The 72,089-nt window shown below is 36.7% G+C and overlaps 3 protein-coding genes across 3 annotated transcripts; all 3 read right to left on the bottom strand.

The window, feature by feature from the left end:
• Nucleotides 1-26,493: 26,493 nt before the first annotated feature.
• Nucleotides 26,494-27,297, bottom strand: LOC149240678 (antimicrobial ginkbilobin-2-like protein). The gene is made up of 2 exons (XM_089370273.1): nucleotides 26,817-27,297; nucleotides 26,494-26,687 (listed from the first exon to the last, which is right to left on the bottom strand). Exons 1-2 carry the CDS (start codon nucleotides 27,295-27,297, stop codon nucleotides 26,494-26,496), a joined length of 675 nt encoding a protein of 224 aa, XP_089226399.1.
• A 14,293-nt stretch (nucleotides 27,298-41,590) lies between these two features.
• On the bottom strand, nucleotides 41,591-47,677 carry LOC149240677 (cysteine-rich receptor-like protein kinase 42). Its single transcript, XM_089370272.1, has 3 exons — nucleotides 47,540-47,677; nucleotides 47,123-47,427; nucleotides 41,591-41,699 (listed from the first exon to the last, which is right to left on the bottom strand). The coding sequence occupies exons 1-3, from the start codon at nucleotides 47,675-47,677 to the stop codon at nucleotides 41,591-41,593; spliced, it is 552 nt and encodes a 183-aa protein (XP_089226398.1).
• Nucleotides 47,678-47,763: 86 nt separating this feature from the next.
• Nucleotides 47,764-49,869, bottom strand: LOC149240676 (cysteine-rich receptor-like protein kinase 2). Its single transcript, XM_089367350.1, has 5 exons — nucleotides 48,954-49,869; nucleotides 48,667-48,801; nucleotides 48,421-48,560; nucleotides 48,100-48,310; nucleotides 47,764-48,002 (listed from the first exon to the last, which is right to left on the bottom strand). Exons 1-5 carry the CDS (start codon nucleotides 49,765-49,767, stop codon nucleotides 47,764-47,766), a joined length of 1,539 nt encoding a protein of 512 aa, XP_089223476.1. The 5' UTR covers nucleotides 49,768-49,869.
• Between the last annotated feature and the right edge of the window lie 22,220 nt (nucleotides 49,870-72,089).

The raw sequence follows: 72,089 nt of genomic DNA, 5'->3' as shown, positions 1-72,089 counted from the left end.
ATTTTTTTGGTAGGTTTTTCGGGTTTAATTTCTCTAAATTTGGTAGAAATTTATTGAAATCACAAGTTTGATGAGTAAACCCTGCACAATTCAAGTGCTCCAGAAGTTTTTTATTAGGGCGTTGAATCCATATATACAATCAAAAAACCAATTTAAATAACACAAATCAAGATTTCACCTCGAAATTTTAAACCAAATTCAATTACCTAAAAATCCAAAATATCACACTATAAACAAATCCTTTAATTTGCACATGAGTACACGGCTTAGCGGTCAGGGCAGTCGGCTAACTCGCACCCCGCCAGCGTTCGACCCTCCATTGTGTCACTGGGCTGCAGCTTATGCTGTTCCATTGCGAATGATTCCAGTTGATGTGACAGATTGGATGTGACTGCTATCAACTTGACTGATATGTATATATATAAAAAAAAAAAGACCCAATATTGCTTCTTCTAAGAACTAACCCCTCCCTTTTAAAAACAACTCCTTTAATTTATAAGATAAACGCACACATGAAATTTGAAATTCCTACGTTGACCACGAGACTTACTTTATGTTGTGAGATGGGTATGCCTTTAATTTGTGAGACAGACTCGCAGATGAGATATTAAATTTTTACGTTACCCGCGAGACTTTAATTTGTGAGATGGGTTTCTATTTAATTTGTTACATGGAGTTGCAGAAGATATTTGAAATTCCTACCTTAAACACGAGACTTTAATCTGTTAGATCTGTATCTATTTAATTTGTTAATTTGTGAGAGACACCAGCCTAAGAGATTTGAAATTCCAACTACCAGACTTTAATTTGTGAGATGGGTATCTATTTAATTTGTGAGATAGACCCGCGGAAGGTATTTTAGTCTCCACGAAGTTTTTGATCTATAATTAACAATAGCTTCAACCATTATGCCTTCTACCTTTGCATGACTAGAGTTTCATTGGTTTGTTCTTTTCCACACTAAAAAAAATTTAGTTTGACTTTTATGTAAGTTTGAAATTTTATGAATGAATGAATTAATATATTGTTATATGGGTAATTATATTAGGCTTAGTTTAACGAGGCGGAGAAATTCTGGTTATATTTAGAGAAAATCTTGCAAGGATTTTTGTAAATTCAAGTTATAGTTGTTAAACTTCAAAATTTTAGGTGTCCTAGGCGTTTTTGATGGCGCTGAATCCATTTCCACCATCAAAAACACTATTCAAACACTACCTCCACAAGATTTTTTGAAATCTTTTTACCCAGATTGCCACTTTTAGCTATCCGGGCAACTCCTCCGCCTCCTGAGACAACTCCATTGTATTATATGTTGCAAAAGAAAAAGACTGTAAACTATACTATAGAACATAGAAGTAAAAAACTTATGTAATTTTGTCTTTTTACTAGCTTTTCTTTTTTTTATCATGTTATGTTTTAGGGAGATTCCAACCAAGCTAATATTCCAGAATATGTTCAAAATGAAGGTAATGCCCAACACTTAAGTCCAAAGGATTTATGAAAATGCTCTTCATTATTCATTAAGATTGAGGATTTATGAAAATGCTCTTCATTAAGATTGAGGAATTGCCTACAAATACCCATGACTCAACAATTTTGCAACCTAAATTGGGTAAGGGGGCAAGGTATAATAATGGAGAAATTGGGGCTCCAAAAGATTTTACTATATTGATGGTAAATTTGCATTTGGTGGGCCATAACCATACATATAACACCCTCATAATTAAGGGAAAGACAAATATTATAGAAATTTCTTCCCTTCCCCCACACTGTTGTTGGTTTGCTCAAACCATTAACTCACCTGATTGCAAGTGGCTTCTCGAAAGTGGATAGGACATTAAAATCCAAAATAGATGGAATGTGTCATCAACAATTTTTACTCCATCTCAAGTCATCACAAATAGCAAATGTCAGATAAAGAGAAAGTGGGGCAGACCCATAAAGTATCACCTCCCAAAGCCTAAAGAAGTCAAAATGTGAGGAGCTCAAGGCAACCAAGAAGAGACAAGGAAACAAAGAAGCTAATTAAGCAATGAAAGAAATTAAAGAACTCCTAAAAAAAGCAATAAATAATGGACCTATACGTTGATCTCTTGGACTTGTCCAGTCCTCCATACAAATTGAACAATGCAGAGCATCAACATGACTAGTAAGAAATCAATGATTTCTATCAGTTCTGGTCTCATCTCCACTCATATGAGAATGTGTTCCCTTGTTACTGATTTGTTGATAAGGTTCCATTGTCAATTGTTGAACATCTGGACTAATTACCGACATACACCGATCAGATTTCAACCTAAAATCATACACTAAAATGCAAATTATTAGCAACAATAAATTAGTGAGAAGGATGAAAATGTTGAAAGGATTCAAATTATGTATATGATGCATGAGGATTTGATTAAATAATTTGAAAGGACTGGAACTTGTTTGTGTAATGCATGAAGATACGATTCATACAACAGTAAATTAGTCTGAAGTGTGAAAGGAGGACCTTGATTAGGAATAGTAGAAGCTGAGGATAGACAAATTTTGAAATGAGACTTGGTAGTGAATATTGCATTTAATGCACATTAACCAAAAATATGGTAAGTACAAGCCCAAATTGAAAATAAAATACAATATTCAAACATATGGTAAGCTTTAGCTCCTGAAGGTGAAAAAAGATAAGAAGCAACAAACTTTCTTAGTTCATAGTGACACAATAACCTAAGTCAATGTTGTTTTGAAGTGTAGGGGTAGAACAAAGGCTTTTATCAGGTTGGAGTATTTTCCAAATAATATGAATATTGTAACTCACACTAACAACTTGAATTTTTCAATGATCACATTCTCCTCAAGATCAAGTGCTTCTTGTTGCCCTCAATTCTTCTAATGGAGGTCTCCATTCCTCCGACCTTCACATTTTGTTTTATATGTAAGTATCTAATCCTTGCAATTTCATTCAACATTGGTGTGTGTGTTGGTGAGAATGAGGGGTCAAGGTTTGATATGATGGGAATTGGAACATCGAAATTGACCCTGACCCATATGAATCGTTTTTTATCCAATTTGAAAATTTCCTACATGTATCTTGCAATATACTTTTCCTGTAGGCTTCACACCATATAAGATAACATATGTGACTAAAATGTGAACATTTATGAAGAAACCCATTATTCTACTAAGTCATAACCCAAAGGCTCCATTCACTAAGTTCTCCTAGTAACTATGAGGAAAATCAAAGCTGAAATACTGTGATAATTGAAAATTTGTAAGCATCCAATGCAAACCTCCCAAGGCACTATAAGAATGTGATTGTCTAATAATCACAAGGTTACCTTAGCCCTGAGCTTGGCTATTTCAATGTCAATGAAAAAGACTTCATGCCTTGATCAAGGAATTTACACCCAAGCGTAGGCCATTGGAGGCTTGCTGCAGTCAAAGGGTAATGTTGATATAGTGGGTCCTTGTATTCTAGTGCTTCAGAGTCAAGTATCAATTAAATTTTGTCAAAAGACATAATACTAAAATACCTATTATTTAATACGAAATTTCCAATGGGGTCTCATTGAGCATTGAGTTTGTGACTGAGGTTTCATTATTATTGTGGCATGCCCCACCCAAATATTGTGTGAAAAAAAAATAAGGAAAGAAGTCAGATGAAAGACTTGAGAAAACTTGGAAAAATAGTTACCCTATCAACTAATATGAATGAACTATGTCACCTTTGGGCATGTTTCTTGAAGAAAATTAAAATAAATAATATAAAATCAACTATTATTCTCATAAAAATATAAATTTTTCAACTGCGATGGACTCAATGGGAATTGAGCTCAAATCTATTAGGCACCCCCTATGAATGGATCATTCCCACTTAACCCTAATGAATTGGAAGTTGTGTAACCCATAAAATGCAAATGCCAAAACACAAAAAAAAAAGATAAAAAACTTACCAGGTTGGGATGCCCAACCCTATTCACTACCCTTGATCCTAATGGGTTTAGCATAATTGACAATTAAAACCCTTCCATAGAGCTCAATATTATTCATGTTATCCATGGCAGCAGCCACATCTTCCTTTGTCGAGAACATCACAAAACCAAAGGAAGGATGCCTTTGTGAGGCTTGATCAAGAGGAGTGGTGATGTCCTTGATGTTGCCAAAGGGTATAAATATCGCATGAAGAATTTCCTTGTTCACATTTTCATCTAGCCCTCGTGCCATAAGTCTTTGTGTAAAGTTAGTTCTGCTTAAAAAAATAACCTAATCAATTATAACACATCTGTTGATTGTATTGTGACAAATCTCCAAGTCATGTCAATTAGTATGATCAATAGTGATGACATATGTGATTCGTATAAAGATTTGCAAAAATCTCATGGAGTGAAGACATTCAATCTTCAAATCACATACAGTAGATGAGCTCCAACACTGTGACATGATAGTACCCTTACTCTCAATATGAAAGCATGATAGCACGAGAAAGGGAAGCTTACAATATCCACCTATAAATGTGCATTAGTCATGATATCTTTAGATCAGTCTCATGTGTTAAGACTCCATCTCAAGTCATCACAAGCACCAAATGTCAGATAAAGAGAAAGTGAGGGGCAGATCCATAAAGTATCGCCTCCCAAAACCTAAACAAGTCAAAATGTCGGGAGTTCAAGGAAACCAAGAAGGAAAAGAGAACCCAAGAAGCTAATTAAGCCATGAAAGAAATTAAAGAACTCATAAACAAGAAAGAAATGATTCACCTATACAGTGATCTCCTACACTTGTGCACTCCTCCATACAAATTGAAAAATGCAAAACCTCAGCATCACTGGTAGGAAATAAATGATTTCTATTAGTTTTTCTTTCATCTCCACTCATATGAGAACTTTTTCCCTTCATATTGATTTGTTGATAAGGTTCCATTGTCGACTGTTGAACATCTGAATTAATTAACAACCTACACTGATAATTTTTCAGCCTAAAAACATAGATTCAAATGAAAATTATTAGCAACAGTAAATTAGTCTGAAGGATGAAAAAGTTGAAAGGATTCAAATTCCTTGTATGATGCATGAGGATTTGATTAAATGTTTTGAAGGGATAGTAATCAAACTTGACAGAAGTTTATTCGTTCAAACATGACTATTCATATGCAAGGTTAAAAACAAATAAATAACATATAAAAGTGAAAACAAAGATGCTAACTTGCTTTTGACAAGACATGTTGTACTTTCACTTTAGAACTCATGGGAAATACAATTGAAACCATTCTTTGATATAAAGCGTGGCCTATGGACAATATGAATTTTCAAAGCAAATCCTTAATCTCTTTGGGCATTTTGGTAATGGGTTCTCTTTAAATTCATGTAAACCACTTAACAGGAACTACCCCTTTATGTCAATAGGTGCAACCCTCATAAGTCATAGTGAGAACATGCAAGAGACATGTAATTATGCTTGAACCATTGGCTTTGCTACCTCAAAATCAAAATCACTCTCCCAACTCATGATTTCTATATTTCACATTAACAACACCCACCCAATGTTTTGAGATAAATACAACGAAACAAAGACATTCCTTTCTTGATGTTGTAGACATGAAATTGTTTCTTAGTTCAAAAAATATTCCCAGATTACAATGGAGGAGGAGGGGAAAATCACCTTTATCAAATCCTCTTCATTTCAAATGTTGATAATTCCTTTGCAAGCCTCATCAATATAGGTCCAAAGAAGAAATGTCACAATCGGGTCATAGGATAGGAGGGCACCTCCTTTTCTCGCAATTTCCATGGGTGTAAGATCAATTGACCTAGTTGGCTCCGCAATCAGACTTATTGCACTATGCTCATTCCATAAGGAACATATCCTTGTCCATGTAATATGGAATATGAACATTCTATCAATATAATAGAGTTAATTTGTGTATAATGAGAATAACTGGCTGTAGAATGGCAACCACTGCACCACTTCTTACAGTGGCAGTTTGGACTGACATATTGTTTTCACAACCATTTTTATGGAATCATCACGAGACTCATCACTAGGTAATAAATTCAAGAATAACAAAGAATTCTGAAGAAGGCCAACAAAATAAAAATTATAGAGAAGGATCCATAATGAATCATGTGCCAAAAACATGTGGATGTTTGTTTTGAGACTTGGATGTTTATCACTCCTTAGAACTTACAAAGAAATTATCTGCATTGAATTGATAGTTAGAAGTTTGATTGGAAATTGGAAAATAAAATTCCTTATGCATGCGATACAAATTTAGGTTAACCCGTACTATTTGAATTTAGTGCATATAAAGTGTCCAAGATAAGAACACCATGGAAAAAAACTTGGTTTCTACATCACATTTGAGTCATATATGATTCACAAGAAAACAATATGTGTTTTATGAAGAATCATGACAAAAATTTAGTGTGTTTGCCAAATTTTATTTTTTCTAAAAGCTTAGTTTTCAAAAATATACAACATATAGAATTAGAGAGTGAGGTGTACCATGATAAAAAATTTTGATAAATGAATTGTGCTACAATATTCAACATTTTTCAAATTTAATTTACTATGATGATACGTTGTATCAGCATGATTCACAAAGAAGCTTATTTTTTAGCATGAGTCTCACTAAGAATTTCCATCACAAAGCCAAAAAACTTGATTGCTAATGCGATCTCGACATCATTTTATCGTAATACTATTCAAAAGGATGTTGAAACTAAATACAACAAGGTTTTGGACAAGATTTGATAGCACAACAAATGCAATTACGTGATCTTCTTGTCAAGGCAGGGAGAGTTACAAAATAAATCCATGTAGCTAAAGTCTAAAGTTTTTCAGTGTGTAGTATAGAAAATTAGGAGACCCTATCAATGCGTAAATATGATTAGACCAATGAATAAAGAAGATTTATTATTCCTCTGATTAAGATTCTGAATTAGATTCGATTGAATCTTATTTTTCTGGTTTTGTTATGGGTCATTTAAGGTTCTATGGCATGGCGTATTCTTTTGAATTTAGTTTTTTTTTATAAAAGGGCATACTTAGGAAAAGAAGAGGGTTTAAATGTTTACATATAAAATATATTTGATGTGATGATTCTATTTTATCTTGCAATAGAACCATGTTTGTTACTGATGTACCCTGCAAATATGAAACTAAACTTAAAGGATTTTGTAGGGCCACTATTCCAAGAATTGTCACATAATTATGGTAACAACATCCCACATGTGGGAAGCTAACTTTTTTATCCAAAAATGAGACTGGCCCCTCCCTAGGCACAACCCAACTTGAAAAAAAATATTTAAGGTTTCCAAATAAATATTAATAAACTAGCCCTTAATTACCTAGATCAATAATCTCAAGCTTTCTAAACAAATATCCAAGAAGCACCTAGAATTCCATTGGACATGTAAGGAGTTGATTTAACTTTACTGGATAAAAACAAGGCAGTGGCAGAGTAATGTGATTTTCCATTCACTAATTATCCCAACACCCTTATCTGGTAAGGTACACCCTCTCTTCAGGTCATGTAGATATAAACTAATAGGTTTTTAAAGTTCAATCCATGTTTGCATCACATTGGTGTACCATGCAGATACAAACATCTCATTAGACAAACCCTTAATAATGTAGATCAGTAGGTTTCCTCACAAATATCAAAGAGGGAGCTCGAATTAGATTGAACATGTCAGGTTGCATTTATTGGTCAGGAACAAGGCATTGACAGAGATGGGTTTTTTTCCATTCACCAATGAGCTACCCATCCCCTGGAGTAGTTGCTTTGGATATCTTTATCATGTTGGTCCGCACCCTATTCTAGCCATGTAAATATGTAATAATGGAATTATACTATTTACTCCTCTACCCACTCTGGACTTGTTTTCTTGGATCCTTTTGGAGAGGGTCATTTGGAGATCCCGACCCACTTGGACTGCTGTAGGAATGCATAGACCTTCATGACAAAATTGGTAAATGGCCAAGGAAAACGTCATAATAAGAACACAGATAGTTAAAAAGAATAGATTTGCGTAAAAGATTTGAGACTAACCAGACGTAATTTGAAATTATGACCACTGGTTATAATCTCAATCTTAGAGAAGTCATCTGATGTTACAGAGAATATAAAGCCTTAATGTTGTGATGTCGAACATGAACATACCCTGAAATCAAGAGTTTGGGTTCCTATTTCTTGTGAGGATAGGGCATCCTTTGGCATGTGATGATTTGTGATAGGAAATGACATGACACTAATGACATGAAGTGCATGATGATGTGGTAGTACCAAGTTGTCCTTCTTGTTACTTATTTCCTTCTGTCTTCTTGAAAATGTGGCACATGTTCTTCTTCTTCCTCCTCCTTATGACTTGAAGATGAGGAGTCTTCCATCTGATCTTGATCTTCATCTTCTGTTAGATTTTGGTATTCCTTCATCTTCTCGCTTGATGATACTTGTATTTCTTCAATTCCAGAAGTGTCTTCTAGCATTTCCTCCTTCTCCATCTCCCTCTTCATCATCTTGCCATGACATGATAAAGTAGTTATTTCTACAATTCACTCATGATGAGACAACATCATTCCGAAAATCACCTAGTCTAAGATTATGCATATGATCCATTAACTAAGTCGAAACCATATGGATGGTTGGGAAAAGGGCTCAGTGACTATGCAATTGCATAGAGGTCAGGGGTAGGTTTGAGCCTTGATACTGCGTAGTTCGCAGTCCAGGCTGGGCTGAGGAAGAAAACTATGCATTCTGAGAGCTTAGGGTGATAGGATAAGGGAATGGGCAATGGATCACCCCTTTGTGCTGTTAGGGAGGAAAACAGAGCCCAAGTGATTTCACAATTGCAAATTTTGAGAGCCCAGGTTGAGGCTTAAGCCTTGATACTGCGCAGTGCACAGTTTAGGCAGGACTAGGGAGACAAACTGTGCAATTTCTTGACTTAGTGAGTTCAGCTACAGGGTTTTGCACTACTTGGGAGAACTGCGTAGTTCTGGGAGGTAGTGGAGGTTGGGCCATTGCGAAGTTGTGCATTTCAGGATCTCAAGGATGAGCTTGAGGTTAAATATTTTGCAATGCATAGTTAAGGATATGTTGGGAGGATGAATTGTGAAATTTTGGGAGGCAAGGTTGGGCTTAAGCACTGAAGTTGTGAAATGCGCAGTTCTGGGCTTGAGCACTAAGGTTGAAAAATGTGTTGTTCTGGGCTTGAGCATTGAGGTTGCAAAATGCACAGTTCTAGGCTTGAGCACTAAGGCTGTGAAATGCATAGTTCTAGAGGGTTGTATGAGGCTAGGTTGCTAGGAATTTTTTGAAATGTTGATAGGTGTGGGACTGAAGAGACTGTTGTGAAAAATGATATGACTTAACTATGATCACACACTTGAAACACTTTGATAAAACAACAACATAGATCATCTGGAGGATGTTAACAACATATTTCACTCAATGTGACAAATTTTCAACAACTTTATGAAAAGTACAAAACTAAAGGTACATTTTGCAATGATCATGACGACACTTGTGTGAAAGTGCTTAAAAGTTTGATAATGAGTGAGATTGATGTTTACATGGTTATACCAACTCATTCACACAAATATAACCCCTTGAAACCACTAGAACAAGCATACATACATTGTGTGCCATCTAACATGTGAAAAAATGACAATTGCTAAAGTGCGAAGAACTTTAGCGATATGTGAATCAATAGTGAAAGTAACACATGCCAGAGCAAAGAAAACATGAAAAAAACACTAATTAAAATGAAATCAAGTGAAAGAGATGGTCATAAACATGAAAAAGATACTTTCTAAAGCAAAGGTGCACATAAGCGATAGTTTGCAAAACTCACCGAAATAGAAGTACAAACACAACTAGAATGTGAAAAATTGTTGTTGTCAGTGTGCACTAACTGTCAACATGGATTAGAAAACACACAGGCATGTCTTGACAGGAAAGTGCTATGCTTGTCCAGTATTCCGTAAAAGAATGTGCTTATGAACTTGTTACGGACTGAGCATGTGTGAGTAAGTGACTTTAACACTTCCAATCCAAGAAGGGAGCTCAAAAATAATTAGCTAACCAAGAAGTGACTATGGAAGGACCGATCACAAGATCCATAGAATCCTCCAAAATTAAAGTGAACACAAAATTTTCGAGGGTGTTTGTCACAATGACAACACTTGGGGACACCCTGGTAGAACTCCAACTTCTCTACCTTGGTCAACTCTTTCATGCAGGGTCTAGTTCTTCGGGAAGTATTGATTCATCGTTGAGATTATCGTGGCTCCCCCACTTACCCCGTGCATAAACATAGTCACCTTCATTCCTTTTATAGGTTGAAAATAAACATAAATCAACGATCACACAATGTTTCTACTTAGGATAGGTTAATGAAGTTCACGAGATTTAGATTTTTAGAGTATAGTTTTTCATCTATGGTGTTGCTCCACTACTAGAAGGCCTGGACTGTACCCCAACAGAGTCACTTTAGGGACACAAACATTGCTTTGCTGCGAGCGAGCCTAGATATTACCCCGACTGGTTTTTTGGCTTCCCCTCTCCGCATAGGAAGCATTTCTATTCTTTCACCCTTATTTATTTATTTATATAGGACTGTTCATTGACACTTATTTATTTCATGGATGGAAGGGGGATCCTAACTTATTAATAGCAAGAGAGGTTGTCCCTTCAGAGAAGCATATATAAGACCTATGATAGTTGTTTGATCATTTATATTTTCCCCTTGTCCTTCTCTACTTGATTGGATCAGCCAGAAAGCACCGATACATAAAGACCCAAATGCGGGCATGAGGTTTCTGGAAGAGACATGGAGGTCATGGTTTCAAACAAGGATTTCTTAATGCAAGGATCATATTTTCTGTTGGAACATCATCGACAAAAATATGTAACCCAAACAAGGAAGAAAGACAACGCATTAGACAAATGTTGTGGTGTTACAAAGTCCCTTGTTATTTTTACACATTCCCTTTGAGCCGACAGAGCATATTCATGCACGGTCTCACAAAATGAAAGGAAACACAACACACAACAAGGAAACAAAACTAGAATACAAGCAAAAGAAGCTAAAACAAATCATAATGCAAGTGAAAAGTAAGAATAGACAAGAGAGAATAAATATAACAACACAAGATGATTGCAAGAGAAGGAAAACTAGATGGAGCTAATCCTACTCCTAACCTAACAACTAGAAGGTCAGGAGCACATATAATGAAATTTCCAATGTAGGCACTGTAATCGTTCCCAACCTGCAATCATGAAGATACGATCAATTAAAAAAATTATAAAGGAATGTTTAAGCGAAAATATGAGAGCTTGAATAGTTTGCACCACAAAAGTAAGGTCTTTCCTATGGGTAGAAAGGTGTGTCACAACCACTACTTTCATCTAATTCACATTCTTAACTTTTCGATGAATACCATCTTTAAACAAACCTTAGAAGCTTCTCACAAATGTGTATCCATCTACACCAAACTCCTTAGCAAGCGTGAGGGAAGATCAATTTTTTTTTATTTGCGACAGAGATTTCAATGTGAGATTGTTCCAACCATTCAACAATTGGATCATAAAAATCATAATGATCCTCTTGAAAACCCCGAAATATTTGAAAAGATGAATTTTCAATTGGGGGCACGAGATAATGAGAATAATTTTGTGAGGGAAAATAGATCTGATCATATTCAACATTCATGTCGAGACAGTGAGTACCTAACATAACAATCAGTGGAGGTTGAAGAGCCTCAACCGCTCAACAAAAATCTGAATAGTGAGATGTTGAATGATGAAGATCGAGGCATGTAAAACAAATTCCATTGGATATAATAGTGGGAAAATGATAAAACGAATGACATTCATGAAATATCAAATAATGATCATATGAGATAATAAAAGCATTAGATTCCCAATTTGTAATAAATGAAGATAAATCAATTTGAACAACTCTATGAATGCTATGAACAATCGAACCAACTTCCTCGCAAGACAAATGTGACAAACCATTTTCCTATAATTGGTGACAAACTTTACAAGAATCATAATCATCAAAATAATTTAAAAAGGATGCCGACACAATAAAGACATGAGACTAGTTAGGGCATAGAAAATGGCAAAAAACTTGATTTGTGCGATAAACTGTGCATTAATTATCACTCAAGATATTTTAGGTGTGATGAAGGGAAAGATTTTCAATACAACATTTGCAAGGAAATCTAGGATCTGTCTCTTAAGAAATGAATCTGATAAGCATGATTCCTTCAACCAAAGACAGTCTTTGAAATGATAAACTTTGCAATCGCATGGCCCTATGAGAGATACACATCCCAAACCCGAGTTTGATGCAATAGATTTACATGAATATGAATCGACTAAAGAAGATTATCGAATACAATGAGAAGTAAAATCTTTAAAGTTTGAAGAATTATATTCGAAATACCAAATATTTTTAGAAAATAAATTTACATCGAGTGAAACCATGCAAAAAAGAAGGATTGCGCGAGATAAACCTTATCTGACTTAGTTTGGGGGGCTTATCAGAGTTGTATGATCATGACATAACCATCATTGGAAGTTGAAAGGCCTCGACTTCCTAACAAGTCCCAAAACTTTCAAGGATTCTAAAATCACATTTTGAAGACTGGACCAGATCGTGCAGGGTGTGAGGATAGTTGCTACCACTAGTTTCAATAGGACCACTGCTCACCGGATGGTAGCCATATTTGTCACTGGTTTGACTAGATTGTTCAACTTCAACAACCATATTACTCAAGTTGAAAGATTCTTATTATCGCAAATTCAAAGGTAAATGAATCAGAGAAATTTCATGAGCAATCTGATTTAAAGAGTTGTCTTCATGCAAGAGAATGGATGATGAGGGATCGGAAGAGTACTCAATGATTTGACTGTTTGCATCATGGATAATCTCACCACCTTGTTCCAATTGTGAAGTTAACTGATCGATTTAAGAACTTGAAGAGAATGGAGTATCTTCATTGCAAGTAGGTGCATCACAACTGGTAGAGCACAATGTAACAACCCTAGTGAAAATTCCATGTAATAAGAGTTAATAAAGGAAAAATAATAATAAGGGTTGATGGACACTTATCCCAAGTTGAATGTTGGGCAAGGCATCCTAGTGTGGGTCTCCGTTTGGTTTATTATGGCTAAGGAAATTGGCAAATGCAATGGGTAAGGCTTTGGAAAGGAAAAATGACATTTTTGGCACATTTATTTATGAAAATAATGGAAATTAGGAGACAAGGAAGGTGAAATGTCATATGTTGCATGTGAGGAGGAAAATGAAGGAAAATAATGGAAAATTAAGAAAATAGAGGCATAATTGATAAAAATGCTTCTAAGGATCAGTTGGTACCTTTTGTCATTGTTAACTTTTGTCAGTTCAGTTTTGGAGCTCTCTCATTATTCTCTCTCTCTCTCTCTCTCACTCTTGGACACATACATTTCTTGGAGCAATTGGGCATTGGATCAAGAAAGGTAAAGAATGAAAGAGGAAGCGAGGAGAAATAAAGGAAGAGTAGGATCAAGAAACTACAACAGGATTCTTTGCAAATATCGATTTGCATGTGTGTTTTGCTTGCTAGATTTGGCATGCATGGTATTGCATGTGGTTCTGTGCTATGATGGCATGGCTTTTTCTAGGTGTGACAATGTTCTCAACCAAGCCTTGCCATTTCTAGATAGCCATGGTGTGATGGTGTTTTCATGTTTTGGTTGAGTTGGATTGCCAGATGGATTTGAAGCTGAGTGAGGTGGATCTCTGAAATAAAGAACACATAGCCTAGTCATCCCTGAACCAAATTGTGGATTGTGGTAAATCCACTGGCTTAGTGACCCCTAAACGAGTCTCTAGGTTGCAATAATCCCTGGTATTGTGTGCCTCAATGGGCCTAAGAATCCTTGACCGGTTAATGGTAGGATATATGGTAAAGCCTAGAGGTGGTTTCCTTTGATTAGGCCTAGGAATTCTTGCAGGTGACTAGCGGGATTTAGGGTAAAGCCTAGAGGGAGGAGTCCCAGTTTAGGGCTTGGTGATCCCTAGATCAGACTGTGGATTGCGGTGAAGCTTGAGAGACTTGGAGACGGGAAAATTCCTTATGGTGTAGGTGAAGAAATTTGGTGGCATCCATGCTTGTTTTGGCATAGTGATCTAGTGGAGATCATGGTAAATCCTGTTATTACATGTTTATTGTGTTGGCCTAGTGGTCTGCTATTGACTGTGGTAAAGCCTAGTTCCTATTGATGAGAGTGAGGTGGTTTAGCCTCAGGATGTCCTAGTTGGTTCTTTTGGTTTGATTCCCACATTCATGCTTGCACTATGGCACGACAGTGATTGGTTGAGGAGGGATTTGGCGTAGCCAATATATGGTCAAGTGGAACCTAGTAGTCATGTCCTAGGTTGGATTTTGTATTCATTAATAAGAGTTTCTTTCCTTGGTATGTTATGTGTAGTTGTACTGGTTTATATGTTGATTCTATGGCTAATGTATCCTTGATATTTATTTTGTTATTATGTTGGTTATAAGAATGTATTATGACAGTGATGATGAATGGTGCTCCTCATGTTTTGTTTTATAAATTAATGAACAATGTATATATGACCTAATGGACGATAATGCAACTAATGATATATGGGAACAATGCTTCTTAGCTATTTTTAGATAAGTATGAGACCCCTATGCTCAGACATGTTGTTTAAACCTGTAGATTGCATACTTGTGACATGTTTGATGAAATTCATGTCATGGCTAGTGGGGGTCCAGTCAAGTCCTTGTTCAAGTAATTACATTTGTATCCTTACTTTGTTGTTATCTTTCAGTTCTGAAAGCATCATTGAGTTCTAGGCAGAGACTTAAGCTTTGGACTTGAAAAAGTGGCACAAATCTCATATTCACAGGCACAGGTTTGAGGAGAAAAGTCCCCAAAAGCATGTAGACCCATGTTGTGGGAGCATCTGGAGTCTCCTGGACACATACATGTCCATGTCAAGGGAGTGTCCAGGGGTGTAATGGTCTAAAACTTCAGTGGGTCTTAGGGGCTAGTTACCTAAGTGGTTGGGATGGCTCCTAGTAGTTCTGTTGCAGCTCTGGAAGGTTTGTGTGGTGTGTTTCTATTGATTCCACTTCCTTATGGTCACCTAGGAGGTTGAATCCCATTATAGTGGCCTCTCGTCGCATATTTACTCTGGTTGGAGGGTTACTTGGGAATATGTGGGATGAGGGTGTTACAGACTAGTATCAAAGCATGGTTCACCCCTTGGACTGGATGGGCGGTGTTTATTCGTCAAGCATTCATGTCAGTTGCCCATGTGTTAATCATCCTTGTGGGATATATGATTTTTTCATATGTATGGCGTCGGTCATGGTTGTGGTGATGTCACCATGTGAAAGAGGATGTTTTTGTTATGAAGTGTGTCATCATGACTGTATGATTGGGTACATGTTAGTTATGATTACGTACTGTCAGTGTACATTGGTATGGTTGTTGTTGTCATGCATGAGGTCATGGTATGTGTAGTTGATATGGTCATGCATTGATGACTGGACTCTAGCTAGAATCATGTTTATGTGTTGATACACCTATTTTTTATATGTATATATGTTTCCATGATTATGTTATACATGTACTACGCTAATTTGTCGATATTGCAGATGAGATATCCTCCCTAGATTTTTCTAAGGTACGTTGGTTATTGTGATTTGGTTTAGCTGACATAGTATGCCTTGGATGAAAGAGATCTGAATGACTAGAAAGATGGTAGGCTACATAGATTATCCCAATGAATGAGATGAGAAACGTGGTGTTTGGAACTCTTTTGACTTAGCAGACACATTGATAAGTTTGAGGGAAGAAATAAGGAGTTGTAAAGCAGACAATGACAAAATCATGTACGCACAAGAGAAACAAGCAGAGGTTAATGCAATAGTCCTTTAGAGTTTGTCAGAATTACAACAATAGGGGCCACTTCGTATCATCCATGGGCAGGATGAAAAAACTAATTGGGCATATGGCAATAGATCTTATGGTGGTGACACGTCGGATAGAGATGACACAGTGAGAGATGGCAGGTTGTTGGATACTTTGGATAGGAGAGGTGATGGACAAAGGTAATATTCTAGTTCTAGTTCTGATGGGCATCATGATCGTCATCGTTATCGCCCTTACATGAGGAGTGATAGGGGATGTTTTCCATATGAGTTTAAGAAAGAAAAAACACCTACTTTTAATGGATACTTGAAGAAACCAGAAGATGGAGAGGTTTGGATACTTGGGATGAACAAGTTCTTTGAGTTGCCTGAGTACATAGAAAACATGAAGGCCAAAATTTCTATCTTCAGCCTGAAAGATAAAGCAAATATCTGGTGTGAAGAGGTGAGGTCGGTCAGAGGGATCAGGAAATAGATCTTGAGTTGGCATGAATTCAAGAGGCTATTCAGGAAGAAGTACTTGTCAGAGAGGTACTACAATGATAAGGCCAAATAATTCTATGAGCTAAATATGGGATCGATGAAAGATGAAGAGTACATGACTAAATTTATGTAATTATTCAGGTATGTATTGTATCTTAAAGATGAGAAGGCTAAAGTTTAGCGATTTTTCCGTGGTTTTCCATTAGCATTTAGAGATCGGATTGAGTATGATAAGCCTTGATCACTTGAGGAACTTATTGGTAAATTGAAGCATTTATATGAGTAGTTGAAGCGTAAGAATGAATCGCGGCAAGGATGGAAATGGAAAGATAAAGGTAAAGGTGAATTGAAACCTAAAAGAGCAAGACCTTAGAATGCAGAAGAGAAAGAAAATGTGGCACCACAAAAGAAGTTCAATGCAGCTAGACAAATACATGGATCACATCAGCGACATAGAGGTGATGGTACTGGACTATTGGACTGTTAGACATGTAGTAAGGAACACCTTAAGAGAGATTGTCTGTAGAATTATGGTGGTAGGACTCAGATCTATATTGCACCAGAAGTGCAAACTATTGGCGATGTTTATCAGAGTGTTCCTCGTATCTATGCAGCACTGGATAATAGGCAGGCAGAGCATTAGGCACCAACTATTGAGATGGATCGTAAGCTTTGTAATCAAGTTCTTTCTATTTTGATTGAACCTGGATGTAATTATAGTTACGCTAGTCCTGACTTGGTGGATAAGTGTGGTTTCAATAAAGAAGTGCATGCATAATCTTGGTTAGTGGAGTTGGCTATAGGTACAAATAAAATAGTTCATCTTTGGGTAAGAGCTTCTGCAATTGAGTTGAATGTGTTAGCCTCCTGCTGCAGCAGGTATTCATCTTTCATGATCGACATTTTACATGCCAAATATGTCATTGATCCAGGTGGATATTGGTGGCCACCTGCCAAGTCCACCTGGACCCCCACCATTTTCTTTCTCATCATTTTCAGTTTCCTTAATTGTAGCACAACTTACTATTTTTAGCAGTTTTCGGGTCCTGAACTTTCGGAGCCGTTTTGAGGCCCTAAACGACTTTTTTTGGGGAATCCAGATGCAACATGGGTCCATGGAATGGACCGATGTTGACCATTCCAACAATGATAGTGCTCGGATAGATCTTTCTAATGAGCTATTGTACGCGTCAAACGGAGATCATATGCCAAAGTTACGACCCCGGGAAGTTGATGTACCAACTTACCCCCAAACGGGGCCCACAGTTTGGCGTTTCATCTCCTAGGGTTAGGTTTTGGAATGTTAAGGGTTTTCCATTGTTTCTCAACAATAAATAGGCCTTCGAGCCTCATTGTAACACAGATCAGAAGCATGTAGCCATCACATCTCTTCTCAGAGATAAGCTACCATCGCCCTAGTTAGTTTATTTCCATTTCTGGTTGTAAGCATATTTCAATATTTTCCATTAATGAAATGAAGTATTATTTCCGCTGCATCTTTGTGTATATGGTTATCTCTGTAATTTGTTGCGTTCCTGTTTAAATCCGGATCAGTGGTATCAGAGCGGTCTGCTTCTTCTCTGTTTTTCTTTGCATGTCCCCAACAAGGTCGGGATATAAGGAGTTAGGGCTTGAACTGGTTGAACCTTTACAAGACCAGCCTCGCAAATCCCGACGGCCTCCCATGGCGGACGAGAAGAAAGACGAGGGGGCAGGAGATCCCATCAAAATCTTGCTCAAAGAAGCCCTCGAGCGACAACGGAACGCGATGATGGACAGCTTTGCCCAGATCCTTCAGCGGCTACCCAGAAGCAACGCATCGGCTTCCAGCAGCTACTCTGGAAACGCCACACCCTTTAAGGTACAAGTTAATTTTGAAATCCCCATATTCGAGGGTCAGATAGACGCAGATGCCGTAGATAAATGGTTAAATCTGCTAGAGGGTTATTTTTCTATTCATGAATTTTCGAGTCGGGAAAAGATTTTTTTTGCTCTCCTCAAAGCAGCCCCCCACGTCAAGGACTGGTGGGAAACCTACTGCGAGCAGAAGGATGAAAGTACTGGCTCACTATTTTCAGCCGCACCCACCTGGGATTCGTTCCAGGATGCCATCAAGGAGCAGTACTACCCTGTCGGGAGCTATGAGGATGAATACATAAAGTGGACCACGCTGCGGCAGGGAAGGGACCAAGACGTGCCGGAGTTCACCAATCTTTTCCATACCCTTCGCACAAAGTTGGGTATCAAGGATTCAGAGCAACATTTGATACTCAAATACCGTGGCTGCCTGCACAAGTACATACAGGAAGAAATACAATTCCTAAACATCCCCTCACTCGGCGCAGCATACCGGTATGCCGTCAAGGTCGAGCAGAAGTTTAAACAAAATAAGCGAGAATTTGGATCTGTGAATACAAAGCAGGGGAAAGGTGCCCTTAAACCACAGAACAAAGGACAAAGCCAAGGCGGGACAACCCAAGACAACCAGCCGAAGCTGCAAGCAAAGAACAGCGCCGCGAAGCCGAGAAAGGACACTGGAAAATGGTGCGAGTTCCATAAGAGCTCCACTCACAACACAAGTGAGTGTCGGGCCAAGCAGTCACTGCTGGCTGAGCTAAAGGTTTCAGAATCAGATGCATGTTCCGACTCTGAGTCAGAACCCGATAAGGGGTATGAAAAAGGGAAGCATATCATTGATGCGGACCCCAGCGCCACTGTTGCTACCGCAGAGATCCAGAAAAATGAACCTGAAGATCCAGAGGAGGAGGAGCGTCTCTTCCACTCCCAGATGTGGGTAAAGGGCTCCCCGATACAGTTCATTGTTGATAGCAGGAGTCAAAAGAACCTCATTTCGGTAGAGGTCGTGAAGAGGTTGGGCTTACCGACCACAGCACATCCACAACCATACACCATTGGGTGGCTTCACCAAGGACGAGATCTTCGCGTGAGTCAGCAGTGTCGCCTTCCATACAACATCAAGCCCTTCACGGATGAGGTATTGTGTGACATTGCTCCCCTTGAAGTTTGTGATGTATTACTAGGACAACCATACTTGTGGAAGCGACATGCTGTGTATGAATCAAGGCCCTGTGCTGTTATTATTACATTGGGAAATAAGTTGTTCAGGATACCAGAGGTAGCACCACCTGCTGCCCTCTCTTTGATTACTGCAAAACAATGTAGTAAGATCATTTCCAAAACCAGGAAATTTGTTTTCCTGATGATACGCCCTCAAGGAAAGAAGTAGACAGTGGTCGCGGCCTCCAAACGGGGTCCCTCTGCACGACAACTACAGATGGAAAAGATTGTGGAGGAGTACGAGGACATCTTCACCTCCCCGGCAGGGGTTCCTCTGCACTGTCAAGTCAAGCACCCCATCGATCTGACCCTAGGTGCACCGCTACCCAATGGACCAATTTATCGGTGCTCTGTTCTGGAGAACGATGAAATCAAAAGGCAGATTCAGGAGCTCCTGCAGAAAGGTCACATCCGTCCGAGTTCATCGCCCTGTCGGAGCCCGATCGTGTTGGTACAGAAGAAGGATGGGACATGGAGACTCTGTATTGACTATCGGGCGCTGAACAAGATCACTGTCTGTAATAGGTACCCGATCCCGCGAATTGATGACCTCCTAGACCAACTAAAGGGGGCAAAATATTTCAGCAAGATCGACCTGAAGTCGGGATATCACCAGGTACCAATCGAACCCTCCGATGTGTGGAAGACTGCCTTCAAATCCAAGGAGGGTCTCTTCGAATGGTTGGTCATGCCTTTCGGATTGACAAATGCTCCTGCAACCTTTATGAGGCTAATGGATGACATCTTGCGGCCATTCACCAACTCCTTTGTAGTAGTATACTTGGATGACATTCTGATCTTCAGCCAGAGTTGGGAAGAGCACCTCCACCACATCCGACAGGTTCTCCAAACACTGCGGCAACACAAGCTATGTGCCAATTTGGAGAAATGCACTTTTGGCATGACCCAGGTTCAATATCTAGGATACATCATTGATGAACTGGGGGTGCATGTCGATCCAGCCAAGATCGAAGTCATTCGGGTTTGGCCCTCTCCAACCACTCTAACAGACCTCTGCAGCTTTCTAGGTCTTGCCAACTTCTACCGCAGGTTTGTGTTGGGGTTTTCTCATATTTCTTGGCCCTTGAGTCAAGTCACCAAGGGCGGGGCGAAAGCAAAATTCTTTTGGTCTGAATCTCAACAGAAGGAATTCAGGGAGTTAAAATATCGCCTCTGCACGGCACCAGTGCTCGCGTTACCAGATTTACAACAACCATTTGAGGTTGAGACAGATGCCTATGACTATGCTATTGGGGCAGTCCTTACTCAACATGGAAATCCAGTGGCATATCACAGTGAAACACTTTCAGACACAGTCCGGAAGTACCCCACTTATGATAAAGAGATGTATTCCATTGTACAGGCCTGCCGACAATGGAAGCACTACATTTTGGGGAAGGAAACGGTCATCCACACAGACCACCGACCTCTGCAGTTCATACAGACCCAAGGGAAATTGCAGAATGATCGCCATCAGAAGTGGTCTACATACCTGCAACAGTTTCACTTGAATATCAAGTATAAAAAGGGTAGCACCAATAATGTTGCAGATTGCCTCAGTCGACCACCGATCATGGTGCTAACCACCGTGCTCAACTCTTGTGGGCACGAGACTTCTGATTGGCCACTTCTCTACAAAAGCGACCCAGAATTCGGCCACACATACCAGACACTCTTGGAGGGTCGGCAGGTTGCAGATTTTCACCTCCAGGATGCCCTATTATGCCACCTCGGTCACCTTTGTGTTCCTTCAAGCGAGCGTGCCAAGATGATTTGGGAAGCACACTACAGTCGGGCTGCTGGGCATTTTGGGGTCGAGAAAACAGTGGCAGTACTACAAAATTATTTCTATTGGCCGAATCTTCGACAGGATGTTGGGAAGTACATCCGATCATGTACTGCATGTGCCATTGCCAAACCGACCATTAAGAAGCACGACCTCTATACCCCGTTGCCTACCCCTAGTCGACCTTGGGAATCCATCTCCATGGATTACATGTCAGGCCTTCCTTCCACTAAGCATGGAAATGACTGTGTTTTTGTGGTCGTCGACAGGTTCTCGAAGATGGCCATTATGGTGGCCTGCAAGAAGAATATCACAGCAGAAGCCACTGCTAAACTCTTCTTTGAACGAGTGTGGGTGCACTTCGGGATCCCACAGTCTATCATCTCAGATCGGGACAGTTGGTTTCTCAGCACATTTTGGTCCAGTCTTTGGTCAATGCTGGACACCAAACTCACGAAGTCCACAGCCTTCCATCCTCAAACTGATGGCCAGACAGAGGTTGTCAATAGGATGATTGTGCACATTCTGCGCATGTATAACTCAAAGCATCCACGCACATGGGACGAGAGCCTCCCCTATGTTCAGCACAGCTACAACCGAGCTCTTCACATCTCCACTAGCCATAGCCCTTTTCAGGTGGGTTTGGGATTCCAGCCACTATGCCCCATTGATGTGGCCATGCCACTTGCAACTACTCACATGAATTTAGCTCATGTCCAATCCGAAACAGATAAGGCCACCAGCTTCATTGAGCGCATCCAACATATTCGCCAGCAGGTCCATGACATTCTTGAGAAATCAAATGCCAAGTACAAGCAGCGACATGATCAACATCGGGTGCCACACAAGTTTCAAGTGGGCGACAAAGTCTGGTTGCATTTGCAAAAGGAAGGCCTTACTGGAGCCTATCGGAAATTGAGACCACTCTGATATGGTCCTTACACCATTACTAAGGCTATGGGAGACAATGCATTTGAGCTCAGCATTCCCCCATTCCTTGGCCTGCACCCAGTGTTCAATGTGGACCGCCTTCGGCCATACTTTCCACCATTGCTAGACACATCCGACATTGCAGAACAACTCAAACCCACAGAATTAAATCCAGATTGCATGGAACAAGTTGCAACTGATCGGATCATGGACACACAGATCAAGAACACTCACCAACAGAATATCCAACTGTATCGAGTTGTCAAACCAGGCCAACTCCTTCAGCAGGGCAAGTGGCTCACCAGGGAACAAGTTCAGCAGAAGTTTCCTCATCTCATGGAGGAGCTCAACGCAATGGGGACCATTGCTTCCTAAGGGGGGAGGAATGATCCAGGTGGATATTGGTGGCCACTTGCCAAGTCCACCTGGACCCCCACCATTGTCTTTCTCAGCATTTTCAGTTTCCTTAATTGTAGCACAACTTACTATTTTTAGCAGTTTTTTCGGGTCCTGAACTTCCGGAGCCGTTTTGAGGCCCTAAACGACGTTTTTTGGGGAATCCGGGTGCAACATGGGTCCATGGAATGGACCGATGTTGCCCGTTCCAACAATGATAGTGCTCAGATAGATCTTTCTAATGAGCTATTGTACGCGTCAAACGGAGATCATATGCCAAAGTTACAACCCCAGGAAGTTGATGTACCAACTTACCCCCAAACGGGGCCCACAGTTTGGCGTTTCATCTCCTAGGGTTAGGTTTTGGAATGTTAAGGGTTTTCCATTGTTTCTCAACAATAAATAGGCCTTCGAGCCTCATTGTAACACAGTTCAGAGGCATGTAGCCATCACATCTCTTCTCAGAGATAAGCTACCATCGCCCTAGCTAGTTTATTTCCATTTCTGGTTGTAAGCATATTTCAGTATTTTCCATTAATGAAATGAAGTATTATTTCCGCTGCATCTTTGTGTATATGGTTATCTCTGTAATTTGTTGCGTTCCTGTTTAAATCTGGATCAGTCATACTTTGCATACTGCAATGGTTCCATATTTTTGTGTACAAACACATGTAAATATTGTAAATATTGTTCTTAAAAATGATGGGTGGTCCAACAGTTCAATCTGGATCATACCATGTTTAAATTGTTGTTGAAGAATAGAGAAGGAAAATTTGTCCAAACAGTTTAAGCTTGGCAGATTAGTAGCTAGGTAGAGAATGAAGGTGCCCAACTGTCTAATCTGGGCTCTTGGAAGCAATAAGGGTAGTTTTTAGATAGGAGGGCAGTTAAAAGAGAAAAGTAATCAGGGTTTGCAAGTCTAAGTGCACCCACTCAAGAGGAAGAAAAAATGTTAGGTGTATTAGGCTGGGTAGGTAGTTTGAGGTTGCAGAAGCAAGGTCTGGATCACATTTTGTATTATCAATCAGAACTAGTCTCATCAATGAAACAAATGCCAAGGTAGTTGTTTGATGGCAGAATTATGGAAGCATGTCTAACTCCCTTTCACCCCCACCTTCAATATCTCTTACTAACATCCCCCTAAAGGACCTTGGGATCTGCCCAACAAGTCCTAAGTCTTACTTCATTTTTGTGAAACATCAAGATAAATGTTGGCTTTCCTCAAAGAAAAGAAGCCACATTTCTTGTGTAAAATTAGTCCCCCACTCTCATTGACCCCTATGTCTAAGTTTTACTTTTGAAACTTAGCCTTCTGCTCTACTTTCACCTCATAAAGTCATATTAACTCCTAATTCTACTATGTAGCTCCCTAACTACTTTCCTATCCCTATTCACTACTAGAACTATATAAAATCCCAAAAAATAATAATACTCCCACCCCTTGGCACTATAGCCATATATTCTAAAGGTTTGGGGAAATGTCAAATCCATCTGGGACTTGCATTTAACCCTTCCCCATTTGTCCCTTGGGATCAGTTGACCCCTGGTTGAACTGATAACCATTTATCCCCCCCCTCATCAACCATTTTCTATCACACTACGCGTTCACATTTTGGAATATAATTGCCTTAACTCACACCCATGCCGCATTAACTAATAAAACCCATTTTTATTAAAGTTCCCCCCCGCCGTATGAATAAACAAATAAATAGCGCTGTAGGCCCCGTCCCTAACCTTCCGCTGTGTTAACTGTCTCGTTAGCCATCAGATTTGGCGCGCCCAAGATCTACGGTGGGCTGGTACTTTTGTGCCCTGACATGCCGAGGGTTAGCGTCCGGCAGATGGGCGGTTTTCCCATCGTACTCCCACCACGCGTCACCCTCCCGGCTGTGGTAGAGCCCCTTCCTCCGAAACCACTTCTGCGCAAAAGCGGTGCGATATGAAACCACAAACCGCGCTCAATCAAAGTTGCATACGAACCTGCATTAAATGCATTGCGTGGCATAAAATCAAACTTCTGTTTTGACCGCCGACTAAATTAATTAACCACCATGCTGAGAATTGAATGGCATTCGTAAATGTTAGTGAAGTTTTTATTTCACGGAAGTATGGCAGCGAAAGAAAACAGGGGGAGCGCATATGTTTTAAGAAATGGTTTTTATGAGTCGACCATTGTGTGAGGCATGTAATATATCGCACATCAGTGCGTAGAGTGAAGCAAGGAGTGTTTTGCACAACAGTGCAATGTGTTAATGTAAACCAAACGAAGATTGAAATGGAAATGTAAGTTTTGGATGTTGTCCAAACGAAGGGGCAACGAAAAAGAGGAAGAATGCACAACAGTGCATAAGGAGTTCGGGCCATGATTTATTGCACACGTATGGGTTCATTTGCATAATGAATGAAACGAAAAACGGGCAGTGTATGATTATTTGCACATGGGATGAATGAGAATGTGTGCGACAGCAGAAGAACGGTAGGAGATGCACAACAGTGCATAGAATATATGTGTTGATTTATGTAATGAAAAAAAATGGTGAAGCGCAGCAGCATGAGGATGATTTCCTTTTATATGCAAGTAATGCAGTGTAATGAGTGAAATGAAAAGGGCATCGAATGAAGAAAATAGAATGAGATGCACAGAAGTGCATTGAGGGTAACGGACACAGCAGTGTGAGAAATTTTTACGCATAACAGTGCGAATTGCAGAGGCAAGGCAGCAGCGAACATCTAAAGGATATGCACAGTAGTGCCATCATAGAAGAAGCAGGGGAGAACTCTTGAATAGGTTTATGTTGCATTGAAAACATTTGTGAGATTTTGTAATGTTCAGGAACACATAATGTATTTTTTTTGAGCAAGCATATGTAAAAGTTTTTTACAGCAGTATATGTAAAACTCTGTTTTTACAGTAGTAAATGTAAATGAGATTTTTACACACAGCAGTGTAAAATCTCAAGAGGAAAACAAAGTAATATTTTGTTGTTGAAATGTTTTCTTGGTGGATCCCTCAGTTAAAGAGGAAGGTGCTTTTCAGCACAGTCACTTGGTGAATCCCTCTGTTAAAGAGGAAGGTGCTTTTCAGCACAGTGTCATGGTGAATCCCTCTGTCAAGAGGAAGATGCTCTTCAACACAGTCTCAGGGGAATCCCTCTGTCAAGAGGAAGATGCTTGTTAGCATAAACTGGTGAATCCCTTTGTCAAGAGGAAGGTGCTCTTCAGCACAGTCTCAGGTGAATCGCTCTATGTGAGGAAGATGTTCTTGTAACAGCAGTTAGTAAATACCTCTATGTGAGGAAGATGTATTTGTAAAAGCAGTGTTGGTGAATCCCTCTATGTGAGGAAGACCTTTGTGTAACAGCAGTTTTGTAATCCCTCTGTTAAGAGGAAGAACCTTTTTTTTTTGTAACAGGCAGTCATATTGATGTATGTAAAGTTTTTTTTGGGGTGTAGAAAAACTTTGTTTCTCTGAGACAAAACAGCGTCCCTGTGCAAAAGATCTTGTGGCCAAAAAACAGAGCACTGTCTCTGTGTGGAGTTTGTTTGTTTTTTTTTTGGGATTTTACCAGAAAAATCCCCAACAGTAGTATCAAAGCATTGTTCTGCTCCGTTGAATTTTGTTTGAAATAAGCAGAAATTTCCAACAAGAATTAGCCGAAGCACGGTCGATCTTTTTGCTTCTGCAAATTTGCACAAGAAATCTCAGACAACTTGCACAAGAAATATCAGATAATTCGCACAAGGAACCTCAGAAATCACGAAAATGAAATCTTTACAAAACCGGCACAATATTCCTGATAATTATAAAGTATGTAAAAGAAGATACTTGATACTCGAGCGATTTCTGTCAGCGAGGGCGACGACGATGGTAATGGCTACGGCGAAATATTTGGAGAATTGCAAAATGGATAAAGCTCGTAACGTATGTAGGAGTTCATAGATCCGAAATTTGATCCAAGAACTCCACTAGTGCAATTCTTATTTATTGCGGAAAACGAAAGGTGTAGGCACGCCTCGCAGTCTTTGGTAGACTGATCTCTCCAACACTGCGCCAAGCTGTAGATAAGAACTGTGGAATATTAGGGCGCAACGTCTTTCTCCGCAGCAAAAAGTTTGGGACTCTTCACAGCTTTATAGCTAATATTTTGGAGCAGTGCCCTAACCGTAATAGCGAACTATGGTTTACTGTTTGTCTCACCGTTGCACATAATATGCTTTTCTGCGCTCTCGCTAAAATTGTTGGAAAAACTATGATTGTCGTAACGTAATATGCAAGCATCTAGTATAATGAACGCAGAAGTTTTGTTGCATTCTCCAACAATACGAGTGTCGATACCAGTGCTGGATATAATCGCGGCTTTTGCAGTGGCTACGCACTCTTTGCAATCGGAGGAGCTTAAATCTCCCCTGCATTGGGAAAACCCATAAACCGTACTGTGGCTGTTTTGCCCGTCATCATGATTAGATGTATTGAATCCACTGGTAGAAATGTTCTCCACCAGTGAATCCAAAACCTGCTTTAGATTGCTCTGAAAAGCGCTACCGTTTCTATATTCGCTATTCTCACAAAATCGTATAACGGGAATATTGAAGGGAGCAGCAGCTGAGAGGGCCATAAGCATACACACACTTACGATAAGGAAGACTCTGCTAATTAGTTCTTTCATCTTCATCGCCATTATCCAGGCGTTCGCTCAACGTTTTCCTGTATTCTAATTAGATGAGTGGAGGGGTCCGACAATGGCGTTGGCAAGTTCAAATTAGACAAGCGGAGGTGGTTCAGCAATGGCTTTGGCAAGTTCCAATTATTGCATTCATTTGCAAGTTCAAGTTATTCCAGGGCCCTTCAAGGTCGTCGCAAGTGGTTTTCGTCGAAGGGGCCGATTGGTGAGTAATGCCAGTCATCGCGACATCGTCTCAAATGTCTACTGTAGAATTGAGAACTCCGTAGAAATTAAGAGAATAGGAGGTCGTGATCTGTACTGCTGACACCATTTCACATGACGCATTGAAACCACAAGCAGCCATGGAATTTGACCGGCAATGTGCTCACAGCCAAAAATTCCAGCCTTTCAACATTATGTGATAAAAATTCTAGACTTTTAACTGTAAAATATTATGTGATAAAAATTCTAGGAAAAAAAAAAAATCGAAAAAGAATTACAAAAACTGTAAAATTTCTAATATTTTATAATAAAATAATGAAAATTAAGTTTGTATTTCAGTTTGTTTGGTTAAGAGTTTGTTTTTTTAGAAATAAGTAAATAGGTTAACAGTCCAAGACTGAGAAGTATTTGGTAAGAGTTAAAGTCTATCTTTAAGCACTAGGAGCTAGTTATTTTAGATCTAGTGGTTTTCCTTGAATAAGAGTGAAGAGTCAGACGTTATCATCTAGAGATGTTAAGAGTTTGTTTTTTTAGAAATAAGTAAATAGGTTAACAGTCCAAGACTGAGAAGTATTTGGTAAGAGTTAAAGTCTATCTTTAACCACCAGGGGCTAGTTATTTTAGATCTAGTGGTTTTCCTTGAATAAGAGTGAAGAGTCAGACGTTATCAGCTAGAGATGGCTGTTCTCACTGCGGTTTTTTGTTTAATTATAATGATGAGTCAACGGCTAACAGTTAGAGATGACTATCCTCACTGCTGATTTGAGTTAGGATAAATTTTCCCACTAAAAAAATATTCAAATTTTAAAAACTATCCAAAAAAAAATAAAATTTTAAAAAATTCCAGCTTAACATTTCTTAAAATAAATATTCAAATTGAAAAAACCAAATATTCAAATTGAAAAAACAGTCAAATTTGAAAAATCAGATTTGAAATTTCTACTTCACAAAGCCCGCAGAAGAGCTTTGAAATTCCTACCTTAACCAGGAGACTTTAATTTGTGAGATGGGTATCTATTTAATTTGTGAGATAGACCCCCTCATGAGATTTGAAATTCCTACCCTACCCACGGGACTTTAATGTGTGAGATAGATTCGCAGAAGAGATTTGCAATTACGATTTAATTTGTGAGATAGACTCGCAGAAGAGATTGGAAATTCCTACCTTAACCACGAGGCTTTAATCTGTGAGATGGGTATCTATTTAACTTGTGAGAGACACCCGCCGAAGAGATTTGAAATTCCAACCACGAGACTTGACTTTAATATGTGAGATGGGTATCTATTTAATTTGTGAGAGACACCCGCCGAAGAGATTTGAAATTCCAACCACGAGACTTGAGACTTTAATTTGTAAGATGAGTGTCTAATTAACAATGGCCTCAAACATTATGCCTTCTACTTGTGCATGACTAGAGTTTCATCTGTTTGTTTTCTTCCACACTAAAATAGTTAGTTTGACTTTTATGTAAGTTTGAAATTTTATGAATGAATTAATTAATATATTTTTATGTTAGTAATTTTACTATATGTTATAAAGGAAACGTAGTATGGCTGTAAATCATAGCATAAAAGAAATATTTTTTTGTTTAATTTTGTTTTTTTATTGGTGTTTTTTTATTATATGTTAAGTTTTAGGACGATTTCAACGAAGTCAACATTTGTAAGGGTGTAAGGTATAATAATAGAGAAATTGAGGCTTTTAAAGATTTTATTATATTTGTGGAAAATTTGGATTTGGTTGGTCATACCCATATATATATCACCCTCAAAATTAAGGGAAAGACAAATATTATAGAATTTTTTCTCTAACCTATCACACTCAGTTGTTGCGGGTTTGCTCAAACCATTAACTCAATTGCAACTGGCTTCTGGAAGGTGGATATAACATTAAAATCCACAAAAAATGGAATGTGCCATCAACAATTTTTACTTCATCTCAAGTCATCACAAACAACAAATGTGAGATAAAGAGAAAGTAGGGCAGATCCATAAAGTATCACCTCCCAAAGCCTAAAAAAGTCAAAATGCCATGAGTTCAAGGCAACCAAGAAGAAACAAAGAACCAAAGAAGCTAATTAAGCGATGAAAGAAATTAAAGAACTCCTAAAACAAGCAAGAATTGATTCACCTTTACGGTGATCTCCTGCACTTGTCCACTCCTCCATACAAATTGAACAATGCAAAGCATCAACATGACTGCTAAGAAATAAATGATTTCTATCAGTTCTTCTCTCATCTCCACTCATATGAGAACATGTGCCATTGTTATTGATTTTTTTGATAAGGTTCCATTATCGACTGTTGAACATCTCGACTAATTACCGACATACACTGATCAAATTTCAACCTAAAATCATACACTGAAATGAAAATTATTAGCAATAGTAAATTAGTCTAAATGATGAAAATGTTGAAAGGATTCAAATTCTCTATATGACTCAATCACAAATCGTAAAAAAATCAACTCTTTCAAAAGAAATCCTTCTCTATATATTTTTATAGGATCAACCATTCTATAAATAGAACATATATCTAAGTAATTTCTTATATTTTAAGTTTTTGCTAAAATGTGATCATTGAAGAAATTAAAATTTTTTGTAGTTCCTCTATGAACCTGTAGCAAATTCATTGGTTAGCACATCTTAAGAAGAAACTTAGCCAAACCAAGCATGATGTCCTTCCCAATCATGAAATGAAATGAAAAGCCACATATTGTGTTTGGGGTTCATGCAGTATCTAGCTCCCAAAAAACATCAAGAATGTTTTGCAAATCCTATTTTGCAAGCTTTCTTGCAGAAATATGATGTGAAAACCTAAGAACTCTGTCTTCAGTAAGAGGCATCCAGAAACAAGCTCTAAAATACGGAACAAGAATGGACTCCTTCAAATCCTACAAGTCGATTATCGGCAAGCATGATGTCCTTCCTAGTCATGAAATGAAATGAAAAGCTACATATTTCATCTCAATTAAAGTGCATAGAGTTTTTAAAGAGAATCTCTCGAAAATATTTGAAGAGGACTACAAATTTATTGAAGACCTGTGTTAATAACTCTGGTATTCCAACTACCATTGTGAACTCTTCCATGTTTGGGAAAAAAACAAAGTATAAAGGGTCAATATATAAGAACGCAAAACAATTTTCATCTCCTTAGTCAACACTGCACACTCACACCATCTGCAATTCTTTATTCAACCATGCGTGTCTAGACTAACTTGTTGAAACATTACCAATTTCTATCTCTTCTTTATAGTATTGAGTTTAAAACTTGCCAAGCATGAGAACTAAATTTCAACATCTTTTAAAGAACCTATTCTAATAACTTTTTTTTCTTCAAATTTTGTGTACCAACATAGGCTTCAACCCAATCAGTGAATATGAATATTTCATACATTTCATTCTACTAAAACTTACTGGAATCTGACAACGATAGTCATAAAGGAGTTCTTAACTTGTTAAGGAACTAACTTTAATAACAAATTAGAACTGGGGAGAATTCATATTGGAAACTGACGACTTGGTTACACCTCGGCCTCCTCTGGAGCAGAGATGGGATTTCATAGTTGAAATTTCTTCAGTGACCCTGGGGTTATTGGCCTATCATTCATGCCAACTATTATCTCAGCTGTAGATGCCTCAGAATGCAGAGAATGTAGTTATATACATTGCATTGACCCATGAAAATTACACTATAAAATCGCAAATGCAAGTGAGTTCCAACGACAGTGTTCACAACTATTGCAATAGAAACGAAGTTTTGGTGTCTCCAACATCAGATTTCTCCTCCTCGTTTGATGCTCTGCTACACAATTTTTAAGGTTATTTGTTTTGGGAATTCCTAGACCTACAAAACTTATCTTAAAGTTTAACTTATTAATTTTAGGAATTTCCAGACCTAGAAAACCTATCTTGAGGCTTCCCTTACTTTTTTGTTGGTAGGGTAGAATTGAAACTCATAAGACTTGTGGTTTTAGGGAATTTCGGATAGAGTTCATGCAAGAACTGAGAATTGAAAAGGGTTATCTGTGATAAACTCCCAACCCGCTAGATTACACCCCAACAGAATTTAAGCTTTAGAGTTCAGTTCTGTACTAAAGTGTTCATGAACCATGCAATGTATATAGAAATATATATTACCAAAATAACCCAATCTTTTGTTAAGAATCCTTATCCACATAAAGCTATTCTTGAGTTTATTTTTAAATCCCACTTGAGTAGGTCGATAACAATGGTGCTTTAGAAACCAAAATGCACAGATAAATGGGATCAAGATAGGTTGATAAGAGGCATAAATTGTAATTGCTTACATATTGCTAATTACAAATCACCAAAATTGGGAAGGATGTTTCAGTGCTATATTGTCTTATATGATGATAACATAGGTTCGCTGATGGCTACTCTCCATAAATGTAACTCTGTAAATGTAGCAAATTCTTTTGAATTTTTTTGTTTGAATTGCTCATGGTTTTCAATTGTTTTTACAGAGTTTTCAACTCACTTACAACCGATTGCTAATATTAACACATACTTCAAATATAATGAATTGTTTGAGTAGTGACTACTTTTGCATGTAGTGAAGGTGGAGCTCTAAATTAGAATTAACCCCCAAAAGGTTGATAGATAAAATAAAAAAAAGGTGCAAAGAAATCCTGAAATTGCAAAATTTGTATGTTTATCATGTTTTTAATTTACATAGAACATCTTTACCTGATTGTAGATTCTAAATATTTTGAAATGCAACATTATGATTAAAGTCAACTAACATATTCCAAAATATGGAATCAAATTAAACTAACCCTGATCCATAAGTAACAGTATGGTTGGAAAAACACCTCCTCAACAGTATGATGTACCAATATATTTTTTGCAAGTTGGACAACACTTATTGGATTTCACAGCTGAAATTTCTTCTATGATCATGGGGTTATCAGCCTATCATTCATGCCAACTACCATCTCAACTACAGATGCCTTGGAATGTAGAGAATGCAGTTATAACAACTGCATTGACCCATGAAATGAAAAGAAAAATTGCATATCATTTTATTCTCTTCATTTATAACACATAAAATATTTTACATTTCTTCACAATCATAATTCAGATATCAATATATAAATGGTAAATATTTTACATTTCTTCACAATTATAATTCAGATATCAATATATAAATGGTAATCGAAAAAATAATCTGAATTGAAAAATAAAATATAAATAATTATTTATGTAGGAAACAATTTAACTGATAAAATTTATATAATAATATCAATTTTTTATGAGAAAGCACATAACTGAATGTTTATTCATAATGTACAAAACTATCTCAAATCAATATATATAAAACTAAAATAAACCAAAAGACCAATTACCATAAACATAAATTATGAAAACCTCAAATATAATTAAGATACAGACAAAACACAAGGAAACTTCCAAAAGCTCAATTACCATAAACATCAATTCTGGAAACTTCAAATATAATTCAGATACACACAAAACACAAGGAAACTTCTGAAAATCTCCAGTGGTTATAGACGTAAGTAGAATGTAACACCACCACACATGTTCTAAAATAATAATAATATTATAATCTTGCATATTCTTTGGTTTGATGTGGTCACAAAAGTAATTACAAAAGGCTTCAACGTTATTGGATCAAATCAGGTCAGGACAAAAACAGCAATATTGTTTACATATGCCAGATCGTCATTGTATTCAAAACCTTCATTGTTATGATGTATTTCTAATACTATCTACCCGCAATGCTCTGTTTCAACTAATTGATCACCATTATACGGAACATAAGTGTCAATCAAAATTGTAACCATTCAGCTTCTATTTGTGCTTTTGTTGTTATTTGTGTTTTTAATCTATAGTCCAACAGTGGCTGGAGTCCTTAATAAACCATCACATATTGCCAAGGAGAGATTGTGATTGTCAAATCCACCTTGAAAAATGAAGGAAACCACTATGGAAAAAATTTCATCGCTCGAATTGCTCTATCAGCTCTTAATTAAATGCAATCATTGAACTTAAGAAATGTTAATTAAATTACTTACAGCGCAAAACACCAAAACGTTAACTAAATTTAGAAAGTGGAATATTAATTACATTCTTGAAAGCTCCACCGAAAAAAAAAAAGTTAAGAGTTAAATTTTTAAAAAAGAAAACCAAAATAATTAACCCTTAAATTAAAAATAAAAATTAAAAATTAAATTTAAAAAGAATTGTTAATTGCTTTTGAGGTAAAAGATTGGGAATTTCATGAGATTTCACAGCTGAAATTTCTTCTCGGGCCATGTGAGTATCGGCCTATCATTTATGCCAACTACAATATCAGTTTCAGATGCCTTAGAATGCAGAGAATGCATTTATACCCATTGCTTTGACCGATGAAAATTACACTATAAACTCGCAAATGCAAGTGAGTCCCAGCTACAGTGTTGGCAGCTGCTATAGTAGAAATGAAGTATTGGGGTCTGCAACATTAGATTTATCCTCCTCGTTTGATGATATGCTACTCAATTTTGAAGGTTTTTTTTTTGGAATTCCCAGACCTAGAAAACTTATCTTGAAGTTTCACTTACTTGTTTTAGGAATTTCCAAAACTAGAAAACTTATCTTGAGGCCTCCTTTACTTTTCTTTTGACAGGGTAGAATTGAACCTCACAAGACTTGTGGTTCCAGGGAATCTAGATAGAGTTCATGCAAGAACTGTGGTTTCAGGGAATCTAGATAGAGTTCATGCAAGAACCGAGAATTGAAAAGGATTAACTATGATAAGCTCCCAACCCCCTGGATTACACCCCAACAAACTTTAAGCTTTAGAGTTCAGTTCTGTACTAAAGTGTGCATGAACTATGCAATGTATATAGAAATATATATTACCAAAATAACCCAATCTTTTGTTAAGAATCCTTATCCACATAAAGTTGTTTTTGAGTTTATTTTTAAATCCCACCTGAGTAGGTCGGTAACCTTGGTGCTTTAGAAACCAAAATGCACAGATAAATGGGATCAAGATCAGGCACAAAGTGTAATTGCTTACATATTGTTAAGTATAGATCACCAGAATTGGGAATGATGTTTCAGTGTTATATCGTCTTATATGACGATAACATAGGTTGGCTGATGGCTACTGTCCATAAATGTAACTCTATAAATGTAGCAAATTCTTTTGAATTTTTTGTTTGAATTGCTCATGGTTTTCAATTGCTTTTACAGAGTTTTCAACTCGCTTGCAACCAATTGCTAATATTAACACATACTTCAAATAAAATGAATTGTCTGAGTAGCGACTAATTTTGCATGTAGTGAAGGTGGAGCTCTAAATCAACATTAAGCAAATCAACAAAGGTGCAAAGAAATCCCGAAATTGCAAAATTTGTATGTTTATCTCTTATTGAACTAAATAATTTCTCTACAAAAAAGGTTTTTGGAGTTTTCCCCTAAGTGGGTTTCCTAGGGTAAATCTTGCATTCTCTTTTTGCATTGCGATCTCTATTTTCCTTATGGTTTTATGGTTGAATTTTTGAAGTGTAATTGTTCGATGATAAACTGAAATTGTTAAAAAGGAGATATATATCATTATAAGTAATTATCAGTATTTCATAACTGTGTGCTTGTATCTATTGCACTTGAAAAATCAACACTTGGCGGCATTGGTCAAAACCTTATTCTTTAATAAATTTTCCTTCTTTTCTCTTACTTAGATATTTAGGTTTATGGTTAGGGTTTATATAAAATATTGTCTAAAAAGTAATTTTGTTCAATGGATAATAGTAATTTTGTTCGAGGCATCATTTTTCTTTAAATAGGAATTTCACTAAATAATTGTCTAAAACCAAAATCTAGCATTCTTTGCATGTTAAACCCTATTTTTAGGGTTGGCATCATCATATTTTTTTTGTTTTATGCATGTTTCAGCAATAAAAACTACATTGAAAACCCTAGATCCTTCATATCTAATTGAAGGTTTTGATCCTTTGTTGATCTATCATTATAAAACCTTTTATTTTGGTTGTTATATGACATCACATGCCCTATTATTGAAAATCTGAAAACCCTAACTTATAACAACCCTATAATTCATTCAAGCGGTCTAAGGATAGAGTGGTTGAACTTTGGTAATAATTACGTCATCCCTCTAAGATCTTCTGGTATTGTATCTCGATCATTAGACCTCACGTATCACCTTAATCCATTCTTGAGCCTCCCTTGTGATTGAATACCACTAAATAACTAGAGAAATGTTGCTGAGTGACATCGGCAACCTATCTCTTGTTTCTCTCAGGTCTGGACACGCCTAATGAGACTCTGGATTAGGCTTGCAATATTTTGTGGTAACAGGCCCACTTCTTCAAATTCATTGAGTTGGGGAGTGTTCCTTCTTTTGAACCCCCTCTACCCAAGACTTGGTTTTTTCCTTAATCAAAACATATTGGAATCTTATTTCCTCCTACATGTTTTCAGGGTTAGAAATTTCCAATTGTAGTAGGGATGTGCCCCAACTGGGTTTGGAGATAAATGTTTTCTTGCATTTTCATTTTTGTTGCCAGTTTTTTTAGGATATGGTTTTCAAATTCAACTTCAACCACTCTATTTATAGGACCAGTTCTCTCGAACTTCAAACTATTTTTTTTAGATTCAGTTTGTTCCAATCTTACCAGGTTGGCCTTACTGTGTTATGCCCAAATGGTGAAATCATCAGAGGAGGAAAAGTTGCCAACCAGATGTGTAATTATGGGGCTGTAGGTGGTTTGATGTCTCTTTTCCACCATACTTTTAATGTCATTCTCCTTTGCTGGTGAGAACATTTGTAGTAAGTTGTTAGGCAACAAAATGATACTGGAGATCAGACTAGTCATAGTGGAAGAGCTCAGGGAAAGAGAGGACAGGGAGGAAGAAACAAGGGAAAAGGGGAAAGAGAGACGAAGGAGAAAATAGATGGGAGCTCAAGTTTGCGGGGAAGGTCATGGGACCAGGCACACAGAAGAAGAAACTACAACTCAGTCATTTACCTGTTGTGGAACCACAAGAATTTTTGTTACATGCTGCTACATGCTGAGATATGGAAAGAAAATAATCATGTATACAAAATTTAATTAGTGGAGGTATCACCTTTACACTGTACAAGTTACAGATCCCTCTCTCTCAATCTCCACAATTCACATATCATGTATTGCTTGTTGCATAATCTTGACCCTTGACCTTTGAAATCAGATGGTTCTCCACTTTTCATATGATACATGTTTCTTAACCGGAACAATTGTCCATAGATATTGACACATCCTCCTCTTAGGATGACATGTTTCCGTATATCTTGACACATGATCCTCTTAAGTCAACATTTGTCTGAAGATCTTGATAGATGCCCCTCTTAACTGGACACTTGTCCATAGATCTTGACACATGGACAACCTAATTACAATTGGGATTTTTATAATGATCCTCCTGTTACTAACCTTAACATGACCTTAATGCATTATGATCCACATAAACAATGTTGATATTTTCCAACATTCTTCATGACCTCCTAGTGTGTCCAAACTTGACGATTTCATTTCTATTTTTGTTATTTTCAGATTAGAATGAGAAACCTAAAATAACCTAGAAAGGGTTTGAGGATAATTTCAGTCTTTCTAAGATTTCTTATTAATGATTTTTGCTAATATTTCTATAATTTCATATCTAAAATGCATGAGAAAATTTAAATGAGCAAGAAAAGTAATTTTGTGAAGAATGGAAACCGCTTGGATTCTCAGATACTATTGGTGATTTTGGCAGATTCTGTTTTGCAGGAAAAATGCTACTCCCTTGGATAAAAAAATAGTTTAATATACCCATTACTCAGAAGCAATTTTTCTCTTCCATTAAAGTCAATTATTAAAGACTTAAGAAGAGAATGTCAGAATTTTAATAGTCAGTAAGTCACACAAAACTTATACAATCAGTAGCAAAAAGCAATTATAGCCAATAGCCATTGCAAGGGAAATTGTCTCACCTTGCAGCTCTAAGTTGGACTTTCACAAAGTTGGGATCTATGTCCATAGCCTGCATGCAGTCTGAAAGTGCATCTCTGAATCTACCAACAACCATCCGAGTGGCTGCACGGTTGCTATAGCATAGCACTGATGCCCTGATATGGCTTTCTGACTTCTCACTTGGCAAGATGCAGCTTATCCCTTGAGTATAATATTCTTCAGCTTTAGAAAAATCTCCTTCTGCATATGCTTGATTCCCCTTGTTCGAATGATCAGAGTATACATAATTTTGCCAAATCTTCTAGAAACCAGAAAGAATATTCTTTAATCCATGTCATTATGAAAACACTTTTAGAATCTTGAATGCCATTCAATTATGGTAAGGCAAAGTATGTTGAGGAAATTCCTTTTAAATGTACCAAATATGTGAATTCGATAAAAATAGCAGACTAATGTAATCTCATTTCACTGTAGTGAAGGAAAGAAGAACGTTTGTACATAAAGGCTAGAAAAACTAAAAGAAAAAAAACAATAACCCACTTTGATATATACGCAATAGAAAAGTCGTATACCTAAGCAATCAACTTTCACAAGCCTACTCCAACTCTGCACTTTCTACTGCCATAGGAAGAGCAGGTAACTCACTTTGTGCACTCTGCTTAGGCAATACCAAGATTGACTGCGGAACTGAGGATGAATCTAAGAATATGTCATAAGCACCAATATGTATTCTGTCTTTCTCAATTATCTGTTCATTTGATAGACTTCCTTTTGACCCTAACGCATACCCTTGCAATGCATTAGTTTGAAAAACAAATGGTTTTGAAGCAAAAAGGGATGATTTGAATGTCCCATCAAAAGCTCTTTATTTTGCATTCCCTTCCACTCTTGGATGATAATAATTTTTTGCAGTGCCTGATACTAAAGAACTTTTCCTGGAAGATGACCTAGAGGCAAGGCGACTTCTATGATTTCTTCCACTCACTCTAGCAGCGCTACTACTATTAATGCTATTATCACATTTATCAGTCTTCACCTTTTCAGGTGGAAAATTTAACAAATCATTTTCAGAAGTTGGATTAGGCATGTGCTTGATAAAGGATGCGTTTTTCCATATATTTCTTGTAGCAGGAATACCACATTCTCCTTCATCTTTACCAATCCATCTGTGCTGTTGTTCTCCTCCAATGGGCAACTCTGTGTTGTAGAAATTGTCAGCATTTATTAGTTGATCAACATCTGTTTGCAAGTTTTTATCTGCGGCCCATGGCTCTTTGCTCTCGGTGTCTTTGTCATATGGATGCAAGTTGTATTGTTTTAGATACCCAGGCTGAAAAGGACTATCCCGGAGAACATAAAAATTTTCTAAGTCTGGCATAATGGAATACGATGGTGGAGGCATCGAATGAGACATTTCCTGGACACGAAACCCTTTATGGCAATGACAATCATGAAACTTGCTAGACAGGAAGGCAAATGGGACCCAACATCAAGAGGAGGGTTTCTGTACTTCCTGGGATTTTCATCGATAAGACAAAGAGGAAGATGATATTTTGCAATGCAAGCCATGGCCAAAACCACTTGACAGTAGAAAATCCTTCAATCTATGCTGAAAATGCCTACTACCTGCCTTTGCCTATCACAGGCCGAGCCACAATTTTATCAAAACCACCAAACTGCCAGAATCCCAATAATCCAACAGAAATTGAACACCAAAAACCCTGGAATAACCAGCTACAAATATCTGCCAGAAATCTCTAATCTGCTTGTCAGTAACTAGGCCAGAGCTCCAAGGATCTTGCCACAAAATAGAAACTCATTACAACGTAAGAAAATATGGAAATGGGTGTTCTCTTCTGTTTTGTATACGAAAAGGGAAAATGGGGAACCGAGATGAGATGAGGGCACGAAAATGCCAGCTTAGCGAATGGAGTACCATGGTGGAGGTGTCGAATGATACATTTCCGAGATAGGAAACCCTGTTTGGCAAGGACAAGCAAGAAACCATCTCTCACAGGGACAAGCAAGAAACTTGCTAAACATGGACGAAATAGCGAGTGAAGGGTTTCTGCGCTTCCTGGGATTTTCATGGATAAGACAGAGAGGACAACGATATTCTGCAAGGTAAGCCATGACTACCTTCTCTCAATCAAGGGTTTGGTGCTCCAAGAAGAAGATTAAGTTTCAACTGTTACTTTTTTAGTTATAACAATATTTTTGATTAACGGTGACAAATAGTTTAATCGTCTAACATCAGATCGGATGGATTAGAGTAAGACAGGTAAGACAAGAGGGGAGTTGATTTTAGAGGGGAATGCCTTACAACGTAATTACATGTATTTTTTCTCGTTACTATATTCTGTGACATGTCAGTATGCTTAATGTAATATAAATAGTTTACAATTATATTAGTATTTTTAATATATTTTATAGGTTATAGTTTATTCATTTTGTATTTTATTTATTTATTTTTTATGTTAAGAAGTGCTCTCCGGCTCAGTTGCATAAGGCTGGTTGTAATATGCAAATATTTTGTTAAGGTAAAATAGTCAATTTATTATTAATAGTTTTTAGAATCCATATATATATATATATATATAAGCATTCTGGATCCATTTTAACTCTTGATCTACTAAGCATTTAATGGATTAAATCTCTTGAAGTGCAAAGCATACAATTATTTATAACTTAAACCCAAGGTTGACAAACAAATTGTTTATCAAACTATTGGAGTGAAAATGATTTTACTATCCTTTTATCATTTAAAATGTAATACTTTATTCTAAAACATATAGGATAGTTATGTTCTCTTTCAATTAATTAATGAAAGTATTGATAAAATTATTGATTTAATCAAAATTAATTAAAATTTATTTTATATAAAATATATTTAATTATGTAGAATAATAATAATGTTAAAAATATTTAATTACTTTATTACAATGATAGTGTTGTCAATTTTGAAATAGGTGGATAGTAGTGATTTAACCTCCATGGAATATCCTAGAATATTTTTAGTAGTATATACATATCAAAGGTTCAGATTTATCTCCAAAGTAGTTGTGTTCTTTCTTCCCTTTTACATAAATAAATAAATTAATTACAGAAATTGTTATATAAACATATGGCATATGAATATGACTAATGGTTTTTTTGGGCATGTGGTCTTAGTAACAAATAGTATTGACTCAAACTATTGTCACTAAACTTATTTGTAGATTAAAAATCTCCATGGTAAAGTGAAGTAAATCTCCCAGTATGTGGTATTAGTAACAAATTGTATTGACTCAAATTATTGTAACAAAGCTTATTTATAGATTAATATTATCCATGGTAAAGTGAAGTAAATCTTGGGGTTGTCATTTTTTCTTTAATATATCTGTTTAACTCATATATTAATTCATTTATAATTAATAATAATAATATAAAATAAAGTTATAATGTAATTATAATTTTTTTTATTTTTTTTTAATTTTGGCAATGTAAGATGTCTCATGAAGTAAGCGTTTTGATACTTATCAATGCTTTTCAACCTTTTAATTTATATGGTTGTGCTAGTTTGTATTTACAATTTATTATATGTTTTGAACTTGTAGCTATATAAGGTGACATATTAAGATGGTTAATATATTATATATAGCTTACAATTATATTAGATAGTTTTTTCTTGGGTCATGGATACTTATTGTGTACACACTCTCTAGCTCAATAAGAAAGAGATGTAAAGTAAGCATAAAAAATTTGTCTGTGTGTTCATCATGAGAACCAGATTAAAAAATTAAAAAGATTTAAATACTTACTTTATAAATACATTAGGAAGTTAAAAACTAAAAATAGTGAAATGAAAAAGAAAAGAAAAAAAAAAGTCCATCAACGAGGGACCATGAAGGATCAAGACTCCATGAAGAGCCCATTAAGGAAGGGAGGGCCATGTTGAATATGTAATTTCAACGCAGTCACCCAAAACCACCGCAGCAAAACCACAAACCCACAGCAAAACCACAAACCCGCTTGAGGCATATCGGACCGCTCTTTGGTATGGAGTGCTTTCGGTACACAAGGGCTCGATAAAATTTCGAGTTGACGCGTGGCTCTCCCCATACGTCAGCCAACGTAATATTTCGGGAGGTAAAGTTCAACCCAAAATTGGCTTCCGAAATTGATCTCCGCCGTCCGATCTGCTCCCGCGCTCTCCGCCGTCGATCGCCTGAAGCTGCATACGGGCCCGCATCAAATCAAGGATTGCGTGGAGTAAATTAAAAGCTTGGTTGACCATACCTTTCATTAATGCAGTGTCATAAGCTTAGGTGAATAGTTAAGTTTTTTTATATAGGGCACGTAAAGCATTTAATTATGTTCGTTGTATGTTTTGAAATATATGTTTTGTTTTTTAAGTTTCATATATATTACGAGCCAAGTAAAAAAAAATGTGCTCTGTAATTTTTGTTGCAACAAAGAAACAAAAGGTGTGTGGCTGAAGCGAAAAGTATGTGTTGACTTTTCTGAAGAAATATAGTTTTGCACAGCAGTGCATGAAGACAGAGGGTGGAGCGCATGTATTTTCCATGAGGTGAACTTTGTTGATTTTTGCAAAAAGGAAATGCACAGCAGTGCGGGGAGTGAAGCAGACATAATATTTTGAGCTTCATATGTAAATTTTTTTTTTTTTGCAGTATGAGTAAATTAGTTTTACAGCAGTAAATGTAAATGGGTTTTTACACACGAGCAGTGTAAATACTCAGGAGGAGACAGAGTTCGTTGTTTGATGGTTGAATGTTTTTTTTGTGGTGAATCCCTCTCAGCAAAGAGGATGAATATGTATCATGCATATATTTTAATGAATAGAAATGTTTTATGGTGGTGAAATACTCTGTTCCTCAGTAAAAAAAATTTAAAACCCTCATTGTGCAAAAAGATCCTGTGGCAGAAGGAAACAGATCATTGCCTCTGTGTTTAGTTTTGTAATTTTTTTAAAACCTTCCTTGTGCAAACAGATCCTGTGGGAGAAGGCAACGGAGCATTGCCTCTGTGTTTAATTTTGTTTGTTTTTGGGATTTTCTCAAAAAAAAGATAACTTCTCTTTTCTGAAAGCCGCCCTAACACACCATGATACTATAAGAGAACCCACTATCTCCATGATGGTTATTATGTGGCATCAAACAAAGACGAAGAGCGCGCTGTCCTCTCTCTTCCCTATAGTAAAATCGAGCAACTTATCTCCTGACCCTCACCCACGTGGAAAATCGAAAATGAGAAGGTCTGGATTAAGGTTATCCCGCAGATTGGATAATGAATTCCCTTTAGTATTGATGTATGGCTGGTGAAGAATATGAAAGGATTTAGGTTCGGAATAAATGACGAAGAAATAAGAAACTTGGGATATTTCTATATTGATTGATGGAAGGATCTTACTCGCTCTAGTGGGAGCAGCGATCCCATAGCCCAGAATGGATGGTTAGAATGAGACAATAGGGGTTTGGCCCAGCCATGTTGTTATTCCTTCTGAGCTGGTGTGGGTAAGGATGGTGTTCCTTTCGTTTGTGACATATATGGCCGATCCACCCTATTGATGTGCAAGCCGGGCAGCGTTTCTCCCAGCGAACAAGAAAGAAAGACAGATGTATGCTAAAATTTCATTGCCGAAGTGCCTATTGATTGATGGAAGGATCTTACTCGCTTTAGTGGGAGCAGCGATCCCATAGCCCAGAATGGATGGTTAGAATGAGACAATAGGGGTTTGGCCCAGCCATGTTGTTATTCCTTCTGAGCTGGTGTGGGTAAGGATGGTGTTCCTTTCGTTTGTGACAGATATGGCCGATCCACCCTATTGATGTGCAAGCGGGGCAGCATTTCTCCCACCGAACAAGAAAGAAAGACAGATGTATGCTAAAATTTCATTGTCGAAGTGCCTTCCCCTGTGGGTAATTACTAAAGCTAGCGGGGCATTTCATCTCTATTTCGGGGAATTTCTTGTGGGCTCCTCCTGCTATTCCTTTTCCTCTAAGATTTTGGTTGGTCACGAATTGAATCCAATAGTAAAAAAGTACAATAGACACAAAAACACCCCAAAAAAAGAAATGAAAAGCCCCAAACGGCTCTACCGGTAGCTAAAAACTTTCTTAAAATAAGAAAATTAAAAAAATGATATGGAGATAAATTAAAAAAGAAAAGAAAAAAATATATATAAACTTCAAAGAGGATTTACAGCTAAAAATAAAAAAGTGAAAAATTACTAAGTCTATTAAGGTAAAAAAAAGAAGGGTCTACATATCCAAAAATAGCGTTTAATAGATTTGTGCGATTTCTCGATGATATAAAAAAAAAAAAAAAAATCGAAAAGGTCGATTTGTCTAAAAATAATTTATTATGAGTCGTTTTTGGGCTCCACATTGTAACAATCTATGACTTTTCTTTTGGTATTTTTCCAATCCATGACTTTTCCTATCGTATTTTTCCATGTTATTTGTTATGATGAAGTTTATCCATGTTAGTTGTTATGATGAAATTTATTTAAAGATTTGAGAAAATCCATTACATAATTCAATAATACACTCTTGATTTAATCTTTTAAGTATTTGATAAATCAATATTTAAGATAAATCAAATTAATTAATTTAATTCAAAATAATTATAATTTATTTTATATATTAATAATAATATTGTTGTTGTTGTTATATAGTATGACATATTAGCATGTTTATTAGTTTATAGTTATAGATAGTGTATTCCTTTTATCATATAAAAATATCATTTTAAATATATAATATATCTATGTTCTCTTTCAATTGGGGAAGACATTGATTTATTTAAAAATAATTATAATTTATTTTATATAGTACATATTTAAATATGTAAAATAACAATATATTCAAACTATTTGCTTTGGTGATGGGTGGACATATAATTAGTTAGTGCAGGGATGTGAAATAATAAGGGAATAAGGCTTTGGATGAAGTATTTAGGTTATGAGAGAGGCACAAACTATAAAAATAATGAGAAGTTAAGAAAAAGGAATATAAAATTGCCATGGGAGAAGGTTGGCTCTTTGCCCTTAATTCACTTAGGTCAAGTCTCATGGAACTTTGATGAGTGTTGGTTTTAGGGTAAGGTTCACAAACTCTCTAATTTTGTTTAGGATGTATGGTTTATAATTGTGTTTCTGATATTTTGTTTCTTTTTCATCATTGCCTTCCTTTTAGTGCTTGAGTGTAGTCTTTGTGACACTACAATCTGTTTATGGATTAGTAAAACTTTGGGGCCTTTCCTCAATTCTAGGTTGGGATTTTTCTTCCATGAATTACAATCTCTCTGATGGAAACCAAGGAGGCTAATTTTTAGATTCCCTATCATTGTTGTTACACATTCTATCTTCTAGAGGGTCAAGCCTCTCTTGTGGGTGGAAAATTTCCTATGGTTGGCATCTCTCATTCCATGCTTCAGAATTCAAGTTGCTTGGGTTGACTCTCTATATAATTGTTATGTATTTGTGTTCGCCCCATGGTGGTCTAGAGGTGAAAGTTTGTACTCACAATTCTAGCTCCTACTATATTGGGAAGGGATGATAAGGTTTGGTTTGGTTAATCAAAATATACTCTTGCCTTTCAGTCAATACTACACACTGCAATCTTAGTTTTTATGCACATGTCAGGAGTCTGGTTCATCATTCTCTTGAGGTGAATTTATTTCACCCCCTCTTTGGCTGTTATTTTCAATATTTTTATCGTTGGGATAGAGAAATACTTGGGCTACGAAGTCAGGCTAGGAGAGGAAGTTAGTTGATGAAAAAATATGTTTCTTTGCTAATGGTAAGCCACATTGATTGGCACTTATTTTAGTTTGCATTGCGAGAAAATTGATAATGCCTCACAAAAGAGGAAGAGGTGGAAAGGGAGTAGATGAAATCTAGGGAAAGCTACCATTTTGAGGGTTCCACTAGCTACTAAACAATTTGTTGAATCTTGTTACATGACTACTCCCTACATCAAACTAGAAACTACATTAGTTGAGGAGGATGTTGCTCATCAAACGAGAACATATGTGTTCGATGTTGATATTATTAAGAAAGATGGATTTTGGTTCCTAGATATAGGTTGCACCCAATCACGTCAAACTAGATACCTCAAAATAGTAGACATTCATTGACAAGTCAAAACAATCATTGGAAAAGTCGTGTTGGAAAGGCTCTAAGAGAAATTATACAACTAGATGAAGAACAAAGGAAAATAACCAAGACAGACAAGAAGATCAACATACTAGCCAAATAGCTAGCAAGTATTGAGTTGAAAGGAAGTTGACCCACCTGAATCCATTCAAGTGGATTCCCTTATAGCCTAGTAAATGTCTTTTCGATTTTTTGTTATTTTAATTGTTTATTATGTGGTACATCTAAGGATAAGTTATATGGCATGGAGGATCTTTTATGACATACCCCAAAAGAACTTAACAAATTAAGCCATTGTATTGACCCATGATATTATAACAAAGTCTATTTACATATTAGGATTCTCCATGATAAAGTGAGGGTAAATTTCCATGGTTAAGAATCTTGTTCCATGTTTTCTTAAATGCATATATGCTTAACTTATATATTAATTTTTATGATTTATTTTAATTTTAACCTCACATATATAATACAATAAGTGTTTTGATGTTTATAATGAAATAAGTGTTTTGATGTTTATGGATTGATATTTATTGTCATTCACCAACCATTTATATTATATGGCTATAGTAATTTATTTTTATTTTCATCATGCTAGATATTTTTATACTTATAAATATTATAGATTTAAAGTACAATAATATTTAGTAATTAGGGTAATTTGATTACCTTTATATTAATTTATTAAGGCATGCTACAATTAACAATAATTTTGGATTAACAAGGAATTAACAATAATTTTGGATGAAAACGATGCAAATAGTAATTTTAATAAAAAAATTATAAATTACAAATTTATTTTGTTTTATTTATTTTATATTTAAATAAAGAAGCAGTTTAATTTAAACTAGATGGTTTTTTGGGGCTAAAATCAAATAATACCTTTTTGAGTAACATTATGATTTTTGTTATATATCTATATATATATATTAAATAACTTAATACTTGAAAATATCTATCAATTTTCACCAAAAATAACCAAAAAAAATATCACAAAAAAATCATTTTATATGAAAGATCAAAATAGGTTTTCTAATCACAAATAAATAGAGCAGCTGAAACAGGCGAGGTAGGAAAACTCCTGAATCTCAAGCATAACTAAAATATTCAATATCAAGCTGAATTCCTTGAAAAATAACTCTCATAGGTAAATATAAATAGTACTGAATTCAATATATATATATATATATATATATATATAAAACAGTGGATGCTCTACATACAGTGATGAAAAGGAAAGATTAATTAAACATAATTTGCAACTGCACATTATAATAAATTAATTTATTTTGATATATGACATCAGAAATTACTTTTACCAAAACAGCCATCCATTTCCTATCAAAATATTATATGTAAAATTCGCAGTGTAGACAATAACCGACACTCCATAGCCTTCATAAAGTAAACGATTTTCTTCTGCAGACTAATCCCTGATCCTTAAATTTAGTACAAGCCATTTGCAGATGTTTCACCTTGGCTCTAATGTGCCTGATGAAGGATCGGCAGCTGAAGAGTTACTGCCGGATGTTTTGTGAGGAGCAGGTACGCCCACACTATGCACACCTATGAAAGGGGGGCTTGTGGGCGAAGGAAGGTGTTCTCCCTCACGGGTCAGCAACGACACCACACGAGACATTGAAGGCCGCAACGCTGCAGCTGGCTGAGTGCAGAGAAGAGCAATTTTAATGACACTAATCCCATCCTCCCAAGAATAACTACCCTCCAATGTGGGATCCATAACTTCCAAAGCTCTCTCCAGGTTATACAGTCTCCATGTCTGGTAATTGACCAATATCAAAAACGCATACAACATTAGTTGCAACGAATCATAATTATTATAACATGTTCGAAAATATCTGCTTCAAAGATGAGATCTATAAAGGCTGTACCCATTCGATGAGAAACTCAGTGTCTTGAGGTGAACTCTGATTCTTTCTTCCGCTGATAATCTCAACTACAACCACTCCAAAGCTGAATACATCTGCTTTCTCTGTTAGCTGTCCACGGTACGCGTACTCAGGTGCCATGTAACCTCTGCACAATACTATGTACAATGAAATCTCCATATCTGAACCCTCTCAACATTATATGAACCATATTGAAGAGAAAATACTTACAAAGTTCCTGCAACTTTAGTGCTGACGTGGGTCTTATCGTCTTCAAACAGTTTGGCTAAGCCAAAGTCTGTTATTTTGGGTTTGTTTTTATGATCGAGTAAAATATTGCTGGCTTTAATATCTCTGTGAATTATTCGAACTTCAGATTCTTCGTGAAGATATGCCAGCCCTCGTGCAGTTCCAACTATGATTTCATACCTCTGTCTCCAATCTAGTAAATGGCGTTTCTCTTTATCTGCAAAACATAAACAAAAAATATTAGCAAAGTACAATACCAACTCAAAACTCGAACAACTTAGGATCGGTGCAGCGATTAAAGAGGGTGAAGCAACCGAATATAATATTGTCGAGGCTACTGTTCTGAAGATATTCGTAAACTAGTAGCCTTTCTGAGTTTTCAACTGAGCAACCAAGCAATTTCACTAGATTCCTGTGCTGAACACGACTGATGAGATTTGCTTCATTCAGAAATTCAGCATCTCCTTGACTTGAACCTATATTCAGCCGTTTAACTGCAACCTCTCTACCATCTGGTAGATCCCCCTGCCCATCAAGAAGCATCATGCTAGGTCAAAAATATGTTTATGGTTTAACCATTAACAATGGTATCTACATTAAAATAAATTAAACTGAATGTAACACGAAACGCTCACTTTAAAGACGGAACCAAAACCGCCTTCGCCAAGCTTTCTTTCTGCGTGAAAATTAGACGTGGCCCCTCTCAAAGTGTCGTATTTGAAAATAAGTTCCGGATTCGCTATAGTCGCTGACAATCTAATTGCTCCTTGGGCTTCTGCGAAAATAGTTACAAAAAGTTTTATTATCTTAGAAAAGGAAATAGGGAAGCCGTTCATAATATCCAAGCTAGTAGGTCATTGAATCATCTACAATTTCAATACCTCTCATTTGAGAAACAGGTCCACAATTTTTCCCACGAGAGTAAAATTTCAGGTTGCAAAGGGTTATCGCTGCAATTAATCCAATCGTAGCGGCAGCTACTCCCAGAATTACCCGAAGCACGGTCGATCTTTTTGCTTCTGCAAATTTGCACAAGAAATCATAGATAATTTGCAAAAAAATATCAGATAATTCGCACAAGGAACCTCAGAAATCAGGAAAATGAAATCTTTACAAAACCCGCACGATATTCCTGATAATTATAAACTATGTGAAAGAAGATATATACTTGATACTGGAGGGCTTTCTGTCGGAGAATTGAAAAATGGATAAAGCTCGTAACGCATGTAGCAGTTCATAGACGCGAAATTTGATCCAAGAACTCCACTAGTGCAATTCTTATTTATTACGGACAACGCAAACTGTAGGCACGCCTCGCAGTCTTTGGTAGACAGATCTCTCCAACACTGCGCCAAGGTGTAGATAGGAACTGTGGAATTATAGGGCGCAACGCCTTTCTCCGCAGCAAAAAGTTTGGGACTCTTCGCTGCTTCATAGCTAATATTTTGGAGCGCCAGTGCCCTAACAGTATCTGCGAACTCTGGTTTACTGCTTGTCTCACCGCTGCACTCAACATTTTTTTCTGCGCTCTCGCTAAAATTGTTGGAAAAACTATGATTGTCGTAACGTAATAAGCAGGCATCTAGTATAATGAACGCAGAAGTTTTGTTGCATTCTCGATCAATACGAGTGCCCATACCAGTGCCGGATATAATCGCGGCTTTTGCAGTGGCTACGCACTGTTTGCAATCGGAGGAGTTTAAATCTCCCCTGCATTGGGCAAACCCATAAACCGTACTGTGGCTGTTTTGCCCGTCATCATGACTAGATGTATTGAATCCACTGGTAGAAACGTTCCCCACCAGTGAATCCAGAACCTGGTTTAGATTACTCTGAAAAGCGCTACCGTTGGTATATTCGCTATTCTCACAAAACCGTATAACGGGAATATTAAACGGATCAGCAGCTGAGAGGGGCATAAGCATACACACACTTACGATAAGTAAGAGGCTGCTAATTAACTCTTTCATCTTCATCGCCATTGTCCAGGCGTTCGCGCAACGTTTTCCTCTATTCTAATTAGATGAGGGAGGCGGTTCAGGAATAGCTTTGGCAAGTTCAATTTAGATGAGTGGAGGTGGTTCAGCAATGGCTTTGGAAAGTTCAAGTTATTGCATTCATCTTCAAGTTCAAGTTATTTCATGGCCGCTTCAAGGTCGTCGCAAGTCGTTTTCGTCTTCGGTCATAGCAACATGGTCGTAAGTGGCTGCTGTAGAATTGAGAACTCCGTAGAAATTAAGAGAAGAGGAGGTCGTGATCTGCACTGCTGACACCATTTTACACCACTTATTGAAACCATAAGCAGCTATGGAATTTGACGGGCAATTTGCTCGTCACATATAGCCAAAAATTCCAGTCTTTCAACATGATGGGATAAAGATTCTAGACGTTCACCATTATGTGGAAAAAAAGGATGAAAACCAATATGAGAATTGCAGAAGGGGTAAAATTTAATACGGCCGAAAGAAATTCAGATCTAATATTATGAAAATGGATATTCAAATTGTAGAAGCAGTCAAATTTGAAATTCAAGGAAAGAAACTGTAAAATTAAAAAAAAAATGGATATTCAAATTGTAACATCAGCCAAATTTGAAATTCTAAAAAAGAAACTGTAAAATTAACATTTCATAACAAAAATATTCAAATCAAATTTAAAAGTTCAGATTTGAAATTTTTACCTAACCACAAAGTATTTATTTAATTTATGTGATTTTTTGGAATTTTTTTTAGGTTTTTCTGGTTTAATTTCTCTAAATTTGGTAGAAATTTATTGAAATCACAAGTTTGATGGGAAACCCTGCGCAATTCAAGTGCTCCAGAGGTTTTTTATTAGGGCGTTGAATCCATATATACAATCAAGAAACCAATTTAAATAACACAAATCAAGATTTCACCTCGAAATTTTAAACCAAATTCAATTACCTAAAAATCCAAAATATCACACTATAAACAACTCCTTTAATTTGCACGAGTACAAGGCTTAGCCGTCAGGGCAGTGGGCTAACTCGCACCCCGCCGTTCGATCCTCCATTGTGTTGCTGCGCTGCAGCCTATGCTGTTCCATTGCAAATGATTCCAGTTGATGTGACAGATTGAATGTGAGTGCTATCAGCTTGACTGATATGTATATATGTAAAAACAAAGAAAGCCCAATATTACTTCTTCTGGGAACTAGCCCTTTCCTTTTAAAAACAACTCCTTTAATTTATAAGATAAACCCACACATGAAATTTGAAATTCCTACCCTGACCACGACCACGAGACTTTATGTTGTGAGATGGGTATGCCTTTAATTTGTGAGACAGACCCACAGATGAGATATTAAATTTTTACGTTACCCGCGAGACTTTAATTTGTGAGATGGGTTTCTATTTAATTTGTTACATGGAGTCGCAGAAGATATTTGAAATTCCTATGTTAAACACGAGACTTTAATCTGTTAGATCTGTATCTATTTAATTTGTTAATTTGTGAGAGACACCAGCCTAAGAGATTTGAAATTCCAACTACCAGACTTTAATTTGTGAGATGGGTATCTATTTAATTTGTTAGATAGACCCGCGCGGAAGGTATTTTAGTCTCCACGAAGTTTTTGATCTATAATTAACAATAGCTTCAACCATTATGCCTTCTACCTTTGCATGACTAGAGTTTCATTGGTTTGTTCTTTTCCACACTAAAAAAAATTAGTTTGACTTTTATGTAAGTTTGAAATTTTATGAATGAATGAATTAATATATTTTTATATGGGTAATGGTATTAGGCTTAGTTTAACGAGGCGGAGAAATTCTGGTTATATTTAGAGAAAATTTTGCAAGGATTTTTGTAAATTCAAGTTATAGTTGTTAAACTTTAGGTGTCCTAGGTGTTTTTGATGGGGCTGAATCTATTTCCACCATCAAAAACACTATTCAAACACTACCTCCACAAGATTTTTTGAAATCTTTTTACCCAGATTGCCACTTTTAGCTATCCGGGCAACTCCTCCGCCTCGTGAGACAACTCCATTGTATTATATGTTGCAAAAGAAAAAGACTGTAAACTATAGTATAGAACATAGAAGTAAAAAACTTATGTAATTTTGTCTTTTTACTAGCTTTTCTTTTTTTATCATGTTATGCTTTAGGGAGATTCCAACCAAGCTAATATTCGAGAATATGTTCAAAATGAAGGTAATGCGCAACACTTAAGTCCAAAGGATTTATGAAAATGCTCTTCATTAAGATTGAGGAATTGCCTACAAATACCCATGACTCAACAATTTTGCAACCTAAATTGGGTAAGGGGGCAAGGTATAATAATGGAGAAATTGGGGCTCCAAAAGATTTTACTATATTGATGGTAAATTTGCATTTGGTGGGCCATAACCATACATATAAAACCCTCATAATTAAGGGAAAGACAAATATTATAGAAATTTCTTCCCTTCCCCCACACTCAGTTGTTGTTGGTTTGCTCAAACCATTAACTCACCTAATTGCAAGTGGCTTCTCGAAAGTGGATAGAACATTAAAATCAACAATAGATGGAATGTGTCGTCAACAATTTTTACTCCATCTCAAGTCATCACAAATAGCAAATGTCGGATAAAGAGAAAGTGGGGCAGACCCATAAAGTATCACCTCCCAAAGCCTAAAGAAGTCAAAATGTGAGGAGCTCAAGGCAACCAAGAAGAGACAAGGAAACGGAGAAGCTAATTAAGCAATGAAAGAAATTAAAGAACTCCTAAAACAAGCAATAAATAATGGACCTATACGTTGATCTCTTGGACTTGTCCAGTCCTCCATACAAATTGAACAATGCAGAGCATCAACATGACTAGTAAGAAATGAATGATTTCTATGAGTTCTGGTCTCATCTCCACTCATATGAGAACGTGTTCCCTTGTTACTGATTTGTTGATAAGGTTCCATTGTCAATTGTTGAACATATGGACTAATTACCGACATACACCGATCAGATTTCAACCTAAAATCATACACTAAAATGCAAATTATTAGCAACAATAAATTAGTGAGAGGGATGAAAATGTTGAAAGGATTCAAATTATGTATATGATCCATGAGGATTTGATTAAATAATTTGAAAGGACTGGAACTTGTTTTTGTAATGCACGAAGATATGATTCATACAACAGTAAATTAGTTTGAAGTGTGAAAGGAGGACCTTGATTAGGAATAGTAGAAGCTGAGGATATACAAATTTTTGAAATGAGACTTGGTAATGAATATTGCATTTAATGCACATTAATAACCAAAAATCTGGTAAGTACAAGCCCAAATTGAAAATAAAATACAATATTCAAACATATGGTAAGCTTTAGCTCCTGAAGGTGAAAAAAGATAAGAAGCAACAAACTTTCTTAGTTCATAGTGACACAATAACCTAAGTCAGTGTTGTTTTGAAGTGTAGGGGTAGAACAAAGGCTTTTATCAGGTTGGAGTATTTTCCAAATAATATGAATATTGCAACTCACACTAACAACTTGAATTTTTCAATGATCACATTCTCCTCAAGATCAAGTGCTTCTTGTTGCCGTCAATTCTTCTAATGGAGGTCTCCATTCCTCCGACCTTCACATTTTGTTTTATATGTAAGTATCTGATCCTTGCAATTTCATTCAACATTGATGTGTGTGTTGGTGAGAATGAGGGGTCAAGGTTTGATATGATGGGAATTGGAACATCGAAATTGACCCTGACCCATATGAATCGTTTTTTATCCAATTTGAAAATTGCCTACATGTATCTTGCAATATACTTTTCCTGTAGGCTTCACACCATATAAGATAACATATGTGACTAAAATGTGAACATTTATGAAGAAACCCATTATGCTACTGAGTCATAACCCAAAGGCTCCATTCACTAAGTTCTCCTAGTAACTATGAGGAAAATCAAAGCTGAAATACTGTGATAATTGAAAATTTGTAACCATCCAATGCAAACCTCCCAAGACACTATTAGAATCTGATTGTCTAATAATCACAAGGTTACCTTAGCCCTGAGCTTGGCTAGTTCAATGTCAATGAAAACGACTTCATGCCTTGATCAAGGAATTCACACCCAAGCGTAGGCCATTGGAGGCTTGCTACAATCAAAGGGTAATGTTGATATAGTGGGTTCTTGTATTCCAGTGCTTCAGATTCAAGTATCAATTAAATTTTGTCAAAAGACATAATACTAAAATACCTAGTATTTAATACGAAATTTCCAATGGGGTCTCATTGAGCATTGAGTTTGTGACTGGGGTTTCATTATTATTGTGGCATGCCCCACCCAAATATTGTGTGAAAAAAAAATAAGGAAAGAAGTCAGATGAAAGACTTGAGAAAACTTGGAAAAATAGTTACCCTATCAACTAATCTGAATGAACTATGTCACCTTTGGGCATGTTTCTTGAAGCAAATTAAAATAAATAATATAAAATCAACTATTGTTCTCATAAAAATATAAAGTTTTCAACTATGATGGACTCAATGGGAATTGAGCTCAAATCTATTAGGCACCCCCTATGAATGGATCATTCCCACTTCACCCTAATGAATTGGAAGTTGTGTAACCCATAAAACGCAAATGCCAAAACACAAAAAAAAGATAGAAAACTTACCAGGTTGGGATGCCCAACCCTATTCACTACCCTTGATCCTAATGGGTTGAGCATAATTGACAATTAAAACCCTTCCATAGAGCTCAATATTATTCATGTTATCCATGGCAGCAACCACATCTTCCTTTGTCGAGAACATCACAAAACCAAAGGAGGGGTGCCTTTGTGAGGCTTGATCAAGAGGAGTGGTGATGTCCTTGATGTTGCCAAAGGGTATAAATATCGCATGAAGAATTTCCTTGTTCACATTTTCATCTAGCCCTCGTGCCATATGTCTTTGTGTAAAGTTAGTTCTGCTTAAAAAAAATAACCTAATCAATTATAACACATCTGTTGATTGTATTGTGACAAATCTCCAAGTCATGTCAATTAGTATGATCAATAGTGATGACATATGTGATTCGTATAAAGATTTGCAAAAATATCATGGAGTGAAGACATTCAATCTTCAAATCACATACAGTAGATGAGCTCCAGCACTGTGACATGAAAGTACCCTTACTCTCAATATGAAAGCATGCTAGCACGAGAAAGGGAAGCTTACAATATCCACCTATAAATGTGCATTAGTCATGATATCATTAGATCTGTCCCATGTGTTAAGACTCCATCTCAAGTCATCACAAGCACCAAATGTCAGATAAAGAGAAAGTGAGGGGCAGATCCATAAAGTATCGCCTCCCAAAACCTAAACAAGTCAAAATGTCGGGAGTTCAAGGAAACCAAGAAGAAAAAGAGAACCCAAGAAGCTAATTAAGCCACGAAAGAAATTAAAGAACTCATAAACAAGAAAGAAATGATTCACCTATACAGTGATCTCCTACAGTTGTCCACTCCTCCATACAAATTGAAAAATGTAGAACCTCAGCATCACTGGTAGGAAATAAATGATTTCTATTAGTTTTTCTTTCATCTCCACTCATATGAGAACTTGTTCCCTTCATATTGATTTGTTGATAAGGTTCCATTGTTGATTGTTGAACATCTGAATTAATTAACAACCTACACTGATAATTTTTCAGCCTAAAAACATAGATTCAAATGAAAATTATTAGCAACAGTAAATTAGTCTGAAGGATGAAAAAGTTGAAAGGATTCAAATTCCTTGTATGATGCATGAGGATTTGATTAAATGTTTTGAAGGGATAGTAATCAAACTTGACAGAAGTTTATTCGTTCAAACATGACTGTTCATATGCAAAGTTAACAACAAATAAATAACATATAAAAGTGAAAACAAAGATGCTAACTTGCTTTTGACAAGACATGTTGTACTATCACTTTAGAACTCATGGGAAATACAATTGAAACCATTCTTTGATATAAAGCATGGCCTATGGACAATATGAATTTTCAAATCAAATCCTTAATCTCTTTGGGCATTTTGGTAATGGGTTCTCTTTAAATTCATGTAAACCATTTAACAGGAACTACCCCTTTATGTCAATAGGTGCAACCCTCATAAGTCATAGTGAGAACATGCAAGAGACATGTAATTATGCTTGAACCATTGGCTTTGCTACCTCAAAATCAAAATCACTCTCCCAACTCATGATTTCTATATTTCACATTAACAACACCCACCCAATGTTTTCAGATAAATATAACGAAACAAAGACATTCCTTTCTTGATGTTGTAGACATGAAATTGTTTCTTAGTTCAAAAAATATTCCCAGATTACAATGAAGGAGGAGGGGAAAATCACCTTTATCAAATCCTCTTCATTTCAAATGTTGATAATTCCTTTGCAAGCCTCATCAATATAGGTCCAAAGAATAAATGTCACAATCGGGTCATAGGATAGGAGGGCACCTCCTTTTCTCGCAATTTCCATGGGTGTAAGATCAATTGACCTAGTTGGCTCCGCAATCAGACTTATTGCACTATGCTCATTCCATAAGGAACATATCCTTGTCCATGTAATATGGAATATCAACATTCTATCAATATAATAGAGTTAATTTGTGTATAATCAGAATAACTGGCTGTAGAATGGCAACCACTGCACCACTTCTTACAGTGGCAGTTTGGACTGACATATTGTTTTCACAACCATTTTTATGGAATCATCACGAGACTCATCACTAGGTAATAAATTCAAGAATAACAAAGAATTCTGAAGAAGGCCAACAAAATAAAAATTATAGAGAAGGATCCATAATGAATCATGTGCCAAAAACATGTGGATGTTTGTTTTGAGACTTGAATTTTTATCACTCCTTAGAACATACAAAGAAATTATCTGCATTGAATTGATAGTTAGAAGTCTGATTGGAAATTGGAAAATAAAATTCCTTATGCATGCGATACAAATTTAGGTTAACCCGTACTGTTTGTGAATTTAGTGCATATAAAGTGTCCAAGATAAGAACACCATGGAAAAAAACTTGGTTTCTACATCACATTTGAGTCATATATGATTCACAAGAAAACGATATGTGTTTTATGAAGAATCATGACAAAAATTTAGTGTGTTTGCCAAATTTTATTTTTTCTAAAAGCTTAGTTTTCAAAAATATACAACATATAGAATTAGAGAGAGAGGTGTACCATGATAAACAATTTTGATAAATGAATTGTGCTACAATATTCAACATTTGTCAAATTTAATTTACTATGATGATACATTGTATCAGCATGATTCACAAAGAAGCTTATTTTTTAGCATGAGTCTCACTGAGAATTTCCATCACAAAGCCAACAAACTTGATTTCTAATGCGATCTCGACATCATTTTATCGTAATACTATTCAAAAGGATGTTGAAACTAAATACAAAAAGGTTTTGGACAAGATTTGATAGCACAACAAATGCAATTACGTGATCTTCTTGTCAAGGCATTGAGAGTTACAAAATAAATCCATGTAGCTAAAGTCTAAAGTTTTTCAGTGTGTAGTCTAGAACATTAGGAGACCCTATCAATGCGTAAAGATGATTAGACCAATGAATAAAGAAGATTTATTATTCCTCTGATTAAGATTCTGAATTAGATTCGATTGAATCTTATTTTTCTGGTTTTGTTATGGGTCATTTAAGGTTCTATGGCATGGCGTATTCTTTTGAATTTAGTTTTTTTTTATAAAAGGGCATACTTAGGAAAAGAAGAGGGTTTAAATGTTTACATATAAAATAAATAAAATATATTTGATGTGATGATTCTATTTTATCTTGCAATAGAACCATGTTTGTTACTGATGTACCCTGCAAGTATAAAACTAAACTTAAAGGATTTTGTAGGGCCACTATTCCAAGAATTGTCACATAATTATGGTAACAACATCCCACATGTGGGAAGATAACTTTTTTATCCAAAAATGAGACTGGCCCCTCGCTAGGCACAACCCAACTTGAAAAAAAAAAATTGAAGGTTTCCAAATAAATATTAATAAACTAGCCCTTAATTACCTAGATTAATAATCTCAGGCTTTGTAAACAAATATCCAAGAAGCACCTAGAATTCCATTGGACATGTAAGGAGTTGATTTAACTTTACTGGATAAAAACAAGGCAGTGGCAGAGTAATGTGATTTTCCATTCGCTAATTATCCCAACACCCTTATCTGGTAAGGTACACCCTCTCTTCAGGTCATGTAGATATAAACTAATAGGTTTTTAAAGTTCAATCCATGTTTGCATCACATTGGTGTACCATGCAGATACAAACATCTCATTAGAAAAACCCTTAATAATGTAGATCAGTAGGTTTACTCACAAATATCAAAGAGGGACCTCGAATTAGATTGAACATGTCAGGTTGCATTTATTGGTCAAGAACAAGGCATTGACAGAGATGGGTTTTTTTCCATTCACCAATGAGCTATCCATCCCCTGGAGTAGTTGCTTTGGATATCTTTATCATGGTGGTCTGCACCCTCTTCTAGCCATGTAAATATGTAATAATGGAATTATACTATTTACTCCTCTACCCACTCTAGACTTGTTTTCTTGGATCCTTTTGGAGAGGGTCATTTGGAGATCCCGACCCACTTGGACTGCTGTAGGAATGCATAGACCTTCATGACAAAATTGGTAAATGGCCAAGGAAAACGTCACAATAAGAACACAGATAATTAATAAGAATAGATTTGCGTAAAAGATTTGAGACTAACCAGCCGTAATTTGAAATTATGACCACTGGTTATAATCTCAATCTTATAGAAGTCATTTGATGTTACAGAGAATATAAATCCTTAATGCTGTGATGTCGAACATGAACATACCCTGAAATCAAGAGTTTGGGTTCCTATTTCTTGTGAGGATAGGGCATCCTCTGGCATGTGATGATTTGTGATAGGAAATAACATGACATTGATGACATGAAGTGCATGATGATGTGGTAGTACCAAGTTGTCCTTCTTGTTACTTATTTCCTTTTGTCTTCTTGAAAAGGTGGCACATGTTCTTCTTCTTCCTCCTGCTTATGACTTGAAGATGAGGAGTCTTCCATCTGATGTTTATCTTCATCTTCTGTTAGATTTTGGTATTTCTTCATCTTCTCGCTTGATGATACTTGTATTTCTTCAATTCCAGAAGTGTCTTCTAGCATTTCCTCCTTCTCCATCTCCCTCTTCATCATCTTGCCATGACATGATAAAGTAGTTATTTCTACAATTCACTCATGATGAGACAACATCATTCCAAAAATCACCTAGTCTAAGATTATGCATATGATCCATTAACTAAGCCGAAACCATATGGATGGTTGGGAAAAGGGCTCAGTGACTATGCAATTGCATAGAGGTCAGGGGTAGGTTTGAGCCTTGATACTGCGTAGTTCACAGTCCAGGCTGGGCTGAGGAAGAAAACTATGCATTCTGAGAGCTCAGGGTGATAGGATAAGGGAATGGGCAATGGATCACCCCTTTGTGCTGTTAGGGAGGAAAACGGAGCCCAAGTGATTTCACAATTGCAAATTTTGAGAGCTCAGGCTGAGGCTTAAGCCTTGATACTATGCACTGCACAGTTTAGGCAGCACTAGGGAGACAAACTGTGCAATTTCTTGACTTAGTGAGTTCAGCTATAGGGGTTTCACTGCTTGGGAGAACTGCGTAGTTCTGGGAGGTAGTGGAGGTTGGGCCATTGCGCAGTTGTGCATTTTAGGATCTCAAGGATGAGCTTGAGGTTAAATATTTTGCAATGCATAGTTAAGGATATGTTGGGAGGATGAATTGTGAAATTTTGGGAGGCAAGGTTGGGCTTAAGCACTGAAGTTGTGAAATGCGTGGTTCTGGGCTTGAGCACTAAGGTTGAAAAATGTGGTGTTCTGGGCTTGAGCATTGAGGTTGCAAAATGCACAGTTCTAGGCTTGAGCACTAAGGCTGTGAAATGCATAGTTCTAGAGGGTTGTATGAGGCTAGGTTGCTGGGAATTGTTTGAAATGTTGATAGGTGTGGGACTGAAGAGACTGTTGTGAAAAATGATATGACTTAACTATGATCACACACTTGAAACACTTTGATAAAACAACAACATAGATCATCTGGAGGATGTTAACAACATATTTCACTCAATGTGACAAATTTTCAACAACTTTATGAAAAGTACAAAACTAAAGGTACATTTTGCAATGATCATGACGACACTTGTGTGAAAGTGCTTAAAAGTTTGGTAATGAGTGAGATTGATGTTTACATGGTTATACCAACTCATTCACACAAATATAACCCCTTGAAACCACTAGAACAAGCATACATACATTGTGTGCCATCTAACATGTGAAAAAATGGCAATTGCTAAAGTGCGAAGAACTTTAGCGGTATGTGAATCAATAGTGAAAGTAACACATGCCAGAGCAAAGATAACATGAAAAAAACACTAATGAAAATGAAATCAAGTGAAATAGATGGTCATAAACATGAAAAAAATAATTTCTAAAGCAAAGGTGCACATAAGCGACAGTTTGCAAAACTCACCGAAATAGAAGTACAAACACAACTAGAATGTGAAAAATTGTTGTTGTCAGTGTGCGCTAAGTGTCAACATGGATTAGAAAACACACAGGCATGTCTTGACAGGAAAGTGCTATGCTTGTCCAGTATTTCGTAAAAGAATGTGCTTATGAACTTGTTACGGACTGAGCATGTGTGAGTAAGTGACTTTAACACTTCCAATCCAAGAAGGGAGCTGAAAAATAATTAGCTAACCAAGAAGTGACTATGGAAGGACCGATCACAAGATCCATAGAATCCTCCAAAATTAAAGTGAACACAAAATTTTCGAGGGCGTTTGTCACAACGACAACACTTGGGGACACCCTGGTAGAACTCCAACTTCTCTACCTTGGTCAACTCTTTCATGCAGGGTCTAGTTCTTCGGGAAGTATTGATTCATCATTGAGATTATCGTGGCTCCCCCACTTACCCCATGCATAAACATAGTCACCTTCATTCCTTTTCTAGGTTGAAAATAAACATAAATCAACGATCACACAATTTTTCTACTTAGGATAGGTTAATGAAGTTCGCGAGATTTAGATTTTTAGAGTATAGTTTTTCATCTATGGTGTTGCTCCACTACTAGAAGGCCTGGACTGTACCCCGAAAAAGTCACTTTAGGGACACAAACATTGCTTTGCTGCCAGCGAGCCTGGATATTACCCCGGCTGGTTTTTTGGCTTCCCCTCTCTGCATAGGAAGCATTTCTATTCTTTCACCCTTATTTATTTATTTATATAGGACTGTTCATTGACACTTATTTATTTCATGGATGGAAGGGGGATCCTAACTTATTAATAGCAAGAGAGGTTGTCCCTCCAGAGAAGCATATATAAGACCTATGATAGTTGTTTGATCGTTTATATTTTCCCCTTGTCCTTCTCTACTTGATTGGATCAGCCTGAAAGCACCAATACATAAAGACCCAAATGCGGGCATGAGGTTTTTGGAAGAGACATGGAGGTCATGGTTTCAAACAAGGATTTCTTAATGCAAGGATCATATTTTCTGTTGGAACATCATCGACAAAAATATGTAACCCAAACAAGGAAGAAAGACAAAGCATTAGCCAAATGTTGTGGTGTTACAAAGTCCCTTGTTATTTTCACACATTCTCTTTGAGCCGACAGAGCATATTCATGCACGGTCTCACAAAATGAAAGGAAACACGACACACAACAAGGAAACAAAAATAGAATACAAGCAAAAGAAGCTAAACCAAATCATAATGCAAGTGAAAAGTAAGAATAGACAAGAGAGAATAAAGATAACAACATAGGATGATTGCAAGAGAAGGAAAACTAGGATGGAGCTAATCCTACTCCTAACCTAACAACTAGAAGGTCAGGAGCACATATAATGGAATTTCCAATGTAGGCACTGTAATCGTTCCCAACCTGCAATCATGAAGATACGATCAATTAAAAAAATTATAAAGGAATGTTTAAGAGAAAATATGAGATCTTGAATAGTTTGCACCACAAAAGTAAGGTCTTTCCTATGGGTAGAAAGGTGTGTCACAACCACTACTTTCATCTAATTCACATTCTTAACTTTTTGATGAATACCATCTTTAAACAAACCTTAGAAGCTTCTCACAAATGTGTCTCCATCTACACCAAACTCCTTAGAAAGCGTGAGGGAAGATCAAATTTTTTTTATTTGTGACAGAGATTTCAATGTGAGATTGTTCCAACCATTCAACAATTGGATCGTAAAAATCATAATGATCCTCTTGAAAACCCCGAAATATTTGAAAAGATGAATTTTCAATTGGAGGCACGAGATAATGAGAAGAATTTTGTGAGGTAAAATAGATCTGATCATATTCAACATTCATGTCGAGAGAGTGAGTACCTAACATAACAATCAGTGGAGGTTGAAGAGCCTCAACCGCTCAACAAAAATCTGAATAGTGAGATGTTGAATGATGAAGATCGAGGCATGTAAAACAAATTCCATTGGATATAATAGTGGGAAAATGATAAAACGAATGACATTCATGAAATATCAAATAATGATCATATGAGATAATAAAAGCATTAGATTCCAAATTTGTAATAAATGAAGATAAATCAATTTGAACAACTCTGCAAATGCTATGAACAATCAAACCAACTTCCTCGCAAGAAAAATGTGACAAACCATTTTCCTGTAATTGGTGACAAACTTTACAAGAATCATAATCATCAAAAGAATTTAAAAAGGATGCCAGCACAATAAAGACATGAGACTAGTTAGGGCATAGAAAATGGCAAAAAACTTGATTTGTGCGATAAACTGTGCATTAATTATCACTCAAGATATTTTAGATGTGATGAAGGGAAAGATTTTCAATACAACATTCGCAAGGAAATCTAGGATCTGTCTCTTAAGAAATGAATCTGATAAGCATGATTCCTTCAACCAAAGACAGTCTTTGAAATGATAAACTTTGCAATCGCATGGCTAATGGCAGAAGTGTCCTGAGACACGTAATTTTATTAATCAAAAAAACAATTACATAATTGATTTGCAAGCGTTTACACCCAAACAACCAAACACTCTTGCAATGAGCTATTTATAAGCTCCATGTCCTAACTACCTCTAATTATGGATCACTTATTAAATAACAAGTGTCCATTTACAATAAATGCTATTCAAACCAACTAGCTAACTAATCTCCTATAATAGAGCCTAAGATACGACACATTTGGAGAGTCATATCTAGTTACAACAATATGCTAATTCTAAAAATCTCCATTAAATAATTAAACATTCTAGAATAATAATTATTAATTTAATATCTTAAATTAATAATTATTTTATTCTAATTTTATAACCTATGATAAAAATTGCATTTTTGGATCATCTAACATTCCCCCCTATGATCCAAAGATACATTACAACAAATACCAAGTTCATCCCTGAACTTAGTAAATTTTATTCTGCCAAGCGGTTTGGTGAAAATGTCAGAGATCTGATCTTCGGAAGGACAATAAATTGGTTTGAGGACATCTTTGGCAATGAGCGACCTGATATGATGATACTTGGTGTCCACATGCTTTGTCTTTGAATGAAAAACTGGGTTCTTGGCAAGTTTGATAGCTGACTGGCTGTCAATGAACAATGATGTAGCTTCTCCCTGAGAAATGCCCAAGTCCTGCAAAATTCGGCGCAACCAAACAATTTCACATGCTGCTTCCCATGCTAAAATGTACTCTGCTTCTACTGAAGAAGTGGCCACTGTAGCTTGTTTCTTACAACTCCAAGATACTGCTGCCAACCCCATGTTCATTAAATAACCTGATGTTGATGCTCGATCATCAATACTTCCAGCAAAATCGGCATCAGAATATCCACCAAGTACAAAATTTTTAGTCTTTGTGTAAAGAAGACCAAAATCTTTTGTTCCTTGGATATATTGAAGAACTCTTTTGGCTGCATTCCAGTGGTTGTCTCGTGGTTCCTGCATAAAACGTGAAAGAATACTGACTGCATAAGATAGATCAGGACGAGTATTGGTCAAATAAATCAAGTTGCCAATCAACTGTCTGTAAGTTGTACTGTCCACCTTTTCCCCCCCTTCAAATTTTGAAAGTTTCAAGTTTTGCTCCATGGGGGTGAGAACGGGCTTGCAATCTTGCATGCCAAATCACTGAAGAACCTCTACGGCATACTTACTCTGAGAAATGAAAATATGATGTGGAAGTTGGAAGACTTCAACTCCAAGATAGTAGTGGAGTAGTCCCAAATCTGTCATCTTAAAACCTGCATGTAACTCCTTTTTTACCTGCGCAATATGAACATCATGATTGCCAGTGATGATCAAATCATCTACATACATAACAAGAATTACAAAATATTTTCCCTGTTGTCGCACATACAAAGTATCATCAGATTCACTGCGATGAAAACCAACTTTCTTAAGGTAATCATCCATCTTTGCATACCACGCTCGGGGTGCTTGTTTTAACCCATATAAAGCCTTGATCAATTTGCAGACTTTATGTTCTTGTCCTTCCACTTCAAAACCTGGTGGTTGGGTCCTATATAAGTACTCCTGTAAATCCCCGTTGATAAAAGTACTTTTTACATCCATTTGATGAACTTTCCATCCTTTTTGAGCGGCCAATGCAAGTGTTAATCGGATGGTGTTCCATTTAGCTGTTGGAGCAAAATTTTCTTCATAATCAATGCCTTCCTGCTGCACAAAACCTTTTGCGACAAGTCGTGCTTTATACTTGTCAAGTTCACCCTTCTGATTATACTTAATTCTATAAACCCATTTACATCCTATGGGTTTAACATTTGCTGGACAATCAACAATTTTCCAAGTGTTATTATCAATTACTGCTTTATATTCTTCAACCATAGCCTGTTGCCATTCTTTATGTTTTACTGCCTCTTTGTATGTGGAAGGTTCAGTAAAATCATTTGCTATCAAGGCAAAATTGCCTTCACTTCTATGTGCTCTTCTGGTGCCAGTTTTATTCTGTTCATCAGGCTTTACATCTTTCAAAAGTTGAACTGCCCATTTCGGAAGTTGGTGCTCACTTTTTTGTTCTTCTGTAAAGTCCCCATCATTATAAAGAGGATTAATATAAACTGATGTACGTCGTTCAGGTGAAGAATGTGGAGACTCATTGTCTGAAGAACTGCTGCTGCTTGGAGATGCGGATGAACTGCTAGAAGACCCGGATGATGTTGTTGATGTAGATGGACTGGATGACTCATCTTCAGAGGAAGGAAAATCAAGTTCATACCAATTTGGTGAAGTTGGTTGACTTTGCATTTGTCCATTTCTTTTACTTCCCTTAGTTTCTAATTTGTGAAGAATATTTTCAATTTCTTCAGCACTCTTACTCTTTGTTTCATCAAAAATGACATCCCTGCTCACAATGAATTTTCCATTGGTCAAAAGACGATACCCTTTCTTCTCATCAGAATAGCCAATCATTTTGCATTTTAAACTTCTTGAGTCAAGCTTAGTTCATTTTTCTTTCGGAACTAAGGCATAAAACACTGACCCAAAAACTCTAAGATGTTTAACTCGAGGTTTGAAACCAAACCAAGCTTCATAAGGTGTGATGCCGTCTAAAGAAGCAGTTGGAGATCTGTTTCTTAAGTAGACAGCTGTATGTATTGCTTCCGCCCAATATGTTGGACGTAACCTCTTGAAGGTTAACATGGATCTCGCCATTCCTAACAAAGTGCGGTTCATTCTTTCGACTACTCCATTTTGCTGTGGAGTGTAAACATTAGTAAGATGTCGTCTTATGCCATTTTCACTGCAATAATTTTTGAATTCATTTGAAGTGAATTCTCCCCCATTATCCGTCATGAGAGTACCTATCTTTTCTTTGACTTCATTTTCAACAAGTTGGCAAAATTTTTTAAACTTATCAAATGCTTCTGACTTGTTCTTCAAGAAGTAAACCCAAGTCATTCTGCTGAAATCGTCAACGAATAGTAAGAAATACTTGCAACCACCAAATGAGGTTTGTAGTGGACCACAAACATCACTGTGAATTAGTTGAAGCTGCCTGTTTGCTCGCCATGAACTTGTTGGAAAACTTTCTCGGTTTTGTTTGCCATAAATGCAAGCTTCACATTTTGCATTTTCCCTTTTGAATGTGGGAAGTCCTTTAACCATTCCTTGTTTCTGCAATTGAGAAAGACTCTCAAAATTCAAATTTCCATATCTTACATGCCATAGTCTGATAGGTGAACTACCTGTAGTCACTGCCCCTGCAAAATCAGAATGCCTTGGAATAACTGTCCCTTTCATCCGTAACAGTTTTCCATCTTCATAACCTATCATAACTATTTTCAAGTTCTGTTTCACTGAATTAATCTTCACTAAACCATCTTCCATAATCACCTGATGTCCTGCTTGTCGAATCGTGACTAAAGAGAGCAAATTTTTCTTGAAACTGGGTACATACCATACATTGGAAATCAATTTTTCTCCAATGTCAGGGAGAAAAACTTTTACGACTCCTTTTCCATAAGGAGTATGTTTTGTATCATCAGCAAGAAAAATTGAATTAAGTTGGCATTCTTGAAAATTCCAGAAAAAATCACGTCGACATGTCATGTGCTGAGTTGCCCCGGAATCCAAGATCCAGGCATCTTCATAGTCACTTCTAAGATGAGATGAAATTTGTGATGCTGGTGAGGAAGTAAACACATATTCTGAGTTATCTTCATCTTGATCATTTGCAAATTGTGTTGAATGCTGCTGAAACTTGGGAATTTTATTAAGTGAAGTTCGACAATCTTCAGCATAATGGCCAACTTTGTTGCATCTTCGACAAACAATTTGACTAAAGTCTCTTCCTCATCCTGAAGATTGTCCTCTGCCTCTGCTTTGACCTCTATTTGGAGATTGTCCTCGACCTTGATTATTGTAGCCTTGTCCTTGAAAATTTCCTCTTCCTTGGTTATTTCCTCTACCTTGAAAATTATTTCTTCCTCCTCTGTTAAAATTGTTGCCTCTACTTTGGCTTCGACCTCGATTATGTGTTGCTTGATTCTGATTCCATCGGCCTCTTCCTCGAGAACTATCTGCTGAAGACTTACTTGTGCTGGCTTCTGTGAGAAAAGCATCTTCACCAACTTTCTTCTTCTTCCCAAAAGTTTTATCATGCTGACTTAACATTTCACAAAGTTCATCAAACTTTAGTTTTTCTAATTTCCCAGTTACTTGTAAAGTTTCTAAAAAATGTGTATAGGAAGAAGGAAGCCCAGCAATTACAATTGTGACCATAAAGCTATCATCAATTTTGGGAAAACCAGCATTAATAATTTCCTGCTTAATATTCTTAAGTCTGGAGAGATATTCAAGAATATCACCATCTTCAGTTAATTTTTGTTGCAACAATTTTAGTTGTAGATCAACCTTCTTTGATTCTGGTTGAGTATCAAAGAGGTCTTTAAAATTTTTCAAGGCAGTCCATGCATCTGTGGCATTCTCTATATGTACATACATTTCATCATTCACACACGATTTAATAAGAGCTAAGGCTTTAGCATTCTTGATTTCCCATTTTGCCAGTGGATCTGCATCTGTGGGTTTATTCGGCTTTACATCTCCATCACATATTCCTTGCCATAATTCATTGTAAATGAGTGTGCTTTCAATAAGATGATGCCACGTTTTATAATATTTAGTGCCCTCAAGTTTGTCGGAATCAGAAAATAAGTTAATCAACTTAGACATTTTAGCGTTTAAGAGAAGCACCAAGAAGCAGAACAGAAAGGACAATATAATCAACACAATACACCACGCAAAAAACACGATCTATCGGGGCTTGGCCTTGACCCTCGAATAGTCGTCAAAACAGGAGAATATTGACTGAGCTTTGCACTTGGCTTTAGTCAATTTCTCAAATTTTTACAGGGCAACTTTCAAAATTTGACTTTTTACAATGGTGCTTTGCACAATCTGGTAAAAAAAATTACCCCCCCTCAAAGTAAAATTACTTTGAGTTACATTTATCTCCTTCGAAAAATTACAAAAATAACAAACTCCTTATTGCTCCAAAAATATTACAATCACCTTAACAAATGTTACAAGACCCTTATTACTCCAAACCCCATATCTTTCCAAAATACAATATTAAAAAAATCCTTATCTCTCATATAAATACTCTCACTATAGCTCTCATGGAAACACTCCACTCATTCTCTCACATTCCACTTGCTATCTCTCCAAAATTACGAATCATTAGGTCGCTCCAAACTTATCACTCCATTACATAAGGAATTAGAAATACTCCTTATGTCTCCTTAAAATTTCATAAAGACTTTATAAACACTCTTTAAAAAAGTCTTTACATACGTTCCATTAAAAATTACAATCACCGTATTTCTCCAATTTTTTCTTTTTACAACACTCACCCCTTTTTGTTTTGTTTTTTTTAAACATAAAAACAAAAACATTTCATGATAGCTGTAGCAAAAATTTCAAATTGACATTTGTTGTAATCTTGAACGGCGACCCAGGTATAAACGTTTTTGTCCCTTTAAAAAACCATTTTCAAGACAAAAATGTTTCAACTTATTCCAACAATCCCACGGCATGTTAATAATCGATTTTTCAATGGTTTGGCATCTTAATAATCATTGTAAAAAAAACACCGTGCAGCTCACCTTTGACCGCTGCAGATTCACCATTCAACGCTGGCAAGATTGGAACGCTGGCAAGATTGAAAATTTTCATTGACCCAAGATACATCAACAATCGTTACGCTGCTCCACCATCGACCATGCAGCAAAATCAACGCTGCTCCACCATCCACCATCGACCATGTCCAGCAAAGTCAATGGGCAGCTTGCTTTGAATACAACTACTGCAGATTACGGTTTTTCAGATGTTCAACGTGCAAATGGAAGTCTTCCTTTGATTTGTTCTGCTCAACCATCGAAACTCACTGAAGGCTCTACATACGATAGAATACAAATACAATAATTTTGAAGGTCACACGCATAGTCCGCGGTTTTTGAGTGGAAGAGAAGTTAGACCCGCCTTCATCAGAGCGCACGACAGTCTTGATATAACAAACTTTCCTGTTGATGCTTTACGTGATACTACTGCTGCGGGAGAGCCCCAATTTTGGTTTTCCTCTGCAACATCAGCATGCCCAACAGAAGTGTCCGGAATTATCACAGCGTTTTGAACATTGTCCAGCACAGAGAACCGGAATTATCACTCTTCTTGACGATGATGAAGACTTCAAGGATCTTGTAGAGGAAGACCATGCACCAGGCGCAGCTACTGGAATCGTTTTGATTCTAAGAGACAGTCGGCAGCTTATTATAAAAATTGGATAACTAAGAAAAAAGAACACAAATACAATCTGCTCTCACACACAGGCTCTTTGCACACAGGCTCTCAGCATTTGAACACCCCACATTTATAGTCGTTCTCTCAATTTGCAGAAACTTCAAATATACAGCGCTATCATACAGATTTGCATTTGCAGTTTTTTTTAATTTTTTTTAAAAATGATTTTAGAATTGGCAGATCTAAAATCAATAAAAAAAATTTGTTGCAAATTTCATACCAATTTTTGCTGATCACTTCTTTTTCCACGATCTGATAGAGCTGGAATCTCCTCCTCAAATCAACTGCTGGAATCTCTTCCTCAAATCAACTGCAGCATTACCATAGCTCCGATACCACAATAATGGCAGAAGTGTCCTCAGACACGTAATTTTATTAATAAAAAAAACAATTACATAATTGATTTGCAAGAGTTTACACCCGAACAACCAAACACTCTTGCAATGAGCTATTTATAAGCTCCATGTCCTAACTACCTCTAATTATGGATCACTTATTAAATAACAAGTGTTCATTTACAATAAATGCTATTCAAACCAACTAGCTAACTAATCTCCTATAATAGAGCCTAAGATACGACACATTTGGAGAGTCATATCTAGTTACAACAATATGCTAATTCTAAAAATCTCCATTAAATAATTAAACATTCTAGAATAATAATTATTAATTTAATATCTTAAATTAATAATTATTTTATTCTAATTTTATAACCTATGATAAAAATTGTATTTTTGGATCATCTAACAATGGCCCTATGAGAGATACACATCCCAAACCCGAGTTTGATGCAATAGATTTACATGAATATGAATCGACTAAAGAAGATTCTCGAATACAATCAGAAGTAAAATCTTTAAAGTTTGAAGAATCATATTTGAAATACCAAATATTTTTAGAAAATAAATTTACATCGAGTGAAACCATGCAAAAAAGAAGGATTGCGCGAAATAAACCTTATCTGACTTAGTTTGGGGGGTTTATCAGAGTTGTGCGATCATGGCATAATCATCATTGGAAGTTGAAGGGCCTCGACTTCCTAACAAGTCCCAAAACTTTCAAGGATTCTAAAATCACATTTTGAAGACTGGACCAGATCGTGCAGGGTGTGAGGATAGTTGCTACCACTAGTTTCAATAGGACCACTGCTCACCGGATGGTAGCCATCTTTGTCACTGGTTTGACTAGATTGTTCAACTTCAACAACCATATTACTCAAGTTGAAAGATTCTTCTTATCGCAAATTCAAAGGTAAATGAATCAGAGAAATTTCACGAGCAATCTGATTTAAAGAGTTGTCTTCATGCAAGAATAGGGATGATGAGGGATTGGAAGAGTACTCAATGATTTGACTGTTTGCATCATGGATAATCTCGCCACCTTGTTCCAATTGTGAAGTTAACTGATCGATTTAAGAACTTGAAGAGAATGGAGTATCTTCATTGCAAGTAGGTGCATCGCAACTGGTAGAGCACAATGTAACAACCCTAGTGAAAATTCCATGTAATAAGAGTTAATAAAGGAAAAATAATAATAAGGGTTGATGGGACACTTATCCCAAGTTGAATGTTGGGCACGACATCCTAGTGTGGGTCTTCGTTTGGTTTATTATGGCTAAGGAAATTGGCAAATGCAATGGGTAAGGCTTTGGAAAGGAAAAATGACATTTTTGGCACATTTATTTATGAAAATAATGGAAATTAGGAGAAAAGGAAGGTGAAATGTCATAGGTTGCATGTGAGGAGTAAAATGAAGGAATATAATGGAAAATTAAGAAAATAGAGGCATAATTGATAAAAATGCTTCTAAGGATCAGTTGGTACCTTTTGTCATTGTTAACTTTTGTCAGTTTAGTTTTGGAGCTCTCTCATTATTCTCTCTCTCTCTCTCTCTCTCACTCTTGGACACAGACATTTCTTGGAGCAATTTGGCACTGGATCAAGAAAGGTAAAGAATGAAAGAGGAAGCAAGGAGAAATAAAGGAAGAGTAGGATCAAGAAACTACAACAGGATTCTTTGCAGATATCGATTTGCATGTGTGTTTTGCTTGCTAGATTTGGCATGCATGGTATTGCATGTGGTTCTGTGCTACGATGGCATGGCTTTTTCTAGGTGTGAAAATGTTCTCAACCAAGCCTTGCCATTTCTAGATAGCCATGGTGTGATGGTGTTTTCATGTTTTGGTTGAGTTGAATTGCCAGATGGATTTGAAGCTGAGTGAGGTGGATCTCTGAAATAAAGAACACATAGCCTAGTCATCCCTGAACCAGATTGTAGATTGTGGTAAATCCACTGGCTTAGTGACCCCTGAACGAGTCTCTAGGTTGCAATAATCCCAGGTATTGTGTGCCTCAATGGGCCTAAGAATCCTTGACCGGTTAATGGTAGGATATATGGTAAAGCCTAGAGGTGGTTTCCTTTGATTAGGCCTAGGAATTCTTGCAGGTGACTGGCGGGATATAGGGTAAATCCTAGAGGGAGGAGTCCCAGTTTAGGGCTTGGTGATCCCTAGATCAGACTGTGGATTGCAGTGAAGCCTGAGAGAATTGGAGACGGGAAAATTCCTTATGGTGTAGGTGAAGAAATTTGGTGGCATCCATGCTTGTTTTGGCATAGTGATCTAGTGGAGATCATGGTAAATCCTGTTATTACATGTTTATTGTGTTGGCCTAGTGGTCTGCTATTGACTGTGGTAAAGCCTAGTTCCTATTGATGAGAGTGAGGTGGTTTAGCCTCAGGATGTCCTAGTTGGTTCTTTTGGTTTGAGTCCCACATTCATGCTTGCACTATGGCACGATAGTGATTGGTTGAGGAGGGATTTGGCATAGCCAATATATGGTCAAGTGGAACCTAGTAGTCATGTCCTAGGTTGGATTGTGTATTCATTAATAAGAGTTTCTTCCTTGGTATGTTATGTGTAATTGTACTG

This window comes from Pinus tabuliformis, chromosome 8 (assembly GCF_031772625.1).
Source record: "Pinus tabuliformis cultivar Carrire ecotype Pingquan chromosome 8, CPIR1, whole genome shotgun sequence".
Taxonomy (NCBI): domain Eukaryota; kingdom Viridiplantae; phylum Streptophyta; class Pinopsida; order Pinales; family Pinaceae; genus Pinus; species Pinus tabuliformis.
This window is presented reverse-complemented; position numbering and strand designations above follow the sequence as displayed.

What these genes read in the sequence shown, in the direction of transcription:
- LOC149240678 (XM_089370273.1), bottom strand. Translation starts at nt 27,297, where the DNA reads ATGGCGATGAAGATGAAAGAACTAATTAGCAGAGTCTTCCTTATCGTA. An exon ending in AAAGCATATTATGTGCAACG is followed by an intron (nt 26,688 to 26,816) that starts GTGAGACAAACA and finishes AATATTCCACAG; the next exon opens with TTCTTATCTACAGCTTGGCG.
- LOC149240676 (XM_089367350.1), bottom strand. Translation starts at nt 49,767, where the DNA reads ATGGCGATGAAGATGAAAGAGTTAATTAGCAGCCTCTTACTTATCGTA. An exon ending in ACCTGTTTCTCAAATGAGAG is followed by an intron (nt 48,561 to 48,666) that starts GTATTGAAATTG and finishes CTATTTTCGCAG; the next exon opens with AAGCCCAAGGAGCAATTAGA. An exon ending in CCTCGACAATATTATATTCG is followed by an intron (nt 48,003 to 48,099) that starts GTTGCTTCACCC and finishes TATGTTTTGCAG; the next exon opens with ATAAAGAGAAACGCCATTTA.
- LOC149240677 (XM_089370272.1), bottom strand. Translation starts at nt 47,677, where the DNA reads ATGGCACCTGAGTACGCGTACCGTGGACAGCTAACAGAGAAAGCAGAT. An exon ending in CTGAGTTTCTCATCGAATGG is followed by an intron (nt 47,428 to 47,539) that starts GTACAGCCTTTA and finishes GTCAATTACCAG; the next exon opens with ACATGGAGACTGTATAACCT. An exon ending in TCAGGCACATTAGAGCCAAG is followed by an intron (nt 41,700 to 47,122) that starts GTGAAACATCTG and finishes GCCCGTATGCAG; the next exon opens with CTTCAGGCGATCGACGGCGG.